Source organism: Mustela nivalis (genome assembly GCF_964662115.1).
Source record: "Mustela nivalis genome assembly, chromosome: 17".
Classification (NCBI taxonomy): Eukaryota; Metazoa; Chordata; class Mammalia; order Carnivora; family Mustelidae; genus Mustela; species Mustela nivalis.
Genome location: NC_139036.1, coordinates 10,138,423 through 10,189,274, shown reverse-complemented (window position 1 = coordinate 10,189,274; position 50,852 = coordinate 10,138,423). Strand labels below are relative to the sequence as shown.

The 50,852-nt window shown below is 44.6% G+C and overlaps 1 protein-coding gene across 3 annotated transcripts; it reads left to right on the top strand.

Moving 5' to 3' along the window:
- The first annotated feature begins 10,497 nt into the window (after positions 1–10,497).
- CDRT4 (CMT1A duplicated region transcript 4) lies at positions 10,498–50,604 on the top strand. 3 transcript variants are annotated; one of them, XM_082705794.1, is made up of 4 exons: positions 10,498–10,637; positions 34,144–34,225; positions 46,720–46,794; positions 48,506–50,604. In XM_082705794.1, exons 2-4 carry the CDS (start codon positions 34,156–34,158, stop codon positions 48,961–48,963), a joined length of 603 nt encoding a protein of 200 aa, XP_082561920.1. In that variant the 5' UTR covers positions 10,498–10,637; positions 34,144–34,155; the 3' UTR covers positions 48,964–50,604. The 3 variants fall into 3 exon arrangements, with proteins under 3 accessions (XP_082561920.1, XP_082561921.1, XP_082561919.1); XM_082705793.1 differs by lacking the exon at positions 10,498–10,637 and adding an exon at positions 19,595–19,761; XM_082705795.1 differs by lacking the exon at positions 34,144–34,225 and having other exon boundaries at positions 10,508–10,637.
- The last annotated feature ends 248 nt before the right edge of the window (positions 50,605–50,852 follow it).

Sequence of the window (50,852 nt, the reverse complement as noted above, 5' to 3'; positions counted from 1 at the left end):
ACTCTATGGCCTTGTTAGAGTTCTATGTTCAGAAGGATATTGAAGGCCCTTAGCTAAACAACACAAAATCAAACAAGCCACAACCTGCTTAACCATTTTAAAGCACAGGAAACATTCTCTTTTTTTCATAAAACATTTGTTTTCATTTTGGGGAACCAGAGCCACAAAGGACTCATTCTGGCTTAGGGCAAAGAGGAGATGGGGGGTTTAGCATTTAGAAGAGCCAGGATCTGCTAAGGACTTTAGGATTTCATCCTGTGAGCAGTAGAAAGCAGTGGCAGGATTTTTTTTTTCCTTATTAAGGAAAAAAAAAAAAAAAAGGATTTTTTGTTTCCTTATTCCACCCCCCACCCTCCCAACCCCCTGCCCTGACTATGTAAGTAATGCTTATCTATTGTAGAAAACTTGCAGGGAGAAAAACACCCCAGAAAAGAAATCTGAAGGCAGCACACAGAGATCATCATTTCTTCACGGCAGATATATTGGCTTATTGACTGCCTTCTGGATACTAGGCTCTGTTCTAAGTCCCGTGCATTCAGCCATGAACAAAACCAATGCTAATCCTTACCCTCATGGAAACTCACTTTCCAGCTGGGACACAGGCAGTAAAAAAATGGGTAAGGACATAGGGGGCTCAATGATAAGGAAAGTGAACAAAAAGGAAGCAAGATCAATGGTAAAGGGAGTGGAGTGGAGTTCCCTGCCACCACAGGAAGGTGCCAAGGAGGGCTCTGGTGGCAAGCTGACAAGGTGATGTCTGAATGGGGACTTGTGTGGGGTGGGGCGGTAAAATATGCAGATGAGCGGAGGAAGAAGGGGTAGCAGGTGCAAAGAACTGATGTGTGTATATACGAGGAACAGCAAGAAGGCTGGGGCAGGAGGTTCAAGGGCAGGGTGAGAGGTGTCGAGATCAGAAAGTAGACCGTTGGGCTGGATCGGGGGGCCTTGAACAACTAGGCTTCTGTCTGCATGAGATAGGCAGCCGTGGCAGGGTTTCTAAATGGTCATGGAAGCTATAATTTATGTCCCATACAATCACCCATTTAAAATTTACCATTCAATGGTTTTTAGTGCATTCAGAGTTATGCAACCATCACCACTATGTGATTTCTGAAACCCCTTCCCTGTTAGTAATCACTGCCCATTCCTCCCTCCCTCCAAACCTCGGCAACCAGCAGTCCACTTTCTGTCCTTGTGGATTTGTCTATTCTGGCCACATTGTACCCAGGGGATATAGAATATGGGATCTGTGGTGATGGGCTTTCTTTCACTTGCACTGTGGTTCAAGGTTTCGTGTGATAGCACATATCCACACTTGGGTCTTTTTTATTTCTGAAAAATCTTCCACTGCATCAATACGCCACATTTTGTTTATCCATTTGTCCAATGATGGTTATCTTGGTTGTTCTCCATGGCAGTGTTTTTGAGCAGAGGAGTAAGGACCTGGCTTCACTGGGACCACCTTCGTCACCGTGTGGAGAACAAGCTGGAGGTGGGCAGGAGTGGGACCTGGAAGGCTGGCTGGGGGCAGCTGAAATGTCGATGATGGTTTTGGACCTGGGTATAACAGAAAAGGTAGTAAAGGGTGGTGGTTGAAGAACCCCTGGGCTACATCCAGGTTCTCTTCTCCATCTACACTTGCTAGGTGATCTTGCTTAGAATCGTGAATTTGAGTATCTTTTGTTTACTAAGAGACTCCCAACTATATCTCCAGCCCAGGCCCTTCCAGCTGCTTACTTGACATTTCTGTTCATTTGCTCTCTAGTGGGCATCCCCAACTCAACACCTCTCACACTGAACTCAGGATCTATGTCACCCTGGACCATACCCTTTGCATCCTTCTATGCAACATGGAGTTTGAACTCAAGACCTTGAGATCAAGACTTGAGCTGAGATCAAGAGTCAGATACTTAACCAACTCATCTACCCAGGCGTCCCACATCCTTCTGTATTTCAGCTGATTATAAGTCCATACTTCTAGGTGCTTAGGTCAAAAACCTTGAAGTCATCTTCTATTTTTTCTGTCTTTCGCTCACCATGGCCAATCTGTCAACAGGAAAACCTGTTGATTCCATCTCCAGAATGTATCTAGAATGATGCTGCTGTCACAGTTTGCTTGAATCACTGCAGTCATTGGATAAATCTTGTTCTTTCCAGCCTTCTCAAGAGACTAGAGGGATTCTTTCAAAATGCAAGGTAGGTCATGTCACTCCTTCACTCAAAACTTGCAACAGTTCCCTATTCCATTCAAGAAAAGTCCAAGTCTGCACCTGAGTTGAAAGGGCCTTATAGTAATTGACTCTCTCTGCTTGACTTATTTCACTCAGCATAATCTCTCCCAGTCCTGTCCATGTTGCTACAAAAATTGGGTATTCATCCTTTCTGATGGAGGCATAAAATTCCATAGTGTATATGGACCACATCTTCCTTATCCATTCGTCCATTTAAGGGCATCTTGGTTCTTTCCACAGTTTGGTGACCGTGGCCACTGCTGCTATAAACATTGGGGTACAGATGGCCCTTCTTTTCACTACATCTGTATCTTTGGGGTAAATACCCAGTAGTGCAATTGCAGGGTCATAGGGAAGCTCTATTTTTAATTTCTTGAGGAATCTCCACACTGTTTTCCAAAGTGGCTGCACCAACTTGCATTCCCACCAACAGTGTAAGAGGGTTCCCCTTTCTCCACATCCTCTCCAACACATGTTGTTTTTTGTCTTGCTAATTTTGGCCATTCTAAGTGGTGTAAGGTGGTATCTCAATGTGGTTTGAATTTGAATCTCCCTGGTGGCTAGTGATGATGAACATTTTTTCATGTGTCTGATAGCCATTTGTATGTCTTCATTGGAGAAGTGTCTGTCCATATATTCTGCCTTTTTTTTTTTTTTATATGATTGTCTGTTTTGTGTGTGTTGAGTTTGAGGAGTTCTTTATAGATCCTGGATATCAACCTCTTGTCTGTGCTGTCATTTGCAAATATCTTCTCCCATTCTGTAGGTTGCCTCTTTGTTTTGTTGACTGTTTCCTTTGCTGGGCAGAAGCTTTTGATTTTGATGAAGTCCCAAAAGTTCATTTTTGCTTTTGTTTCCTTTGCCTTTGGACACATATCTTGGAAGAAGTTGCTGTGGCTGATATCAAGAGGTTACTGCCTATGTTCTCCTCTAGGATTCTGATGGATTCCTGTCTCATGTTGAGGTCTTTTATCCATTTTGAGTTTATCTTTGTGTATAGTGTAAGAGAATGGTCGAGTTTCATTCTTCTACATGGGGAGGAGAAATTGAGGGAAATTGGAAGGGGAGGTGAACCATGAGAGACTATGGACTCTGAAAAACAATCTGAGGGTTTTGAAGGGGCGGGGGGTGGGAGGTTGGGGGAACCAGGTGGTGGGTATTAGAGAGGGCACAGATTGCATGGAGCACTGGGTGTGGTGCAAAAACAATGAATACTATTACGCTGAAAAGAAATAAAAAATTAAAAAAAAAACAAATAAATAAGTAAAATCTTCAAAAAAAAAAAAAAAAAAAGAAGAAAGGGCCTTATGGGATCTTCCCTCCTGTCACCTAGGGCCTCATAGCTTACTCTTTTCTCCCTTGCTCTCTTTCTGTTCCACCCGCGTGGCCTCTTTGCTTTTTCAAACTTTCTAGGAACTTCCCTACCTCAGGGCCTTTGCACTGGCTGTTCCCTCTCTTTGGGTTGCTCTTCCCCCTGCTATCCACATGGCTATTCCCTCCTGCCCTTCAATCTTTGTTTAAATATCACTGACAAAAGAAGCATGCCACAGTCTTCATTTAACATTACAAACTGGACACTTTGCTCACCTCTCTTCACATTTTCTTTTCTCCCACACCTTGGCAATCCTTTTAGTATCCAATGTAATTTACTTGTTATGTTTGAATTTTATTCATTATTTCCTCTTCCCAGTATATAAGGTCCAAAAAGCAGTAATCTTAGTCTGTTTTGTTCACAGCAACAACTACAGTCCCTGGCACATAATTGTAAATCACGAAATATATTTTGAATCAAATAATGAATTTTTCATGTGGCTTTTTATATAAATGCCACCACATAGCTTATTAGTCATTTAATTCATTGACTCAACAAATATTGATTAAACACATATATAACCCCAGACACTGGATTAAACCCTGAGATCTGACTTGCTTGAGACAAAGGAATATTATTCAGTGATTAAAAAAAAAAATTGAACAGAAAGACATGTAGGAAACTTTCACACACACACTACTAAATGAAAGAATCTAGTTTGAGAAGACTAGCTTGATTGGCATGATTCCAGTTATATTATATTCCAGAAAAGGCAAAACTATGGAGATATTAAAGAGATCAGGGTTTGGCAGGGGTTCAGAAAGAGAGGAGGGGGATAAGTAGTTGAAACCCAGGATACCTTTAGGGTATGGCACTGCAAGTGGTGAATACATGACATTACACATTTGTCAACGCCCCTAGAAATACATACAACTCCAACAGTGAGTCCTAATGCAGACTAAGGTAATAATAATGATAGATCTTAGTTAATAATAATGTTTCAGTATTGGTCCATCAATTGCGACAAATATCACTTGTGCATGGTGTTAATACTGGGAAACTGTGGGAAAGGGATTCTATTGGAGCTTGCTGTACTTCCTTCTTGGCTTTTCTATAAAACTAACATTGCTGCAAAAAGTCCATTAATTAAAACAACAGCATCAACTCTCACAAGCTAACTGCTCCTTAAAACCTGCTATTTTCCCAACATGCCCTGTCTTATTGGTTTCATTGAGCATCTAGTTATGCCAGGGACCCAGGAGTTGACCTTGATGCCATCTCACACTTGATTCTGCCTGTCATGAACCAGCAAGATGCGCTGCTTTGACCTCCTGAGCAGTTCTGAATTCCCTGACTTCATCTCCACCAGCATCCCAGGTCATCAGCCGTCACAGGGACTACTCTAGCAGCCTCTTTCATGATCTACCTGCTACCATCTTGACCCTTCCAACCTTCTTTGCGTTGTATCTACCATGACTTCAAAACACAAATCTGAGAGTGTCAGCCCCTGCTTCAAACCTTGATACCTTCCTATTCCTCTTAGGATGAAGACAAAGCTTCTTCATGTGGCTTCTTTCCAGTGTCAGTCCCTGGCAACTCTTTCATACTCATTTCCCACTGCACCCCCCCCCCCTACCTTGTTGAGGGTCACTCCATTTCATGACCAATCATTCTATCCCTTCCCCTGGAATGATTCCTTCTCTTTTCTCTTCACTGTATGGCTTCTACTCAACACTGTCAATTTTAGTTGGATTATCACTTGTTCTGAGAATTCTTCTCTAACGTTGGATTAGCTCTCCACTTTGGTGCTCCAAGCAACGTGAAATTGTATGTTTATTTGTGATTGATTAATGCCAGTTTGTAGGCTGTACGAACCATACCTACACTCCCTGAGGGTCGAGCAGAGCCTGTTTTTGCTGATCATTGTTTCTCATGCTGGACCACAGTGCTCAAATAGTATTTGTTGATGAATGAATAAATACATGAACAAGACATCAAAACATCACTGGTGATTTTGAAGATGGTGAATATCCACTCAAGCTTTCATCCTGGGTCGCCATCTTTGCCTTTGGCTTAAGGCAAACAGCGAGACTGTGCCCTTCACTCAGGGAACAGGGACCTGTGTGGTTGATTCAGAATTTCAGAGGGAGCTACATGTGTTGAATCTGTTATTTTCGAATCCTGCTTTTTCGGAAGGCTTACCGAAAGCTGCAAGTACTCACTCCATCCGTGATCTCATTCAGGGAGGGAGCGTTTTGGATTTAAACACATTTGGCTGTTGAATACTGATTGCAAAATAGGGTGACTTCATGCTCATCCCACCCACCCCCCCTTAGAAGAAGCACCGTTTTCTTTACACTGGGCCAGCCTGGTGAGAAGTTCTCTGAAGGAACAGAAAAACAGCATTTAAGAGACATCCAGTTTTAGCTTCATAAAAGGACCATTGTAATAGGGGGTTTTACATGTCCATTTGTAATGAAATTTCCATGTGTCTGTGAGAGAATGTCACATCCTCAGGCATTAGGGTTTTCAGTGTGGATGAGGTTGTTTATTTTCCCCTTCCTGGGGTTTGGAGATCCACCCGCCTGTTTCCCTACTGAAGTCCTGTCCTGCATAGCATTTGGAACCCCACGATCGCCTCTATGTACTTTCAGGTCACATACACAGGTACTGGGGCTTAGGGGTTCCAACATTTCTTCTTTATCTGGAGGACAGTTCATACCCCATCTCTTATAGCTGAGACAGTTCCATAAAGCAAATCCTGTATTTTGCAGGAAGCCATCCAAATAAAGAACAGATATTTCCATTTATTTTCATGTAATTTTTTGGTGTAGTTGGGAGGAAGGAGGCTGGAGACAAAACAACCAAACAACAAACTGGATTTGAGGGGAAGAAGGCAGCATTGTATATTTCTTGATAAATCCATGTATGTACACACAGAGACATAGAAACATGCATATATGTATATTTATATGAATTTTATGTAATTCTATCATCTATCTATCTTCGTATCTATGTATCTATGTGTCTATCATCAATCAATCATGCTTATGGTACAGAATGTTTTGGAGTGCCTATGTTTTCTTTCTCATGTGTTAATCCCAAGAAAAAAAGAACAGAATGACATCTAACCTAACTTGTATTTCCACCCTCCACCCCCAAAGGGATTCTCCTTATTTCCCTGAATGCTACTAAAGTCTCCCTCTGAGACTGCTGGTCACCAGGGCCAGCAGCTTGAGATCGGGGAAGAGAGGGGCAGAAGCTGGAGTTGGGGGCTACCCCAGCATGGAAGAGTTGATGTCACAGATTGGATCTCCTTTGTAGCAGATGCACCAGGGGCTGAACCAATGCATGATGGATACATTTCTCTCTTAGGCTGGTTTCTTAGGCAAGCCCACAGCAGAATAGCAAGACTCTCTTTCATGTCAGGCACTGTTCTAGGTGCCAAGGATGCAAAAGTAAACAAGAGAAACACGGACTTGGATGTTAAGGAGCTTACATTCTGGTGGGGTTAGGGGAGTCTCCATTCTGGGAAGCTGGCCCCATACCCTAAGGCCTTGGTCCACATTTTATTGAGCACACAAGGCGGAGAAAGGTCTTATTTTCATGTTACACTTGCAGACTATGCCCACGTGCCTGGCACCTCTCCCCAGGCTTCCTCAGGATTTTAGGTCACTTATTCCCTCTACCAAAAGGTCCGGCAATGAGTCTGATTTTTAGTTGTAGTTTTTGGCTGCTGTTGTAACTGTAATATATCTGCAGCACTTTCTGCACCTTGCACCAGTATATACCACAAGAGCCTCTATCCTTCTATGTTTAGCAGCTTTAAGCTCCATTGTGAAGGAAAAATTTCAATAATTAAACGTACTACATCAGACGTGTCACACATGGGGTGCTTTGAATTTTTTTTTTGGAAAAGTCTTTCAAGCTTTTAGGCTGGGCTGTCAGGAAAATGGAAATGACCTCTGCTCTGTCCCAAGAAATCAGAGTTCAGAGTGTCTTCTCACGGAGGGTTGAACAAGTGCATGGATGGCCCCGGGAATCTCAAAGGTGCTCTCCGGGATGTGGAGAGTAAGGCAGGAAAGACGGTGGGACAGCTGGGTATGGGTCTCAGTCTTGCTGCTTCACAGCTGTATTGTTCAGGATCAAGCCCATTGGATTCAGTTTCCCATCTAAGAAGACTGAAAAAAAAAAAAAAAAACCCAAACCCACACAGTTTCATGGGATTGTTTAGAGGCAACACAGGACTCTATGGGGTTTAGAGTGGGTACCAGCAGGAGGCGACTGAGAAGCAATGCCCCCAGAGTGGGTATTCTATGGGGACTTGCTGCCTTATCCAGTGCCTGGGGTCGGCTTCCTATTTCAGAACTTCGATCTACATATGCTCTGAAAGATTAATCCATTGTTGAATGAAAACCACACTGAACTTGATCAAATGATTGGTGCTGTGTTAAAGCATTGGTTAAACCTATCAGAATTTAGTGACTCAAAGTCTGGCCCTGTTAGTCTCTAGTTGGGTGTCTGGAAGCAAACTGTCTACCCTTTCTGTGCCTCAGTCTACTCCTCTTTAAAATGGAGCACAGGCCTTATAAAGTTGCTGCTAGTTGCTGAGTTAGCCTTTGTAAAATGTTTATATCAGGGCCTGGCACATAATAAGCTTTTAATAAATTTTAGCTATTATTATAAATCCCCAATTTGGAAAGAGCTCATAACCCCAAGAGTGGCTTTCAGCCAGAGAGGGTGGGTAGGGGGTCATACTGGAATCGTGATATTTAATTTCTGGTATTTATTTATTTGAAACATGAAGGATTTCTCTTTTCATTTTTCAAAAGAAACATTAGATTAACGAAAGGTTGCCCTGCTACATAATAAGATTAGGCTTGACTATCACCGTGTGCAATATTCAGCTCTTGCTCCATATGATAGAGAGTAAATTCTACGTCAGATGTTTTCTGCATGTAAATGGAACTATTCTCCATATCAAACCTGGCTAATCCACTCGCGAAGAAGGAGCTGAGAGCAAAACTTTTACATTTGCATGGTCCTTGAACAGTTTATGAACATTTCCAGATCTATGCCTTAGTTAAAGACTCAGAGCATCCTTGCAAAATGAAGAGGGCAGGTATTACTGCAATCTTTCTTTTATAATGCAGAGATTGTACCCTCTGAGAAGGAGAGAGGAACATTCCTAAGGCTGCTAGGTTAGTAGGAAGCACCTGGAACAGAAATACTTTCTCCTTGGGGCTTCCAGGGGACCAGTGGCCAGGGAAGGAATATGCTAGGACGAGACCGCTGTTGGACCGGGTCAGGAGGCCGAAACATGCCTTATAGAATTATTATAGGTACACACCATCCTCTAATCTAGGGTGGGAAAGGAAATGGAAAGATATCAAGTTTTGTCTCCTACAGAAAAGCCACCATCTTCTGGCATTTATCCATCTTAAAGGAATTTGGCAACAAAGTAGGAATTTATCAGCAGTCATTTCCCGAATGCTTTTTTCTGTAGGACTTTGATGTATGCACGGGAGCTGTTGGAGGTCAAGAGAGCCACAGACCACTGCAGGGTTCCTAGAAGAGTAAAATGTAGAAATGACAAGTTTCCAAGCTTGCTGTGATGTCTTTGATGTTCACAATGAAAGTGCAACGCTTTTGATCTTCACATTATGGGTCATCAGGGGAACTGCAAATTCAGACAATGAGATACCTATCACTGCAGACCTATTGGAAGGCCAAACCCTGGAAGACTGATGACACTATTGGAAGGCCAAACCCTGGAAGACTGATGACACTATTGGAAGGCCAAACCCTGGAAGACTGATGACACCAAATGTTGGTGAGAATATAGAGCAAGAGGAACGCTCATGTATTGCTGGTAGGAGTGCAAAATGGTACAGCCACTTTGGAAGGCCGTTTGGAGGTTTCTTAGAAAATGGAACACACTCTTACTATTTGACCCAGCAATTGTATTCCTTGGTATTGATCCAGATGAACTGAAACCTGTGTCCACACAAAGGGCTGCACACAGATGTTTCTAACAGCTTTATTTATTATTACCAAAACTTGGAAGCAACCAAGATGTCCTTCAGTAGATGAATAGATAAATTGTGGTGCATCCAGACAATGGAATATTATTAGCATTAAAAAGGAACGAGCTATCAAGCCAGGAAAAGACATGTAGGGACCATCAATGCGTATTAATTATGAGTGAAATAATCTGAAAAAGCTGCATACTGTGTGATTCCAACTTTATGATATTATGGAAAAAGTAAAACTATGGAGACAATAAAAGAATCAGTGGTTGACAGGGGATGGGGAAGGGAGATAACTGTGTGGAGCATAATGGATTTGTAAGGCAAGGAAAACATTCTGGATAATATTATGCTTGATCTTAGCCAAAAGGCTGAGAAGCAATCTGGATAATATTATAATGACAGAAATATGTCATACATTTGTCCCAACCCATACAATACCAGGAGTGAGCCCTAAGATAAATGATGGACTTTGTCTGCTGCTGATGTGTCAGTGCAGGCTCATCAATGGTAGCAAATGTACCACCCTGCTGGGGGGATGCAGATGTGGGGGCAGGCACTATATGGGAAATCTCTTTACCACCCTTCTCAATTTTGTTTAAACTGGAAGCTGCTCTTAAAAATGCCTTAATTAAAAGTAATGCTTTTCAATTTACTAAGAGTGTCGTGCAATATAACTGCACTATTTTAATTAACTATGGGGTTTCTAAAAAATAATTGCTCAATAATGCAGAGCAGGAAGTGGGGCCGGCACATTGTCAACACTTTATGTCTTGGATAGAGCAGTAACTAAAACACAGTTGCTATCCTCAAGAAGCCGTTGAACCACTAGAGTATACAGACGTGAAGAGCCAACAATATTACAATGAGATAAGTATGAATGGTACGTTAGTGGAGGTCCAAAGACGGAGTGGTGAGCTTTGCCTGGTGGAATCAGAGAAGGCCTCCCAGAGGTGAGAAGCTAGCACGAGTTTGGAAACTTGGGTAGAACTTTGCAAAGTAGAGGAGGAGACAGCATTCCAGATGGAGGGAGCAGCATGCATGTCCCTGATGTAGCTGTAAATGGTGAGCATTGTGGATCATCACAGTGATACCGCCTAATTGGGTCATAGGGAAATCCTGTGATGCAGTTTTAGTTCCCATGGGGCAAGATTTTACTTTTACTTTCATGCCTCCAACCCCTTGTGAGGCACTTGAATCCTTCCTCCTCCTGCTTGTTTCTGGGGAGTGATGCATGAAATGGTAGATGTTCCGAGTTGATGGGTCAGTGAGGGTCCCCAGTGGAGGCCATCTTGAAGCAGGTTCTCTTCCTCTTGGCACTCTAGGACTCTTGATTCGAAGAATCTGTTCTTTCTCCTGTCTAGCCTCCCGTTCCCTCTGCCAGCACCCTGAGTAACTCCCGAGCTTCTTCTGAGAATGAGAACTTATATCAACACTTGCCAGTGAAAAATGGAATTAAACATGTGGATTTCTTGCAAAATAAATTACGTAAAATGTTCCAAAGATTAAAGAAATTCGGATGGGCTTGCCTGCTATTCTGGATAACTATATTATAAGATTCTTTCTTGAGTTGAAAGCTGAAGGTTGACTAGGTGAGATGTGCCTCGGGCTCCAATTTGATAACATGGTCCAGAGCTGGGGGTTTTGATGCATATCTAAGGGAAGTAACCAGGCAGCCTGGACAACTGGGAATAACAGAACTGGTAAGAAAGTGCTGGAGGAACTGGTGGAAGAAGATTTGAGTCTATGTGGCTTGGTGTGTATTACTGTCTTTGCTGTTTGGCATTTCTTTTAATAACCTAGCAACTGCCATGATTTGTTGAGAGATCTGCTCTCTTGAGTTGCTGGCCTCAGAAGGGAGAACATGGAGGAAAATAAAAGAGGAAGCATATCTCAATCTATCTACCTATTTGTCTTCTGTCTATCTAGATCTCTCTCTACTTGGCCAGTTGTCCAATCTATCATTATTGGTTATTTTTTATGTGTATGGTTCATCTCTTCTTCTCATCTAATCTTTGGGATATATTTGGAAGGATAATTCAGCAGGTTACCTTTTAAGAAAAAACAGTTTTTACCCTATGACCCAGCAATCACACTAAATACTGGGTATTTACTGTCCTGCCTAAATACTGGATATTTACCCTAAAGATACAAATGTAGTGATCCAAAGGGGCACGTGAACCTGAATGTTTATAGCAACAATGTCCACAATAGCCAAACTATGGAAAGAACCTAGATGACCATCAACAGATGAGTGGATAAAGAAGATGTGGTATATATACACAATGGAATACTATGCAGCCATCAAAAGAAATGGATTTTCTGCATTTGTGACAACGTGGATGGAACTAGAGGGTATTATGCTGAGCGGAATAAGTCAGTCAGAGAAAGACAATTATCATATGATCTCTCTGATATGAGGAATTTGAGAGGCAGGGTCGGGGGTTTGGGGGGTAGGGAAGGAAAGAATGAAACAAGTTAGGATCGGGAGGGAGACAAATCATAAGAGACTCTTAATCTCACAAAAGAAACTGAGGGTTGCTGGGGGTAGGGGGGTAGGGAGAGGGTGGTTGGGTTATAGACATTGGGGAGGGTATGTGCCTTGGTGAGTGCTGTGAAGTGTGTAAGCCTGATGATTCACTGACCTGTACCCCTGGGGCTAATAAGACATTGTATGTTAATAAAAATAGTTAATAAAAAAGAAAAAAGAAAAAAAAAACAGCTTTATTGAGCTGTAACTCACATTCTATACAGTTCACCAACCTAAATTGTACAACTCAATGGTTGTTTTGTGTATTAACAAAATTGTGAAAACATCCCCACAGTCAACTTTTAGGGAATTGTCATCACGCCAACAAGAAGCTCAATACCCTTTAGCTGTCACCTCCTCGATTGTTCCATTCTCCCCCACCCACCCTGCTCCCATCCTGGGCAACTTCTACTCCACCTTCTCTCTCTGTGGATTTGCCTATTCTGGACATTCATATGAGATGGTGTCTTTTGTGACAGGCTTCTTTCACTTAGCCTAATATTTTCAAGGTTTATCCATAATAGTAGCTATTTTTCTTAAGAAACCATGAGTCAGGTGAGACATAGTAAAATATTGTCCCTGTTGTTGTGTTTATGGACGTAGGGAAGCAAACTCTGCATGCCCTATTGCCCAATGAAGTATTATTGAATTAGTTTTGTCTTATTTAAGCTAAGGTCTTAGCACTGAATCTGCCAGTAGGATTGGGACACAAGTCCCGTCTTCCAAAATGAAGTACTGGTAAAGTAGGTATGTTCTGGAGCCAAATTGCCTGGATTCAAATTCAAGCTCTGCCCACCCACCTCATTGCTACTTGTGTGACCTTGAGCAGGTCACAACCTTCCTGAAACTCAGTTTCTTCCTCTGAAAAATGGGGATTAAAAATTGTACCTAATTTCTAGGGTGACTATGAGGACCAAGTGAGATAATCAATGTGAAGTTTTTGGCATATTTTGCCTGGCTCCCGATATACCTTCAAGAAAGGCTGACAACCATTGTCATTAATTTTTCAATGAGCGACAGCCTGTTAGGCACATGACAACTATACTGCAATATAAGTTAATCGAAAGACCTATGATCAAAGAGCCCTGGGGCACAGTGAAGGGGACAATCAATTTTGTGCAAGGTGGGGACCAGAGATAGGGAAGGATTTTTTTTTTTTCAGGACTGCAGCCAAGGTCCAGACCTACTGTTGTATTTTAAAGATTTTCAAATTCAATGGCTTTTGAGCAGGCATTTGCCATTCACCCCTACCACTCCTTAATGAAGTAGGCTCATTTGTTTGGGATATTTATGTTCCTAGCCTGCTCTTCCAGGCCCTAGAGTTCTGTGTCCCATTGTGGAAGATGACCTTTGACCTGAAACTTAAAGTCTGACTCTGAATTAGCTAGACAGGAAGCAGAAGGGGGCAGGATGAGGGGGAGGGTATTTCTTACGGACCTATTGGAAAGTATGCAATTCTACCATATGATTAGTGACACTCTCTTTCATACATTCTTTTAGTTTTAGTTTAGTTTTTCTATAATGAACAATTCATGCAGGCACGTGATACAACAAACTACGGAATGAAAAGCACATCTCCCGTCTTTGGCCTGTGGTCTTCCTTTCCCTCCTTGGTTGCTGTTGGAATTCTAGAATTTTGCAGCTCTCCAGAGGCCAATCACCGATACATGTCCAAACGTCGAAACACGCATCTACCCCCTCTCATCCTTTTGGTTTTTTTCTTCCCCACAAGGGCAGCACTTTGAAAATAGTTTTAAAATAAAAAGCGAAGAAAACCCACAAAAAATGAAAACAGAGCCCAGAACCCTGTGATTTCGTTTTTTGTTTTCACTTTTATTACAGAAGTTTCTCTAGGGTACACATGAACAGAGACACAAGTACAATGAACCCTCTCATACCCATTGACCAGCTTCTGCAGTTACCTACTTTTGCCCATATTTTTCATGTATAACATGCTTCCTTTGATTTTGCTTGCTTTCCCTTGGGGTTATAGTATATTAAAGACCTTGCATTTTTACCCAAGTATTTATTGTGATCATTGTAGATAGAGATTTGCCTCATTCACTTAAACAGAGCCATAAAATTTCCATTACACAGATATTCCATATTTTAATCAGCCCACCTCCCCCTCTTTGAGCAGCATTGAGTTCATTTGTAGGCTCTTGACATCGTAAACAGTGTCACCAGATGCATTTAGTTTAGGCCATTGTGTTATTATTTGACCTTACCCATTCTCCTGCCTAGGAAATAGAATTACATTGTATAATTAGTATTCCCCATTAAGAGCTGCAAGTTCTGTACATAGTTCAGTAGAAAAGACATTGCATTGCATTTTGCCACCCCACTCTCTTGATGTGAGTTTTATCAGCTAGGATTAAGTTCAACTGGGAGTGGCAGGAAATCCTAAACAGTGGCTTAAGCCACATAGAAGTTCATTATAGAAGTTCATTTCTGTCTCATGTGAAAACCTTGTACTGGGTCCAGAGTGGGAGGGGCCCTCCACAGTGTCAAGGACTTGAGCTCTTTAACTCATTGTTCTGCTGTAAGTGGCTTCCATTCCCAAAGTCATCGTATGATACAAAATGGCTGCTTTAGATCCAGCTATCATGTCTGTATTCCTGGCAGCAAGAAAGACGAAAGGAAAGGACAAAGGTACACTCCTTCTTTGGGACCTTTCCTGAAAGTTGCACATACCACTTCCACTTACATTTCATGGGCCAGAACTTAGTCTCATGGCCATCTAGTTGGTAAATACAGTCTTTATTTGGGGGTGCATGGGAATTCAACTACAAATCAGATATAAGCATTGCACAGCTAGTGTGTGAACAAGGTGCTGTGGGATCTATCAATATGCCCAAAGGGAGATCAGGAAAGGCTTCCTAGAGGAGATGATACTGGAGCTTGCCTAAGACAGGCAAAGTTTGCTTTTTATGAGATTAGATAAAAATAAGCTGGGAATTAATGAGAAATACAACTTAAAAAATTGAAGTTGTTTCCAAACCTTTCTCATTTTCTAAGAAATTCTGCCTTCAGTCCTCAGCAAGAGTTACTAGCCCAATTCAGGAATCGTTTGATGAGTGGATGAATGAAAGAATCAAGGGAAAGTGCTGTTGGGAATGGACTCCCGAGGCTGAGACTAGGCGTAGTTACTGTGGGAGACTTTATTTTCTGAAGATAGCCATGACAATCACATGCTCTTCTGCAGTTTGTCTTTGTCATTGCTCCAGAAGGTGTGATCTCTTGCACCACCCTTGTGAATCTGGGCAAATGATGTGATTCCTCTGTCCAATAGAACAGGGCAGAAGTGAAGCTGTGCTAGTTCTAGGGAAGTCCTTAACTGGCCTTGTGGTTTCTATCTCATGCCTCTTGTGACTACCATGCTGGAGAGGAGCCCAAGCCATGTGCACAAGTCTGGAGGATGAGACACCATGGGGAGAGAGAAAGGAAGGGAGAGATTAGGGAGCATCACGGTGCCAGACAAGTTATAAAGAAGTCATCTTGGAAATAGACCTTCTAGCTCTGCTGTCCTGGCTGATGCCATGTGGACTGGAGAACTATTCAGCTGATCCCTTCTTGAATTCCGGACCCACAGGTGTTTAAGTGAAATAAGTGTAGCTTGTAGTGCAACCATAGATCTCTGGAAATCTGCCTTGAGACACAATGTTATGGTGTATGTTGAGTTGTTCCTGGCAGGGTCCTGCAGGAAGGGCCTGTGGAGAACATCTGGGGAGGGCTTCAGATGTGGCCAAACATAGCTATGAGTGAATTTCATGTGGCATCCAACAACCTTCTGCACCAAAAGGAAGAGGACTCCTTTCAGAAATTGTCTTAGGGGCACCTGGGTGGCTCAGTGGCTTAAGCCTCTGCCTTCGGCTCGGGTCATGACCTCAAGGTCCTGGGATCGAGCCCCACATCAGGCTCTCTGCTCAGCAGGGAGCCTTTTTCCTCCTCTCTCTTCCAGCCTCTCTGCCTGCTCATGATCTCTGTCTGTCAAATAAATAAATAAAAATCTTAAAAAAAAAAAAGAAATTGTCTTATATTTTAGATGCACCCAGAACAGCCTGTCATAGAAGCAGGAAGGAAGCTATCAAGTACATCTAGACTCATGTCAAAAGGACTCAGGAAACAGCTTGAAAAGGTTCTGGCTGGTTAGAGAAGGGACAGTTTGAGGATTTGTAAGAATAAGGACTGCAATGGATTGAAACACTTCAAGTGTAAGTACATCATAAAATCTAAAAACTTCAGTCACTTTTTGAGCATGCAAATATCCAGTTTATTATTTTGAAGACTGATAAATAAGAGAAAAGAAACCCATGACTTTTCCCATGTACTGAGCCTCAGTGTAAGCAGTGTTGATGAGAAATGTCTTCTTATAGATTTAGTCTGCATAAAAAACAGAGAAGGAATGGTAAAATTAAGATATCAATTTGAAACTCCTGATGAAATAACTTTTCTTATCAGCAATCATTAGCAGCTGCTAACATCACAAATCAGACACAACTTGGCATTATGTCACTCCTATTTACCATACTGTCTATTGAAAAGTGAAACTGGACCCAGTCCAGGCTTTAGATCTTATGGCCAACTCATAGGGGACAGAGGAACCAGTTAAAGGACACCATAGAGATGTCATCCACATACTCTAGACTGTAGGAAACTCTTTCTTTAGCAAGTAAAGACACAACAGGAGGGAGGAAAGGGGAACCTGTGTAATAAAAGGGATATCAGCTGATTGAAATGCAATTGTGATTCCACAACCCCTCTTGGCCATTATGCCATTCAGGACGTACTTTAAGTTTTAGCACTGTTGCCAAGTACCAGTTCTTTTTTAACATGCTATGTGTATTCTGGAGAAAACTAGCTTGTTCCAGGCCATATCACAGGCCAGAGGCCAGGCAGTGGATTGCCTGGTTTGATTTGTCCACTTTTGGCTTATTCAACTTGAGAAACAGGGCTGTAGGGAACCTTACTAGGACAGGTTGATGTGTACTAGTGTTTAACACTCTGGATGCAAGGTGGGGACCCACAGGGAGAACTGATAAACTTCTGACTGAAAGTACTGTTTTCTCTGAGATTTTCTTTTCAGTTTTCACAGAAAATCCAAGTGTGTGGGCTAAAGAGGTACATCTGAATCCACTTAGTCATTTGGGGAGTAGTGAGGGGAAAGAGTAAGAGAATGTAAGAGCATGTAGGAGAGGTGGGAGCTGGGGGTCTGAGCAAGCCCACTATGGAATCTGAGTGGGTTCTTACATTGAGCTGATGCAGAGAGCTAGTTGGTTTCCCCTTCTGTATTTTTTTTTTTTTAAGAGAGCAAGAGAGCATGAGTGAGGGCAGGGGGAGAGGCAGAGGGAGAGGGAGAGAATCCCAAGTTGAGGACAGGCATGTTCTTGCTGCATTGAGTATGCAGTCCAATGTGGGACTCAATCTCCAAACCCTGAGATCATGACCTGAGGCAAAACCGAGAGTCAGACACTGAACTGACTGAGACACCTGGGTGCCCCCAATTTCCTCTTCTTAATGGCATGTACTGTGGAGTTGGCACATCTGATTCTCCTATTGAGGAACTGTGTATCTATGGGCTGCTCACTTGACTTCTCTGTGTCAGTTTCTTCATTTGTGAAATGGGGATTAAAAGAGTAGAACCTGTGTGTTAGGTCCATGCAGATTTTGAACACTGGATCAGTTAGTGCATGAAAAGTTGAGAACAATACTTGGCACAGGGTGCAGGCACGGGTGACTGAGAGCGAGCTCTTGGGCCCTCTGTGTACCTTAACTCATTTTGCACTGAATGAAGGGAAGGAACCATACTCAGCATTTGCCTGTTGAGAGGTTGTCAAGGAGGGCCAGTGATGAGCCTGGCGAGGTACACTGAGGGACTTTGGCAGCCTATGAGTATCTCCAGACTGGTGAGCACCAGGGCTTACATTGCACACTTGCTTGGCTTGTCCCTCTCACAGCCAATAGAAGCCAGTGGGTGAGCCCAGATGCACATCGTGCTGACTCGTGGGGAATTTGCTGCCCACAGAGGAGGGAAAAATGCACCTCCCTAAAGCCAACAAAGGCCAGGCCAGCCCTGTGGGAGGAAAATAGCTCAGGCTATAGATTTTCTTTCCAAGACTTGGAGTTTCGCCATGAACAACATAGACACGGATGTGATTAGCATCATGGCCTCGTGAAGCACCGTCTGTGTGCTGTCAGGTGGCAGGACTGATGTCACTTCTCAATGTCACTCTGGTTCTTTAACTGATTGGTTCACTTCCAGGCTGGGACCCAGCTCCTGTTACCTGTAGTACTAGACCTATAAGTGTCTCAAACAACTCCTTCAAGCTGCCTAAGACTTTAAAAGTTTCATCTTTGGAGGTTCTTGTGAAACCATGGGATATGGTAGATCACCTGCCATTCCCATCCCCCCAACTCTAAACTAGTCCTGCCCTTGATCTTTGGATGCAATGATGTCCAAGTCTTCCCTAGATTTGCCAGGAGAGAGAATGAAACATTCTTAGACCTCATTTCCTTTCTTGTTCATGCATGCCCTAGAGCATCTCCAAACAGCCAGGCCAGGGATTCTGCATCCTTATTTGGAGTATCCTCCATCATGTCTGAGGAGAGGTTGGAGCCGTGGTCCCACTGGCATTGGAATTACGGGGTGGGAATGGACGCAAAGATCTGATGTCAGGACAGAGCAAGGTGACAAGGGTCTGAGTCGGGGTTTGGGTCATGGGCAGTCAGGGAGGGTAGGTTTATGTAATGTGTAGGGAGAAAACATGTCAGAGGTATTACCAGAAGGGCCAGATAGCTCTGTAACAGACAAGTCCAGCCTGGCTCTGGACCTCCATCCCAAGTTGATATGTGCAATGACACCTCCATGTTTCCCAGCCGGCTCTGTGCCTGTCCTCCTTGAATCTTGGAGGATATTTCAGATTTGGGGTCACAGGTGGGATTAGAAACTGCACACCCCATTGCAAATATGGACAGGTCACTGGAGTGAAGGGGAGGGGGCTGATTCCAAACAGCTTCCTGGTGACAGCAGTTCTCTCTTCTGTTCATCCAAAGAGCATTTTGTTTCAGAGGAATGTCGTAAGGAGCTTGCTGGAAAGGTAAATTCTTGGCCTCCACCCTTCAGATACTGAATCGGAAACTCCAGGCTGGGACTGATAATCTGTGTCTTCATGAGCTCTCTAGATGATTCTGGCACCAAGGAACTTGACCACCAGTCTCATCCATCTCTGTACGTGGCCAGGTACTGTGCAGAATAAATGTGTGATAAAATGAAGAAAATCCATGTCTCATTGGCTCTCCGGCCAGAAGAGATCCCGAATGAGATCATGCCCAGCACATAGTAGGCATTTCACTAAGGGGGACAGGAAATACAGTTCCAGCACCAGGGTTTGAGGACTGTGTGGCTCACCGAAGAGGAAGAGAACAAGGACAGAAGATTCATGGGTGGGGAGCATGGTGACTGCTGATGTCACAATGCCCGTTTACCCTGACGTCAGGACCACCTGAGAGGGTGGCAGAGAGAGGATGGCTGGCTGCAGTGAGAAGAACAACAGGGAGGTGGGATCGAGGACTAGACTATTTGCAGACAAAATATAAGCACCAGGCAAGAGAACCACCAGGGGACTGGAGGAAGCATGGGGAATCACCGAGACCTCTCAGGTAGGCGTCTGGGTAGAGCAGCAGGTGTCTCTGATGGGGACAGTCCAAGGTGACAGTGAAAACGCACACACCCAGCTACCAACGAAAAGACAGGTCCTTCACGGGAGCCTTCGGTTTGTTTGAGGATTCCCAGGATGTCAGGCAGTCTTTTCCCTGAGTGGCTGCCAATTCTGGTAGTACACCCCTCTGGGACTCTGTCACACATACTGATGTCCAAACTCCACTACCCAGATCCTGATTAACTTTGTTTGCTGAGGGCTCCTGCGTGGGTATGTTTAAAAAAGCCCGTCAGGTGATTCTACTCCGTCGTCAGGGTGACAATTCTACTTAAACAGGAAAACAAAACACAACACACACACACACACACACACACACACACACACACACACCCCACACCCATGTTTTCTCCTGGGCGGTGGGCAGCAAGGGATCACGTGTCATGTCCCCAGAGATGCTCGGCCTCTGGACAGAGCTCAGCACCAAGAGAATACTAAGCTAGGACTGGTAAATGCCTTCACTGTTAAAAACCTAGAGGAACCTATACAGAAAAAGATAAACAGCCTTCTTAAAAAAAAAAAAATGAATATTCAAGTGGCTTATTTAAAAATAAGAACAGGGTATAAAAGGTGACATTAAGTAAAAATAACACTCAGGGGGTACCTGGGTGGCTCAGTCGTTGAGCGTCTGCCTTCAGCTCAGGTCATTATTGTGGGGATCCTGGGATCGAGCCCCCACATCAGGCTCCCTGCTCAGCGGGGAGCCTGTTTCTCCCTCTCTCTCTGCCCCTCTCGTGTGCTCTCTCACTCTCTCACTCAAATAAATCTTAAAAAAAAAAATCAGTAGACCTTAGTTAGGATCCATACAGGTACTGCGGTGTAGATGGGGTAGCAAGAACAGGTGTCTCTTCGGGGGCCCCGTGGTGGTGGTTCTGGTACCCACAGCCACAGAGACCACTCTGTGTTGGCTGCTCGGGTTTTGAACCTGCTTGAACTACACTGAGTCAGTATGAGAGCTGCAGAGAGGCAAGACTATGGGAAGCCAGAGTTCTTGGGTTCAAATTCAGACTTCAGAGCACTCCTTCCCTCCACTTTAGTGGACATTATTTCAGGGATGTCTTCCAAGGACTCATGCAGGGTACACGGTGGCTTCCTCCCCAGGCTGTGCAGTGTTCCAGCCTTGCAAAGCCCTGGTCTGCTCTGGATGTAGGATTCTAGCAGCTTTTCTTTCTTTCTTTTTAGAAACTAGATTTTTTTTTAATATATATTTTAAAATTTCATTTATTTATTTGACAGACAGAGATCATAAGTAGGCAGAGAAGCTGGTAGAGAGAGAGGAGGAAGTAGGCTCCCCGCTGAGCAGAGAGCCCGATGTGAGGCTTAATCCCAGGACCCTGGGATCATGACCTGAGCTGAAGGCAGAGGCTTTAAGCCACTGAGCCACCCAGGTGCTCTGGATTCTGGCTTTTGCGCTAGAAGGCTGAGCCACGATTGGCCCTGGGCTCTCCTCATTCCTTTAGTCAGACTGAGAGCCCCTTGGATATTGGAATCAGTTTGTCAGCGTGTGTGTGCATCTCTGTGTGTGTCCCTGTGTGTCTGTATGAGTGTATGCTGGCATATGTGTGTGTGTAGGTGCCTCTGTGTGTGTGTGTGTGTGTGTGTCAGTATGTGTGTAAGCATGTGTTTGTGTATTTGTGTCCTGTGTGCATCTGCATATGTGGGCCTCTGTGTGCATGTGTGTGTATATGTAGGCGTGTGCCTGTGTGTATGTCTCTGTGTGTGTATGTGTGTGCTTGCATGTGCACATGTGTGTGTGTCTTCGTGAATGTCTGCCCGACCCCCACTTTTTGGAGTCCCCGATCGCTGTGCCTCACAAGTCACCCCACTAGCTCCTTCCTGCCCAGTGACTGTCATGGAGCTCTGAGGATGAACGCCAGGCTGCAGGGCCTTGGGGAGTGAGGAAAGAGCATCAGCGGGTATGGGCCTTTCCCTGGGGAATTTTGACTGAGAAAAGGAGAAAAATAGAAGTCAGGGAAACTTGGGGTCAAGAGAAGAATTTTCTAGAGGCGGGGACTTGTGGCGACGTTTGAACGCAGACGGGGAGGAGCAGAGGAGAGGGGCGCTTGGAAAAAGCTGGTGGGGAGGCAGGGCAGGGAGCGAGGCTGGATGGGAGAGGCTGAGAAGGATGGGACCAGAGGCAGGAGGATGCTCTGCTCCCAGGACTTGTTACCGCGCTTGGAGATGGCAGGGCGCGGTCACTGCTAGGAATGAGCTCCAACCTGCAAAGAGGTGGACAGAAGCAAGCTTTGAAATGGCAGCAAACACCCGGTGAGGTTGACATTTTGCTCATGTACACATGCAAGCTCTCTTCCCCATCTCATTCCTGCCGGGGCCAACCATCTCCAACTCTGTGCCCCTTCCCGTTCCTTTACCCTTCCCAATCTCACCCCCATGCTCATGCTCCTATCTCTGTCTCCAACTCTGTGCCCAACCCTGTCTCTTCACGCTCCCCAAGCCCATCTCCGTGCTCCCCCCATCTCCATCCCTAACCCCAAACCCATGTCCATCCCTATCCCCGTCCTTATGTGTCTGCAATGCCCACTTTACCAGAGAAATAGGAGGGCAAAAGAGGTCAGTAACCAGCCCAGATTTATACTGCTGGCTAGCCAGGTCCAGCACTGGAACCTAACACCACGTGACACCAGTGCTTCAAGCTCTGAGCTTCCATGCCATACTCCCACATGACTTTGAGTCCCTGGTCTCTGGACCCTATATGACCTCCGATCCTATTGCCTGCTTGACCTCCTAACATCACTTTTCTGGCTCCTGACGTGGTCCTTTGCTGTTCAAACTTCAGCCAGTCTGTGCATCTCAGCTCAGACTTCTCTACCAGCTACTGACCCTTGTCCTGGCCCCTAGCCCTGTTTCTTCCCAGGACCGCATGGGACTTCCCCAGTCCTAGTTTCCCCCAGGCCACCATATCGCTGATGACAGGACAGACAGGCAGGTAGGACAGGCTTCGAGGAGGGTGTCTAGGAGGAGGTATTTTAAGTTGGAATGGCCCACCTCCATGTCCATGGCCTACAGCAAACGGGGACTCCACTGCAGAGAGAGAAGACGGGGCTCCACAGGGGGCGGGGCTTGAGGAATCCGCCATCCAAGTGACAGTGAGAGCCCAGCGGGGGCCAGACACCAGGAATGTGCAGCAGGTCAGGCCTGCTCCCTGAGAAATACTCAGCCTACTTTGATTTTCAATTTTCATTGTTTATCTCTAAAATAAGTATTTATTTTACCTTTATATTTTTAAGGTTTTTAGGAACACGGGAAAGAATGATTTTGGTGTTGGTTTTAGATGCTTACTTTTGGTCTTAAGGAGACAAGGGCCAATTTGCTAATTATAGCCTTGAAGTCACTGGCTGATGGCCAGGCCTCCTTTGATCGGTGCAAGCCACCTGCGCTGCTTTTCCAGGCCCTGTGCTCTTTTGTTAATGGGTTTCTGGCCTAATGATCCATTATTTTACTCATAGTCAGGAAGACCCAACCCTCCCCCCATCTTCTGCCCCCTTGTTCCTCCATTATACCAGAGCTTCTGTATCCTCTCCTGTCCCCATCTTCCAGTATACGTCTCCCCACTGATGCCGAAGAGAATCGTTCACAGGTGTGCACACACAGCCCCCCATGCCCTCCCCCACCTCACCCCTCCTTTTAGGAACTTTTGCCCCATTTCTACCTGTCCCTTCCACTCCCTTCCCCTGCCGTCCTGATACCTTAATTATTAAGAAACTTTGAAATATATATCAAGTGCCCAAAGACATCCAGCCTACCTCTTTGTGACTTACCAGAAGTGGACACTTGGTAACAGCACCCTTGTCAGGAGGTAGGATGCTGCCAGGCCCCAGGACCTCCCCTCGTCCCCTAGCCCATCCACTCCCGTTACTTATCTCTTCTCTAATCCTCAGAGATAACTATTATCCTGAATTTGTGCTCATCACACCCGTCCTTTACACTGAGTAAAAATATTTCTAGACACTGCATTTTGCTAGACTTCTTTCGTGCAGTATTATGTTTGTGAGATTCATTCAGGATAAATGTACTCAGGAGTCCCCTGTTTCTTTCTGTTGCTACCTGCCGTTACATTCAATGGATATACCACTTTTTAAAATCCTTTTTATTCTAGGTGGCTATTTGGGTTCTTTTCAATTTTTGGATATCACAAGCATCACAGTTAGAAACCTTTTCGACCATGCATTTTCCTGGTATGCATTTCTGAAACTGGGCGTGCAATTGTTAAGTCTAAGAGTGATCATATGTCTGTCTTTAGCAGATGATGTCAATTGTGCTCAGTTTACATTCCGCCTGTCAGCGTGATGGGTGGTCTCATTACTTTCCTCTTTTTCCACTTGGCATTGTCAGTTTAAAAAATTGTAGACATTCTTAGGGTGTATAGTGGTATCTCACGGAGGTTTTAATACACATTCCCCGTGGGTAGAGTACCTTTTCATTTGTTTACGGTGCCATTTGCATATTGTCTTTTGTGATGAAACTATTCAAGTTTCTCTGCTAATTTTCTGAGTTTTTTTTTCCTGTTTTTTTTCTTATGGATTAGTAGGATTTAAAATTTATTTTTATATTTATCTTTTTAAGATTTTATTTTTAAGTAATCTCTCCACCCGCTGTGGTGCTCAAACTCACAACCCTGAGACCAAGAGTCGCATGCCCCACCGACTGAGCCAGCCAGGTGCCCCTAAACATTTAAAAAATATATATTCCAAATAGAAGCCCATTTTGGTTGTATGGAAGACCACAATCTTCTCAGACTTTTCATTCTCTTCATGGCATCTTCCAGTTGAACAGAAATTCTTAACTCTAAGAACTCTTTTTTCTACCCTAAGGGCATGAAGATATTTTCCTCTGTTATCTTCTAGAAGCTTCACTGTTCTAGTTCTAACAAGTACGACCCACCTGGACTTGAGTTTTGGAGTATTACGAGAAGGTAATTATTTTCCCAGATGCACATCAAGTGATCTAGCACCATTTAATGAAAATACCGTCCTTCACTCGCTGCTGCAGAGAGCCAATTGGGTAGGTCTTTTCTGAGCTTTCTTTCTTTCTTTCTTTTTTTTTTTTTTTTTAAGATTTTATTTATTTATTTGACAGACAGAGATCACAGACAGGCAGAGAGAGAGAGGGGGAAGCAGGCTTTCTGCTGAGCAGAGAGCCCGATGTGGGGCTCGATCCCAGGACCCTGGGATCATGACCTGAGCCGAAGGCAGAGGCTTTAACCCACTGAGCCACCCAGGCGTACCTTGTCTGAGCTTTCTATTCCAAGCAATTGTCTATTGATCCCACGTTGCACCTTGTAGACAATGCCCTTCTACAGTGTCTTAATTATTCGGGCTTTTGAAATCCAGCATAGCGCGTTCCTCAAGTTTATTAGTCTTCAAGATTACCATCTCTATTCTTAGCTCCTTTTATATCTAAATAAACTTTAGAAATCAGCTTGTCAGTTTCTATAAACATTCCTGTTGGGATTCTCTTTGAGATCACATTAGATCTATGGCCCGATTTTAGGAGAATTGGTATTCTTGACAATGAACACAGTACCTCCTTTGATTTATAGAGATGTTTAAACATGTCTTTTCAGTAAGGTATAGTTTTCCGTAAAGAGGACTTGCACATCTTTTGTTAGATTTAGTCCTAACTTTGAGGCCTTCGAAACAATTGTACACAGTATCTTGCTAGACATTTTATTTTCTGCAAATGACTTTGATACGCTCTCTTTGTATCCAAAAACCTCGCTAAACTCACTAATGCTAACCGTTTATTTGTAGATTTTGTTTGGGTTTCTAGATAGGCAATCATGGCATACTAGTTGGGAACACTAGTTTTAGAATCCGACTGACTTGGTTTTGAGTTCTTTTTTTTTTAATTAACTAATTTATTTAAGTAGGCTCTATATCCAATGCTGGGCTTGAACCCATGACCCTGAGTTCAAGAGTCTTATGCTTTACCAGCTCAGCCAGCCAGGGGCTCCATTGGTTTTAAATTCCAACCTCATTATGCACTCTATGTAGGACTTTGAGAAAATGGCTTGATTTTTCTGAGGCTGTTTCTCTGTACAAAGTGGTGATGCTTTCTCGTAGGTTTACCATAAGGAATAAGTGAAACGAAGGATATGTCACCCTGAGGCAGTGCTAGTCTACATGAGTTTCCATTTCTGATTTGTCATTACTTTCCTTATCCTCGATTTCCTCTTTCCCATTTAATTCCAAAGCTCTACAAATTCTGGCTTTTACCCTGTCATTTTACAGAGTCGCTCTCATAGGTGTGTTCTTAGTGCTGACTTTAAGGCACGGTCTCATTGCAGATGCCAGTTTCAAGTTCCAGAGATCACCTGGACGTCGGGCTAACTGGCCATACATTTGGGATTTCCTACAACTCTTTCATCAGGTTGGATAATTTGCCAGGATGATTCATGAAACTCAAGAAAATGCTTTCTTATGTTTCCCTTATTAAGTAGGATGTAGTCAGGAACAGCCACATGGAAGAGATGGGGTGGGAGCGGCACAGAGCTTCCATGCTTTTTCCAGGTCCCCCACCTTCCCAGAAAGTTGATGTATTCACAATCCTGGAAGCTCCCTGAACCCCATCACTTAGGGATTTTCATAGAGATTTCATTTCATAGCCACGATTGGTTAAGTCAATCGCCATTGGTGATTGAAGTCAATGGCCAGCCCTTCTCCCGTTCATGGAGGTTGGGGTGGAGCCGAAAGTTCTAACCATCTAATTACCTCCTTGGTCTTTCTGGCCATCAGCCACCATCCTGAAGCTATCTAAAACTCCCCCCTGAGCCATCTCATGAGCACACAAGAGACAATAATTTCCAAAGGTTTTAGGAGTTTTGAGCCAGGAGTAAGGGAGAAAGACCAATTAAAAAAAAAAATTATACCATAGTCTCCTTGCAGATACCTTCTCGTGGCTTTTTGAGTCTACTCCCTTGGTGGTTCTTCCTCCTCTCTGGGTCTCTTCCCAGTTTTCTCATGGGCTCCTCTTTCTCATTCCTTAAATATTGATTCCCCCCCCCCCCATGGTTCAGTTCTCATTCCTGTTCTCCATTCAATCTTTGACCTCATCTTTTTACCAAATCTGTATGTGCAGGGGGGACCGTTGCAGGTGGAGAGAATGGCTGCAATTTGGTGAGTTCAAGGACAGAAGGGCAATGTGGTTGGAGCGGGAAGGGAGAGAGAGAGAGAGAGAGAGAGAGAGAGAGAGAGGCAACTTTCATAAGGGTTTGGATTTCATTCCAGGGTTATGTGGAAGCCCTCCAGGATGGATGTGAATGTGCGTGATTAGAAAGACCACTCTGGCTGCTGTGTGTATAAAATAAACAGTATGGCATTAGGAATAGAAGCAGGGAGTCCAGTTTGGAGGCTGTGTGAGTGTACTGGTGGTTATGGAGGCAGCACTGTAAATATTTAATCACGTGGATCCTGGTGCCCACGTCCAAATCCTGGATCCTCCACAAGAGGGAGGGCTTTGAGCAAGTCACTGAGGCTCTCTGTGCCGCCATTTTATCCTCTGTAAGAGGCCAAAATAGTAGCACTTAACTCCCAGTTTTGAAGGCTCAATGAGTTAATATATTTAAAACATGGAACCATGCTATGAGTTATTATTATTATTGTTATTAGTCATCATGATAACATGGAGACAAAACAATGGATTCAGGATATTTCTACAGGCTGCATTGACATGACTTGATGATACATTGGATCTTAAGGATGAAGGGGAGAGGAAAAAGACTCCTTAGTTTTTTTGGCAAAAGGTTTGTTTCGAGGGCTGTTTAGTAAAATGGGGAAGGCCGGGGAGGAGCAGGTCTTGGTGTGTGTGTGTGTTCAACCTCAGTGATGAACAGGGTAGTTCTGACCCATCCATAAAACATCCAAGAATTGATGTCTGGAAGGGTGTTTGATATATGAACCTGGAGTTGAGTGTTCATAGAGGCTCTGAGAAGAGCTCAGGGAAGCCTGGAGACACCCATGTGGGCGTTGTGGCGCAGCGATGGTGTTAGACTAGGAGGGTGTGCAGATAGATGAAGAGAAGGGCACCCAGGACAGAGCATGGAGCTCTCTCGCATTAAAGCTAAGCAGAGAAGCAGGATCTGGCAAGGATTCTTGGAGCGGTGGGCTGTGAGGCGGCAAAACTAGGAGAGAGAAGAAGTCTGAGAGCAGCCATTGGGATCTATTGCCGCCAACAAGTCAGACAAGCTTGTACTAAATGCCAAGTAGAGAACTGAATCTGGCAACATGGAGGTGATTTGCTGAATGGACAAACAAAATTTAACTTCATCAATTGGCCAGTTTATTTAAAAATCAACTGAATTAGGAAGTCTGGTTGTATCCCCTCCTTGATGGCCAACAAGGATTAACGGAGGGGGGAACTCAAAAGACAACAGAGCAGACAGCCTTCCACAAAGCCGGGTGGTTGTTGCCTCGTAAAAGATCCCACCTGTTTCATTGCTCAGGAGTAGAGAAGCGGCTCTCACCTCTTCTTCAAAATAAATTTTTTGGAAGCTACCAGGGACCCAACTGACATGAAAAAGTGTTTCTGACACTGGAATCAAAAATGTCCAGGGACACCACAGTTTGGCACAACTTTTCTGAATCTAGGAGCATGTTAAGACACTTTGTCTAAGCCTTTCCCAAAGCAGACCATTAACCTTTTAAATTAATCTTTTCCCTATTATTCAGTGAAATGTTGGCTGTCAGATCAGTGATTCTCACACCTTGGTGCCCATCAGCATTGGCTGAGGTCTCATTAGGGTTCAGGTGACTGGACATCATGCCACAGTTTCTGATGCAGCTGACTGGGGTAGGGCCAGAGAAATTGCATTGCTGACAAGCTCCTAGGTGATACCGCCATCACCGCAGCTGCTCTGGTCCCAGGAGCACCCTTCCCAACCCCTGGTCTGGTTTATATGCTCCCTGGCTTATATGGCGTCCCTCTTGTTCACCCAGTTCAGTAGGAGGCGCTCAATCCATATTAAGTGAGGGCATTAAATACCCTTTCTGTGGATCCCTTGGAGCTGAGGAGCAGGGTGAGTGTCATGGTCAGGATCAAGGACACAAGCTGTCCTGTGATTTGCTGCTCCCCTAAATTCCCCAGCAGTCCCGCCATGATGTCTCTCCTCAGACCTTCTGGGGGCAAAGTTGCCATCTAGGGCTCTCTGCGTTGTTCTCCTTGAGCTGTTCCTAACTTGCAGTTTCTGTCCTACACATTGTCAGAAAAGTTTTAGCAACTCGTTTCAAAACTGGATCTATGTGGGTGGAGATTAGGCAGAATTTGAGGCAGAGGGACACAGTGACACAAGTGATTTAACGTGTAACATCTTTCTTGGATCCATTATGCAGCCCCTGGGTGAAGCCAGTCCTTCCTCTCCACTCTCCAGAGCCAGGGGAGATGGGGTGGGGACTTGGCACAGGGCTTTGGGGAGATGGAATTAGTTAAGTCTTAGTCCAAGTGGGTTGAACACTGGTGGCCACATCCCATGGAGCACACACGTCTTCTGGTTAGTGGCACTGCACCCTCGCCGGGCAACAGAGCCTTCTTTCTTCCTCGAGGAAAAGTGCCCCTTTCACAGCCTGCCACAGGCAAAGGAAATGGAAAATCCCGGAGCATCCCAAGCCCCTCTTGTTTTCAAGGGCGCTTTGCCTCCTGAGCCTCTCCCAAGTTCAGGGACAGGACAGGGCCTTTGTAAGCAGGCTGGGGTCTGACAGGGAAGCGGTGAGTTCTGTAGCTGGAGGTGGTGGGCGTGTGGTGGTTGCCCATGTTTGCCCCGGGGGGGAGAGGCCCCACGTGCTGACCTCCCAGGCTTGACCACGTCTCAATCAGAACAGAGCTCCGGAGCCCCTCCTGGCCCTCCTGGGCCGTAGCCCCAAACAGAGCAGCATAGCGATGGCTTTTCTGAGAAGCTGCTGATCTCAACCCAGTCTCTACATTCCTGGATGATGAGGGAGGGATTCCAGTGTTTGCTTTGAACAATGTTTTCCTGTGTCTGAACCGACTGGGTGTTAAATTCTTCCAGATTTCTGGCTCCATGTTGCAACTCCAACGGGACAGAAACAGGTTTACAGCGGTTGGCAGGGGAGCAAAAGCAGGGTCCGTCTGGGCACCTTCTGCGTCTAGAATTTCCACTCGGTGGATGGAAAGACTTGTCAGCGCCAGGTCTGTGGGCTTTGGGCCTGGAGGGTTTGTTGTGGTCCCAACTCGGAGCCCGGCTTGTGCCTTTCACATTTCCCACCCTAGAGGGCAAAAGTTAGCTTTTCTTTCTCAAAACACAGCAGGGAGTGAGAACAAGCTGAGTTTTGAAGGTCAGGCCTTGCAGTGTTTTCTGTTAGTATAAACCCAGAAGTTGTGCTCATAAGGAATTCATTTGGTGGGATATTGGGAAACCGGAGCGCATTCCAGTTTCTGGGGCCTGCGGTATGAGGTTTCAGAGATCTGCAGGAGGACATAGCTGGACGGGAGACGGGAGACCCAAATCCTTAATTTTACACAGGGAAACTGAGGCAGAGAGACACCTAGAGACATGAGGGCTACAAAGTTGGACTGGAAGGAACTGTCCCCAACAGAGCTGAATGGATCTTTCAGAACCACAGGGGTTGGGGATTGTGGCAACTTGTAACTACTGGTATTACTTATTGCTTAGGAAGATGACCACAGGACCATATGTGGCCGTGGGAGACATTCGTCATTAAGTGTTGATAAGTCAATAGTTTTAAAGATAGAGCACTTCAGGAATCTAACTGGATTCATTTCAGGATAAAGGTGCTCTTCATTTCCACCAGCCACAATAAACAATGTCTTCATTCTTGTGTTCTGAGCTGATGAGCAATGCAGGGGGAACCCTCATGGGATCCCACAAGGACTTGCTCTCTGTAGAGTTCTTGGTGAAGCTTCGGCCTCTGGGCAGGTGCCTTTCATCCTGTTGAACTGGAACAGCTCAAATCCAAGTAAGGCGTGAGGCAGACGGTGACCTTGAAATTCACATCATTTTAGACCTTGTGTTTTGGGGCCCAGGAAACCTGCTCCTGGTTATTTTGTGTGTGTGTGTGTGTGTGTGTGTGTGTGTGTGTGTGTGTGTACATGTGTGTGCCTGTGCACGCACAAGCAGGAAAGAAAGATTGGTAGCAATCCTCCTGTCTTTAGGACAGAGGAAGAATCCCAAAGAGTATGTGTTGGGGTTGGATAAAATCGTTCCATGATAGAGCCTGACATTTTGATCTGGCTGCTCTTACAAAGCCATTTTTATGCCAAAGACCCTTTTACCTGATCTTAAAAAGAACACTGTACAATTTCAACTTCCTATATCTCTCAAATACCAAGCAAGGCAAGTGTCCCAGTACCATCTCTGAGCCCCCCTTCAACACCTTCCTCCATCCCTGACCCCCTGGCCACATTAGTATGTCTGCTGTGTCATAAATGGCCTGGTCAAAATTGCCTTTTACAGGATGGCTTTATTTCTGCAGTACTTTATAACTATATATTCTTACTTAGATACATTGTCTCCTTCCAGTAGAAATTGCCTAGTTCCCTAGAGAAGGGAGTGGGGTGATATAGTCATATCACTCCCACTGCTGGCGGTGTAGGAAGCTCTCTTCCCTCTTAGTTTCAGGGGCTCCATCTGGTAGGGGCCTTGTATCTCTTGCTGTGCAACAAATTACCCCACAGCTCAGTTGTAACAAACATCTATTATCTCGCAACTTCTGCTGGTCAAGAATCCAAGTGTAACGTAACTATGTCATGGTCTCTCCATGAGGGTGCAGTCATGGCTTTGGTGGGGCTGTGGTCCCATCTGAAAGCTCAACTGGGGGAGGATCTCCTTCCAGTCTCACTCACATGGTTATTGGCTATTGGCTACGAGGCTTCTCCATAGGGCAGCTCATCATATGGCAGCTGGCTTCTCTCAGAATGAACAAGAGAGAGCACAAGAGAGAGAGCATGCTCGAGATAGAAGCCGTGGTTTTTTGTAAGTTAACCTCTGAAGTGACATCCTGCCATTTTTCCATATTCTATTTGTTGGAAGGGAGTCTCTAGATGTAGCCCATACTCAAGGAGAGGGGATTTCATTAGGATGTGAATGCCAGGAGGGGCTCATTGGGGGCCATCTTGGAGGCTGCCTACCACAGGCCTTTGGGTCCTGTTGCTGCTGAGTCTGTTCAGCCTCTGGGCTTTGTCACCCCACTAGTTCTGATAAGTCAGTGGCTATGAGGGGTTAGGGGCAAAGAGCTTTGTGTTCATTCTTACTGCTCCTGAGAGGCTGGTACCCTCTCGTAATCGCCTTATTGAAGACTTCTCAGGGGCAAATGATTCTAAACTCCCAAACCAGATACACTTAAACTCCATTCTTCCATTTGATCCCACCTTCTCTCCAAGGAAAGCAGACAAGTCCAAGACAACCCTCTCTCGGTGGTCTTGGTCACTTATGAATAGAGCTCCACAACCCAGCAGCTTTCTCTGGAGTTCATCTAGTGCTCACCTTGGATGCCAGTGTTACTTGTTATTCTTGTTACCAAAATGAGCCCTGGTCATAAACCAAAGAATGAAATTTATACCATTAGTTCCGGATTCATTGTCTCCAACAGGAAAGCAGACTCAGAAAGATCTTTTTGGGTCATGAAATGCTTTTGCCTGAATTAATTGCATCACCCTAAACATGAATGGGACAGGACATTTCTCATCCTGGATGCAGGAAAACTGAGGTTCAGAAAGATTAAGTAACTTGCTCAAGACTGGACATACAGAAATGAAGCTGGATTTTTCAAACCAGTTCTCCCGACTCCAATTCTGTGCTCCACCCTGTGTCCCTTTTAAAGTTGTTTGCATACCTGAGTCTCCAGATTATTCCTACTGAGAATCTGGCGAGACTTCTTGGCCCAGTTTGCTCATTAAGTCATTCTAGACCAGGGCTGCAGTGACCTGAGAAGAGAAATAGAACCCATCTGGGACAGGGGATGTCAAAGCTGAAGTTTGCACTGTAGACATGGCTGGTGATTTTGGAGAGTTAACACAGTGTTTGTATATGCATGTGTGTACGTGTGTGTATGTGTATGTGTATGTGTATGTGTGTGTGTACTCTATGGGTGTTCTACTCGGGGTTATGTGTGTATGAGTGCATGTGAACACAGATGTCTCAGACCTGCCTGGGCTCAGAGATGATCTCTAGAGGGTGTCATTTTGGGGAGAAGAAGGTGTAACAAGGGTTGTCGGGACCTGAAAGTTGGGATGGGATGGGTGACATGTGGGGACAGCAGGATGGCAACAGTTGTATTGGTGGGTGCCCTGAGTCCATCCTCTGACCTCTCACTGCTCCAGTCTCTTCCCTGATCTTCAGCTTGGTTGTCCATTTTGAAGGAGACACATTTGGTTAATTTCTCCAGCCTGAAAATTGAACCACATTGCTTTGGCATTACGGAAAATATCTCAGTCCTGCCATCATGATGATGACCACAACCCAACCCAACCAGTGGGATCTTACCAATGGGACTAGGTCCCGTGCCCAGGGATTTCTCTGAATTATCTTATGACAAAACGCCTCATGGCCATCCAAGTGTAGTTCTTGTTACTGCCCCTTTTATAGAGATGAGCACGCAGAGATCAGGAGGTTGAAGTATCTTATTTCTGGTCACACAGCTAAGCAGCTGTGTGGACTGCCCTGAGCTCATGTTCTTCATTCTATGTCATACTTCACTGGGAACTATTGTGTAATACACAGCTTTGCCTTTTTAGGAACTATGGCTAATTCTCTTATCAGTTGCCCTCTTGAGATGTTGACGTACACAATGATATCACAGAAACACAACAAGAACAACAAGGAGAGAGCATGTCCTGTGGTGCTGCATGTGGGTGGACCTCAAAGGCCAGGCCTTTGTTGGGCAGAGGATGTCCACACAACACACTCCATGAGGGGCCTGTTCCCGGATCTTAAAAGCATTCGACACATCCCTCCTCCATGCCAAGGAGATACATTACAGCCCCCGTTGTTTAATTAAGTTTCTGACTCAACAGAAACTCCTTTTGTCAGAACTTCAAAATTTCCTGGCACGTTACCCACACATATTTTCGATGTGGACAGCAATGATGTGTCATTGTATACTACTTGTGTATATTTGTGCCTAGAAAGATTCATTGGAGACTAGTAACTAAATATTTCTCCCCAATTTCAGGAAACCCTTCCCTCCTCGACCTCTGGGGGATTGGCAGTTGCTATTTTCTCTTTCAACTGTAGGTAACAGTTTTCTATACATTCAACTGCCCACTTCCCCCAAAACTGTGCATATTAGTTATAATATGTTTTACAGGTTTACCTTTCTCATTCTATTTTTCTCAGAAACCTAGTTAAATGAACTGCACCAGAGACTTGCAAGAACTTCCAGGTGGGAGAAGGAAGGACAAGAAGAGATTAGAAAAAGGTAGGCAAGTTTGGCCTTAGAACTTGACCATAGTTAGTCTTCAAAGCAGGCGACGTGTGGTCTGGCAGTTGACTGGAAATTAAAGATCTTACTTCTGTGCTTTAAGAAACACAATGTAGGAAGGGAGAAAGATCCAGCTAAGTAACAGACAGTGAAACAAATGGCCCTGGTAGTTGATATACAAGAGGGTGCCGGGCTGACCAGCCTCCCAAGGGAAATGTCGCTGGACCAGCCCCTGGAAGGGAGACCAGTGGGGTGGGGGAGGTATTGGGAGGAGCATGCATCTAATTTATAATCATTCTGAGGAAAGAAAACATGCCCATGAAAAGGCAGTTACATCCAGCATCACAGATGGAAGATACCAGGTATGGCATTGGGTACAGGTGAGACCTGACCATGTCTGGTGGGAGCAGAGGGGACGGAGCACATCCTGGACCGGATAGGAATGCAAAGGTACGTTGAGAGAGAAAACAGAGTAGGGCTTGAGTTGGAATTGGGTACATTTAGGTCCTGTGAACTTTTTATATTAGTAAGGTTTCACTTAGCTTCTTCAGGAGACCGGAATCCTGGATGGCTTTGGCTCCAAGCGTTGCTCCTTCTGGGCACTTCCCATACAGTTTCTCATTTAATCTTTATCAAAATCCTGCGAGGGAAGTGTATCATTCCCATTTTATAGATGGGGAAACCCTAAGGCTCAGAGAGAGGGGACATGGTTGCCCACTTGGAAGTGATGGTGCTAGGACTTGAACCCAGCTCTTCCCATGAACCATTATCTGTTTGTCATATTTATCAGGGTGATGTTCCACCTTTGCCAATCAACCTTCTATAGTAGTAGCTCTTGTCAGGTTATTTAGTCCGTGGTTCCCTTTGTGTCCCCCTGCATGGGTGGGTAGCTGCCTGATATTTGGATTTCCAAAAATTCTTAGAAATTGCAGGGGCAATTTTTGTGGCAATTGCAGGAACATTCATTTATCTAACAATTTTGATCCAAGTGCCTGGGGACAGAGAAATGTGATGAATGAGATCCCTACTCTTATGGAACCAATCTGCTAGCTGGTTAAGAGAAAGTAAACAGATGAATAAATCATAGGATATATATAAGTTAGGGATGGTGTCATTCACAGAATTAAAATAGGAGATTTGGTAGTGATTGGTGGCTACTCTAGGTTGTCACAGAAGGCCTCGAAGAATTCACACTTAGGCTGGATCCTGACTCGTAAGAAGGAACTCAGAAAAAAGTGTATCCCAGGCAGAGGCTGGAGAAGGACGCTAACACGGGAACAAGCTTGGTGGGCTTGAGAAGAGGAGGAAGGGCCAGTGTGGCTCTGCAGGGAGTGGTAGGGGAGTGAAACTGGCTAAGGCCAGAAGGGTAGGTGGGGGCTAGATCAAGGAGAGATTTGTACACCAAGGTAAGGTATTTGCATTATATCTCAGATGGCAGGGGGAGCCATTGGGATATTGGAAGTGGAATGATTTAATCTGACTTATATTTAAAAATGATCACTCTGGGTCTTCTTTGAAGAGGGAATTTTAAGGGCATAAGAGTGGAAACAGGGAGACCAGTGAGCAGGTCTCCAGTGGTCCAGTGAATAGATGTTGATGTCTTGGACTAGGGTGGAGATGTAAAGAAGTTACATAATGGCAGAGTGAACGGGGAGAAGATAACGAATTGGACGTACTAAGTGAAGAAGCAAGAGGAATCAAAGACAACCTTGACATTTTTGAATTGAGTGATTTGGCGATCGATGAAAAAGACTAGAGAGGAGCATTTTAGGGAATAAGGTGGAGAGTTGTATCTGAATCACGACGAGTTTGAGGTCCTATTAGACATACAAATGACAACGTCGAGTTGGCAGTTAGATATATATGTTTGGTCTTTGAGGAAGGGGTCAGGTTAGTGGTAAGATTTGGCAATGAGCTTTGAGGCCACAGAACTCATTGATGTCATCCTGGGAACAAGTGGAGTTACAAAAAGAGAAATGAGCCCAGAAAACATCAGTGGAATCTGAAAATGAGGGTGACAAGTGAAATGGGAGGAAATCAGGTCTGTATGATGTCACGGAAGCCAAGTAGGAAGATGTTTCAAGGACACAAGGACACTAGAGGGTGGTCAACTCTTACCCATTTTTGGAAGACAAGAGGGGGAGGAGTCTGGAGTGCAGTGGAGAGATGTTTTTTGATAAGAATGTGAACCCTTTATCCATCGTAGTTGGAGGGAAGGCAGTGTTCATGTCTCATTCGTGAGATGATGAGGAGACCACTATTGATAATGGGGTGATGATGGTACAAAGAAGCCAGTATGCCAGAAACTGAAGTTGCCAGCAGCTGAAGGGCAGAGGCTGGCAACAACCAGGTGGTATGGAGTGGTATGGTCTGATAGGATGAGCTTCAAAGGAGAAAGGAGGAAAATGGTTTGAGAATGGCAGTGGGGAGTAAGGAAGATGAATACCATCCTCCAGGTCCAGAAACTTTTGGGTCCTCAGGGGAAAAACAGCCCTCCCTCGAGAGAAGAGAGGGCATGCCCTTTGGTGATGATCCAACAAAGCATCTGTTGCAGAAAAGTCCCAGGGATGTATAGGGGTGGGGGTATCTCCACATTTCAGCTTCTCATCCTCAGCTTTTCAGATTTTGAGCACAGTTTTATCAGTTTACTTAAGGCTCCAAATGAATCCAACACCTTTTGATCCCTGACAATTTTCTTCATGTAAACGTTGTAAATGCTATTTATAACAGGGTCATGTTTGCCTTCTGCCAAGAACACAGGGGAAGGACAGATGTGCTCCCTGGGAGGGTTAGGAAAGATTTCTCTGAGTGGTTGAGTTATGCTCTGGTTTTTGGGGGACATGCAGCTCCCCAAAGTGGAGAGTGAGAAGAAGGCTGAGGACAAAGGCAGTGGTACATGTCTAGGACTTGGCCAGTGTGGGGGAATAGGGAGGAGTTGAGTGCACATGTGTCTATAAGTTTGTGTGCAGGGGAGAATCATAGTGATAGGAACCTGGATTGGAGGCTTTTCTGGGACCGAATTTTAAGAAAGGGGCATTCTTGGAAATAGGTAGTCAATTATTTTGAACAGAAGTGTGACACCATCAGAACCTCCTCAGTTGTTTTTCTCTCATTAGAATGTCATGCCTGGAGTAGTGCTCGAATAAGCCCTCAGTAAATATTTGTGGAATGGATGAGTGAATATATTTATAAATGATAATTCTTATGGCCACCATATGGAGGATAAGCAAGAGAGAAAAAGAATAGGGGTGGGAAGACATTTAGAGAACAGAGCCTGAATTCAGGGTACGAGAGGGTAGGCAGAATTGAGTTTCTACGTTGAGTCTCAGGAAGGATGGTGATGTCATTGACAGATACCAGGCATGGAGATGGAGGAGATGTTTGTGGAAGTATAGATGTAATAGCAGATACTGACTTAGTTTCAAACAGATGAAAGACAAAACACTTAGAGAAACTTGTTTAATATGCTGTTAGAAATAAGAATCTATTCTCAGAAGAGAGATGGGTTCTAGGAACATGTTTTGGTTAACTATCAAGGTCCTAGTGGTACCAAAGTGGTAGAGTGATATGGTTTTGGGGAAGTGATTTTGACCACACTCAATGGAAAATGATTAATAATTCAGGATGCCAATATAATAATTTATAATGGGACATATACCTGAGTAATTTGGTATGTCAATTTTCAGAAGATGGCTGAGTCAACAAGAGCAAAAGGGACCACTTTCATCAACCCATATAACCAGCGAAACCCCCTCCCCCCTTTCTATTTAGTCACTTTTTGGAGAACAAATATGGATGTTTCCAAGTTCCTGGCACCCTCCCCTTTTGCACGTTGCTGGAAGAAACTTGAGAACTTTGGAAGGATCTTTTTCATACTTCCTTGCTTTCTCACTAGAAAATATGGCACACAATTTGACAATTTCTTGATGACTCAGGGACTTTATCAAGAATATATATGATCTCAGTTGGGAGCAATATTGCTGGGATGGTCTCATTACCGCTGGAGGGTGGAATGGGGAGTTGGAATTGGTGGCCCTTCACTAAAAGGTTCATGCTCTTTGTCCTTTTCTGGGGAATTGGTTTGCTTTTTGAGGTTCTTTGGTTCCTTCCACGGTCACCCAGTGTCTTGACAGTTGGCTGGGATATTTTGTACCTTCTTTGTTTGGAGACAGTTGTTGACTGGCTTTCATTTGGCTCCTACACTTTGAGCTCTAGGCACCATACCTGGAAAATTTAGAGTATTTTTCATTGATCTCATTGCTAGCTCCTTGATAACACATATAGTCTTAAAGCATTGCAGCTTGTGGGCGGCTTTTGGGGAACAACTTACCCATGCACAGCTGGTCTTGTCCCCAAGGGAGCTGATTCTTTTTGACTTCTCTCCTGACCCTTCCAGATGGGGTGGTGGGTCAGAAGGAAGAGTTTAGCTACAGTTCTGCCTGAAGTCGGCCTCATTTTGGCACTGGGAGCAGTCACTCCCAGATTTTGTATTACTTTCTGACCTTGTCATCATGGGTTGTGCTCCAGTGAACGACAGACCTAGGAGATGGTAGGACCCCTAGAGACTATAGCCACAAATATCCCAATTGCTCTTTGTCCATGAAGACAGGGGAGCAGGGAGGACACAAATCACCTCTCAGCATTGAGAGGAGAGTGGTTTTGGCAGTACTAAGATCTTTGGGAGACTAAAACCCAGCAGCCAACATTTATTTCCTGAGCACCTTGCTATAGAAGGGCACCAATGAATTCCCCATTTAAAAGACACTGCCATCACTTACAGCAGCTAAAATTGGAACACCTTAAAATCCCCAAATGCAGGCATGATTCATAATAGGTCATTCACTTGATGGATTACGAAGCAGCCTCTAAAATAACCATGAGGACTTTAAGAACATGAGAAAATACAATCTTTAAAATTTTTAAAAAAATTTTTTATTAACATATAATTTATTAGTAGCCCCAGGGTCTGTGAATCGCCAGGTTTACACCCTTCACAGCACTCACGATAGCACATTACCTTCCCCAATGTCCATAACACCACCACCCTCTCCCTACCCCCTCCCACCGCAACCCTCAGTTTGTTTTGTGAGATTAAGAGTGTCTTATGGTCAATCAGAGAAAGACAACTACCATATGCTCTCCCTGATATGAGGAAGTTGAGAGGCAACGTGGGGGGTTTGGGAGATAAGAAAAGAAAAGAACTGAAACAAGATGGGATCAGGAGGGAGACAGACCATAAGAGACTCTTAATCTCGCAAAACAAACTGAGGGTTGTGGTGGGAGGGGGTAGGGAGAGGGTGTTGGGTTTACGGACACTGGGGAAGGTAATGTGCTATGGTGAGTGCTGTGAAGGGTGTAAACCTGGTGATTCACAGACCTGTACCCCTGGGGCTAATAATACATTATATGTTAATTAAAAAAGTAAAATAAAAAAGATAAAAAAAATTAAAAAAAATTAAAAAAAAAAGTCTTATGGTTTGTCTCCCTCCCAATCCCATCTTGCCTCATTTGAAAAAATACAAACTTCATGTTAGGACAAAAAGGATGGATTTAGAAGGATGTGTACATCCTGTGGCCATCACCATGTAAGCCAAGAACAGGAGTGCTCAAATAAATGTTGTGTATTGGCAAACAGGATTGTGAAATTAAAAAAAGAATATTTTCCAAACTTTCTACAGTGCTGGTGTATGATCTCTTTTACGAGATCACATGTAAATAAAAACAGCAAGATGCAACTGGCCATCACTGACAGGACACACGCCTTGAATTGCTTTTTTAAGAAAGGTGATGATTTGTTCTGATTCCTCCCCACAGTCTGCCAGTGCACGAGGGGGCTGGCCGCATTCAGGAAGGAGTATGGGACTATGCTAATCAGATAGAACTACCTTAGCACAGTACTGAAATTAGCCTCCTTAACCCAACGGTCCACCAGTAATAGCACTGAGTATCCATCTTCAAAGCTCTCCATCCTTGGCCTCGGTCCCAAACATCACCTCTTCCTTTTGCTTCATTTCCATTTTGTGAGTTGTGTTAGGACCGAGGTTGTCGCTGAGTATGAGCAAGGGGATCTGGGACAAAGCACAGTCAATCTCTCAGTTTCCAGGAGGACGATTTGTTGGGATTGTGGTGTAGGTAGGGACAACTCAATCGCCAGGCGTTTTGAAAATTTTGATTTAATTATAATTCAGAGTTGTCTGTGACCCAAGGGCTGGGTGCAAGCCACGGGCGATGAGTGGATTTTCTCACATGCTGGCACGAACTGGGGTGATTATGTGATGCTACGGACGTACTGTCAATAGGCTGATGGAACAATTGAATCCTATAGAAGGCAGCTACTTTAGTGTTTTGCTTCAAGGCCATGTCTCAAATGCAACTCACCTTCTTCAAAACAAACGCTGGCCTGGGTTTCTAGTGCTCTGAGCATTTCCAAAGGGGGTGGCCTGGCCCATTGAGGGAGGCCAGTCCTGGGAAATGCCTGCCTGTTTCCCCCATGTGTTACATAGGTTCACAATGCTCCATTGTTCCCGTGAAGCAGGACTTCCTTTCTCTGATTGATTAAACATCGCGGGGCCCACATTTTCATAGTCCCACGGCTCATGAGCCAGCTTCCAGGCAGAGGGAGGGTCTCTGTGCACAAACTGCTGACAGCCTTCCATATTTGGTTTCCTGAAGAGGAAATTATAAGACTATTTCTCGCTGCCTGTTTTTCCACATCTGTCCTACCTGTCTAGCTTATCCAGGCACAGGTGTCCCCAGAATGTCCATGAAAGGAAAGGTTGAAAAGCTCTTCTCCTCGGATTATGCCTGTTTGGCTTGTTCTGGAAATTTGATGTTAAGATTAGGAACTTGAGCTACAGATAACATGTCCGCATGTGCTTTGTGCCTAATGGGTCTTCATATTACATCTTAAGATGGATATTTTAATATTTATGACTGAGTAGACCTTGGGTTAGATATAAAATTCAGATCCGTGGCTCTGCTGGATAGGTATACAATGGCCTGTGATTCTTCCTGTAGTGAATTTGTAAAGTGTTCCTTCAGCCAGCTCAGCACTGTGGTTCATACGCAGAAAGGATACCATTTGGAAATAGCCTCTATGATCCGCAAATTGGAAGAACAATGTGGACCCTGAGCACACCACTCAACATTTGACAACACTGAGGCTGGCATTTAAACCATGCCTGCCGGCCAGCATTTCCCTTGCCTTCCAAGGCTCAGCCCAAACACATCTTCTCTTCTCCAATCTGTTGTTTGACATCTCTCCTCACCCAGGCTGAGCTAGGAAGCTTGTGATCTGCCCTGTTCAAGGGGCTGCGAATTCCTTGAGCCAAGGCTATGCCCAGTTCTGCTTTGTGTCTCCAGCCCTCACTGCAGTATCTGGAATATGGGGCTGCTCAGTGACCCTCTGCAGAGTGCCTCCTGGGGCTTGCCTTGACCTCTGCACAGAGACTTTTCTGTTTTCTGTTTTTTTTTTTTTTCTTGAGGATGAATAAGACTGATGAAGGATTATTCTTGTTTGATTTGTTATTGGCAGAGAAAACAGATCTGCCTTGTAGGCCTTTGACATTGAGGAGAAATGACCCCAAAGCAAAGGGTGAACGTGGAGAATTCATAAGGTGTTTTGGGTGAGCACAACCCGCACACATTAAAGGTGTAGTGCTTGGAACTCGGTGTTGAATGCATGCCCGTGTGAATGAATTGAAATCGCTTGGCCATAGGTACTCGGACTTTATTTCCACTCCGTCTCTCTCAAGGCACATGCATAACCGTTAGAGAAAATGTGTAGAGAACAGATGCATTTTCCAGAAGCAGTGTATCCCCCTCCGACCCACCATAAATGGTGATTCAGTAACACCAGGTCTGTGTTTAGATGTTGGGCAATTCTGAATAAACTCCCACCTCCCCACCCTAGATGTAGTTAGAGACAGTTGCTTCCCCCAGAGAGAGGCATGGTCTATATCAGAACATGCTGACAGCTACCAATTAAGCTGTCCATCAGGTACAACTTAACAGAGTGCAGTAATGGGCTTGTTTCTCCTCTCCTTGGAGTCTGGAGTGTATGTGTTCGGGGAGAATAGCAAGTGGGCCAGCATATTGCTGCATATAGAGAGGGGGAGACTAGCTTGCCTTTCCCCACTCTCACTCTCTCTTAACAGTTCTAGGTTTCCCTATGTACCCCATATCAGTGTCCTTAAAGACACATCAAACCATTATAATGTGTGTATCCCCCTGGAGCTGAACGGGTAGAGGTAAGACTATGACAAGGGTTTCCATAACATCCATGGGATGGGGTAGAGTAGTGAGATGGAGACAGTCATGATGAGGCAGGGTTAATGGGAAGCTTGTTGGATGTGCACTGTATGTCCCTGGAATGCAGGAGGTCAGAGCAGGCATTTGGCTTATAAGAGGGGGGCTGTCTGTGTCTCTTGGGCAGGCCACTTAGGATGGACACCAACACATCCACCGCACACTGTACCAAGTTGATTTCTGCCCAGGAACATTTCTGCTGATCTTAGAGATAAACCTTCCAAGATGCTAATAACCTAAGTAGCCACTTCCTCTTCAGCCAAAATAAATGAAGAGTAGCCAGAGGGCAGAAAAGGAAACAGAGGGCAGGGGAGGATATGCGAGGTGTGGGGGTAGAGAGCAGGCAGAGGTGAAACAACACCCCACATCAGTTTCCTGTTTGGGAAATTGTTCTCCTTCTGGGGCCAGACACGACTCTTGGGTGTGGCTCAAGGAGAGGAGTGGGAGATGAGAGGTAAGCAAGATGAGATGCCTGCAGTGTGGAGCAGGGGCGAGAGGAGATAGGCTGAAAAGAGGAAAATAGATCTAGCTTCCAATGGAGCACAAGGCCCTCACGTTGGCTTGTTCTTGGTGCGGACTCCTTTGCAGGACTGAGTTTCTGAGGCTGGTTTCAGTGGAAGGGCGTCATTGAAGATCTGGCTATACCTTGAGCAAGTTCATCCTTTCGTCCTCTTATGTTATCGCTGTGTCTGATGCTCAGAGTTCCACAACAAGGATGCTTTAGAATCCACAAAGATTGCTTTAGAATCCATGCAAATGTTTACTGGTTACGAGTTCCATGATATGCTCTATCCAGTGTTTGGATGGATGGGTGGATGGATGAAGTCCTGGTCAAATGAGATGAGGGGGTATTGCATAGCGATGTCCCTTTTGGAAGGTAAAAGGGCAAGGTAGCATATTACAGGCTCTTGAGAAGTTCCTGCACTAAAGGAATTTATTGAACAGGTCATTCTTCAAACTTCCCTGACTGAGGCATGCCTGCTCTGTTCCTTGGATTAAACAATCTATGTAGCCTTACAGGGTGGCTCTTTTTCCCCACTCTTTAAGTGTAACACCAATTAATGTCTTGAGAGATTCTTGCATTCTATGGGACATGGTTTAGGAAACACTGGATTAAGATAATGTTTTGCCCTTCATGAGCGTGCAAAGAGCATTACTTCCACAGCATTAGTGGGCTAGAAAGTCTGAGTGGGGTTGACTTGTGTCAATGCACTCATCCATCAGTCCTGCCTGGAATCCACAAAATCCCTTTGCAAGATGGTTTCCTGAGATAAGGATGCAGCTTGTGGCCACAGACAGAGGGTGAGATTTAGCTTTGGATGAGAATGCTATTCACAGCCAGTTTTCTTAGCTCAGTACTTAAAGGCTCTGGCTGTCCTTTGATCCAAGTAAATTCTGGTATTGGCAGGTAGTAGTGGAAATGCACTTTTAAATATTTAAAGGCCACTGACTTTTAGTACCATGTATATTTATACATATATATCCAAGGATCCTTCAATGAAAGTATCTCTTAAAATTGCAAAAGGACTAAATGATCCCCCAAACCTGTTTCCTATTTCTAAGTAATGAATACCCTACAAATCGTCAGTGTTTCTTGATTTGGTTCCTAGAACAGTGGTTCCCAACTTTGCTGCATACTAGAACCAAACTTTTAAATTCTGATGGCTGCATTCCATTCCATTCTAACTAAATCACAGTGCTGCAGGTAGGAACCAGACATATGAATTTTTAAAAGATCCCTGGTAATTCCAATATGCAGTAAAGTTGGAGGACTGCTGGTTTAGAAGCACTTTAGTTTCTGGACAGTTTGTTATTACAACCATAACCTCTGTGAGAAGAACAGAGCAGAGAGATAACGGAGGTCCTAAGACATTAAGGAACACGATCAGGGTCACAAATCTGTGACAGATTCTAGGTAAGTGTCACTCCTTTGAATTTATTTAAGGCAAGGGCAGCATATCAGATGAGGTTCTGGAAATGGTGGGACAAGAGATGGGTTGGGGTGCGAAGGGCTGGGCTTGAAAACCCAGTGGATTGAACATAAGCCTTTGTGCCTGTAGGAGAAACAAGAAACCCACTTCAATGTTATGCCTCCTGCCCCTCCCATCAATGCTGTTTCTGTCTGTAGACTGCTGGTTTGCATTTCATTTATAGGGAGACAAAAATGGAACCTTTGTGCCAGAGTTGAAGGAAATTATAAAAGCCCACAGCTTGTCTTCAGACTTAATGTCAACTATTTTTCTCCTTTATTTTCAAACAAACAAACAAGTCCTCCCCATGAGTTCTGAGGCCGTCTCAAACATTCCCTGCCTTGGGTTTGTAGTTTCCTGGTTCCTGCATCAGCAGGTATAGCAAAAACCTACCACTCTGTAGAATTGTTTAAGAGCCACAGAAGACTCTTGTAGGGGGTCCTGTGAGATATGGTGAGAGGCTTTGGACACGATGTTGGGTTATGTGAATGCACGTGGGCATTGAAACAAATGGTTTGCTAAGAACTGAGCCTCTTTGAGGCTTTGGGGTTTATTAGCTAGAAACTTAGATGCAAGGATAAAAAGCCTTATCCAACCCCCCCACCCAAATATAATGAATTCAAAACATTTCCCCATCATCTGGTACGATGGATGAATCCTATCATACATTTCCAAAAGTTCTGCCGCATGGCAGATAAATCAAGAAATCTCTTCCTTTGGAGGTGAACAGTTGTGCTGAGTGAGCCCTGGGGTGACAATCTCTTCATTACTGGGGACTTGGGATGAGTGGTTTGCAATCCTGAGATCCATGGTCGGCCTTCGAAGGAGATACAGAACTTTCTTTTTTTGTTGTTCATTATTACCTGAAGCTGTAGGCTAGAGGTCCATGTGAACATTATTCTTCTCTAACCTCAGAAAAATGATACTGTGCATTCTCCTAAAAATGTGTTGTCATGAAAGATTGCCACTAAAGACAGAACAGTAGGGACTTCATAAGGCCTGGATCTGAGCAGGTTTGACAAAAAGTAACTTTTTTTAAAAAAAGAGTATGAATAAATGTTTAGGGTGCACTATCCTTTGTTAAGTGTGTTATAATAAAATGTTGACATTGGGAATAACTTACTTTAGAAATATAGTGGGATTTAAGGTTGGCCATGTCAGTCACATACTTCCTTGGTTAGGAGGAAAAAAATAGGTGGGAAACCTGGGAATTTGCTTATCTCAGGGGAATGTTTCACACACCAGCAAGTCAACCCCTGCAGATGCTGCTGCAGAAAGAAACGCCTGGGATCATTATTCAGTTAAAGCAGCATTTACTCAGTGTGTGGTTCTCAGACCAGCAGCCTCCCCTGAGAGCTTCTTAGAAATGCACATTCCCAGGTCTCCCAAGCAGATCTACTGAGTCAGAATCAGACCAGCAGCCTCCCCTGGCATGCTGAGTCAGAGTCGCGGGGTGGGCAGGCCAAGCTGTCTGCTTGAACAAGCTCTCCAGGCAATGTTAGTCTTCACTGAAGTTTGAGAAGCCCTGCTCTACACTGGAGGTTCTTCAAGTGTGATCTCCTGACCCATAGCACCAGCATCACCTGGGAACTTAGGAAAAACCGTCTGAGACTTTTCTCACTGGACATTCACAGGTGTTGGTAGAAATGTTCCATGGCATTTCAAATATTCAAGGTCCACAGAGATGGCCAGACAGAACTTACAATAAATAACGAATGCTTGGCTAAAAATTCCGAGATGCACATTTTCTAGTCTTAAACTGGAAAGGACCTACAGAGACCTCCTGGATCTGTTTCCTGTGACTAGGGGTTAATAATAAAACCTCACAGATGGTCAACATTTTCCTCCCCACTAACGATTTGGAACGTTGATTGTCGAATCAGGAACTCTGGAGTTGGGGCTCTGCACTCAGGGTCTTAACAAGCCCTCTAGACAGGTGCATCCTACAGTTTGAGGACCACTAGACCACACTTCCCATCAAACTGCCCACGGGTGTGACCACCTCCCCCGAAATGCTGGCTGAGAAGTGCATCCAGGAGACAGAAGCTTGGCCCAGTAACATGACCATGCATGGATGCTGGTAGAGAAAATGATGTTTATTTTGACCTCTTGTGTTGAGCCCATGTAGCCCCTCCCCAGCTCCGTGGAAAGTGCGTGCTCTTCTCTCAGTTCACTCTGTGCTAGTCCTGGCTAACAAGTGTTATTGTCCCCAAGGTCTTTGGGCCTTCGATGTGAAGAACTCTTTAGTGATGGAGGTGATCGATGCACGAAAGATAAAGACAGAAGAAGGTAGGGCTTGGGACCTTAGCAATGGGAGCTCCTGCTGCGAGCTGAGGGCTAAAGCTGAGAGATCTGGGGGTGGGGAGACATAGAGGTGGGGCTCAGGGTGGCCACTTTTGTTATGCAGGTAGAAAGTATACAGCATGTCTGGGAGATGAAGGAGGAGTTGTTGATAATTTTGTTCCAGACAAATATAGTTTCACCTCTGCCACACATGAGCAAATGCCTCAACCTGCAAGATACTTTGTATTTTTTTTTTAAACTTTATTTTTAAGTAATCTCCATGGACACAACCTGGGGCTTGAACTCACAACTCCTAGACCAAGAGTCTTGTGCATACTCTACTGACTGAGCTATCCAGGCGCCCTGAGATCTTGGCATTTTGCATTTGCTTGGAGGAGACGAAGATGAACCATCGAGTCTGCATTTGGAAGCTTCGATGTGCATTTTTTTTTCTTTTCGTGAGAGGTGATGTCACACATCTTGCCTTAGGCAGAATAATATGCAACTTTTGCAGGGAAATGAAGCCTTTCAAAACACATTCTTTACTGACAGATCTGTCCCTAGGTGAGCTCTGGCTCCTGAATGTCCACAAGGCAGCCTGGGAATAACTGTATGATCTGTATTTTCTCTGATTATGCCCAATGATAGTGTTTTTCACAGAATTTACATTGAAGATGGCAAGATCAACCTTTTAACTTCCTTGCCTCCCAAACCCCTATTGAAAAAGTATGACCAGAGTATGCACCATCTGAGAAAACAAGGAATGTAGCACCATCAGGAGAGAAATCATGAGGCATTTCTGCTAGACAGAGTGAAGTTGTGGAGGGAGGGAATGACCTTCCCATGATTTGGTATCCACAAAGGAAGAAGCTTGTTAAACTCATAAATAGAATTTTCTAAGAAAGCCTTCCTACCCCAAATACTCAAAACTTCTGGCCAGAACTATAGTGAAAAGCTTATAGATTTCTGAGCCCGTTCGATTTGAGTTCAAACCCACTGTTCACTAGTTAGGCAAGCTGGTTGGCCTCGAGCTCATCCTCAGTTAACTGGGGGACTAAACAAAATAGTACAGGAGAGGAGACATAGCCAAAATGTTCATAGTTACCATTTACTGAGTATTATGTGCCAGGTACGGTGCAAAAAGCTTTACATTTCCTTTAACCCACAAAAGGCTCTATGAAATTGATTATATTCTAACCACGATTTTGCACCGAAAGCAACTAAGGTTTAAAAAGGCTAAGGGGTTCCTCAGGTTCACAGGGATTGCATGGGTATATAGAAGGAATTTGGGCTCAACCAATCTCATCGCAGAGCCCATGTTTTTAGGCCCTAAGCTGAACCATTCCAAGCCCTTAAAATATATTGCTTTATTTAATCCTTACAGTGGCCTCTTGGTAACCACTTTTGTTGGTGGAAAAGAAATAGAAGTCCAGAGTGTAAACAGTTTAATATTATGCAAAGGTCGGAAGCCCAGCCTGCTGGACTCCCAAGTTTCCCACCCTTTACCACCATGCTGTTTTTTAATTGATATACCCTATGGAATGTCATTCAATCTCCCATCTTTGGCTTTGATTTTATTCTCACTGAATACAAGGGGTATAAGACCAATTATGCATGATGGGGAAAAGTTCAAAACGTGGTCCTAAGACCCCCTAGTTCTTTGAAGATTATTGTAGACAAGCTCCTGTAAATCACCTGTCTTTTTCTTTGCTGGTAGAACTCACAGAGAACATTGGGCTTCCCCTGTGTGTGCTTGAGAAACACAATCCTTGGCCAGCCTATGTGACATATGTGTCCCCGATGGTGAAGAGACTCATTGAGAAAAGCAAAGCTAGAGATCTGGAATATGCGCAGGCCCTCGAGGAAAGCCAACCGTCATCAAGGCAGAACAAGCTGGCCAGCATCACGCAGCTGAAAAGGAAAAAGTCATCTAAGGGCCCTGGAAACTTGATGTTGAAGGACATGAGGTCAGAGACCATGTTATCAGTGTGGAGCTCTTACTCTGTTCCGGCCACTGGTCCCACCGCTATGCCAGAGCCAAGGCACTTCCATACGGATTCCAGAGAAAATCCCACTGCAAACTATAACAAGATCATCTTCTCTCGAAAACCCATGATGAGGCTGCTTCCGTACAGCTCCCTGCTAGTCAGCAAAGAGAAACATTCAAGTGTTTAGCAGGGAGCTCCTGCAGTCATCCCTCCACCCCTCCACCAAGATGGCACAGTAATTAAGCTCCATGTGCTGTAAATTTCCCTATGTCCTTTAAATGTGAACTTGTCCCTGCTTGTGCAGAGGTTGGCTGAGATAAACCAGATCTGAATGTGGGCCGTGGATGGGCAGGTATACCCCCTCCAGCATCACAGTCTGATGGGGTTGGGAAACCCCACACCCCAGTTCCTGCCATATATGCTTAGAACCTAACTGAGGTTGAATGAGTTCCCGTCCAGGCAGGACACAGAAACCACACCGGTTACTATACCAGAGGTAATCCAATAGAAAGAATTACTAACCAGGTAACTGGAAAGGGGGGACGAGAACCCAATGGTATTAGTGGAGGTAGCCACCTGCAAGGAAGCAGGTTTCCCAAGGCTGGGGGAGCAAAGGCAAGATATTGGATTTATTAAAAGTTAGGCACTTGGAGAGTGGGCATGTGGGCTCAATTTCAGATTTTTGAGACTGGGCAGGATGGGGGATACTCCTCAGTGGCTTCTGGTGTCCTTGAGCTTGGAGGAAATTTCCAGCAGGGAGGGTATCTCAGTCTCTGTGTAGGGGAAGCTCTTTGGCTGAAGTTGATTCTGTGATGGTGGAGAAAACCAAAAAACTGGGCTCAAATGCTTCTGGAAGGAATTGACCCTGCCCGAGAGAACAAGAAGCGTTGCCAGTGGAAACAGACAGGGACAGGAAGCCAGCAGAGGGGTAAACAGGAAGCAAACCAGGAGAGAATTCCTTCCTCCCCTTCCAGCCTCAAAGCTCCCCCTCACTGCCCCATACCCCCTATGGGCAGAACCTATCAGGGAGGAAAGCAGGAATGTGGTTTGCAGAATCCTGAATGCCAACATCTCAGTGTTGGATGAAAGGATAGACTTGAAGCCAGGAATACATTAGCTTCAAAACTAGCACTCTGGTGTTCTGAGTGAGCCTACCTTGTTCCACCAGGCACCTGAACTTGGAATTGAGATGTTTACTCCGTGGTGGGTTTACAAAGCGGCAGTGGGGGCGTGAGTGTCCCCTGCTGAGAAATGGAGGATTTCCTCCCCTGTACTACTTTAAGGTTTGCCTTGTGGAGTCGAGTTGGCAGGGGAGAAGTTCCTGGCTGAACCCCAGCTGTAATTTGTCAGACCACACTTAGCATTGGTCCATCCGTGCTCTGGGCAGTTCCCAATTGGCCCCAAAGCAAGTGATGTTAAACAGTCTCAAAGCGGACAGGCTTTGTCTTTAGATGCAAGGGGAATCTGGTTATGAGAGGGAGACCTAGCTGATCTCACGACCGGGGTTTATCTATTGACTATAGCATGCCTCCATTGGTAGCTTCTCCTGAATTTCTGTATTTACATTCGTGAAGCAGTTGATACCCATCTTGCTTCCCTAACAGACATGTAGAGGCAAGTTGCTATAAATGCCATTTGAAGAAGTCAAGTTTGCCCTACACATGCATTCTCTCCATACAGGAATCTTGCAGAAATTTTAGCACTCACCTCTGGCTGCTGTGAGTAGCGTTGGGACAGCTTCACAAATTAGAAGCCCTGGACCCATTCCTGGGTTGCCAGGTCTTGGCCAGAATGAATTCTTGCAAAAATATAGGCGGTTTCCAGTGAATGTGAATGACTGTATTTCGTGTCCGTGGATCATTTATAGACATGGAAGCAGGTGGTAAATTCCTCCCAATAAGAATTTTTCTCTCTCCTCTCCTTTCATGGGATTTTAAAGCCAGAGTATATTTTGGGTAGATTTGGGAGTAGATTTGCCTGTTCTGGGAGCACAGGGATGTCTCTCAGGTTCTCATGAACAAAGCTAGTCTCAGCAAATGTCCAGCATTGAGTGTTAAAGTTTATCGAGATTTGGGA

Coding starts and splice junctions, on each gene's coding strand:
- CDRT4 (XM_082705794.1), top strand. CDS start 34,156: ATGAACTGCACCAGAGACTTGCAAGAACTTCCAGGTGGGAGAAGGAAG. Junction 34,226..46,719: donor CAAGAAGAGATTAGAAAAAG/GTAGGCAAGTTT, acceptor ATTGTCCCCAAG/GTCTTTGGGCCTTCGATGTG. Junction 46,795..48,505: donor AAAGATAAAGACAGAAGAAG/GTAGGGCTTGGG, acceptor CTTTGCTGGTAG/AACTCACAGAGAACATTGGG.